Source organism: Eulemur rufifrons, chromosome 30, assembly GCF_041146395.1.
Source record: "Eulemur rufifrons isolate Redbay chromosome 30, OSU_ERuf_1, whole genome shotgun sequence".
Classification (NCBI taxonomy): domain Eukaryota; kingdom Metazoa; phylum Chordata; class Mammalia; order Primates; family Lemuridae; genus Eulemur; species Eulemur rufifrons.
This window is the reverse complement of record NC_091012.1, coordinates 105,802,624-105,874,712: the sequence shown is the minus strand read 5'-3', so window position 1 is coordinate 105,874,712 and position 72,089 is coordinate 105,802,624. Positions and strand designations below refer to the sequence as shown.

Genomic DNA, 72,089 nt, shown 5'->3' with positions numbered 1-72,089 from the left:
AAGTGGACCAAATGTCCTCTAAGATACTGGTCCGTGGCCTGTTAGGGACTGGCTGCAGAGCTCTGCCATCGCCCCCCCCCCAACCCCACCGTCTGTGGAAAAATTGTCTTCCGTGAAGCTTAGGAACACATTCATGTTTAAAAGAAACTTTTCATTTTTAATATTTCTTTAACAGGATCAAGATGTCTTTAAATTTGATAAACCTATAATTAGGCTGACCAAATCTTTTATAGTCCAAACCAGGATGCCTTTGAGATTGAAAGGGGGCATTATTAATAATTGAGCTGGGCAATAACCATAAAACGAGACTGTCCTGGGCATGCTGGATGTGTGACATAGTGTTTTAAGTTATCTTCGGAAGAAGCATTTTGGGAGTAGTATTTACCTCCTCCCAACATCATACTCCTAGATTTTTGCACTCTTAGAATGGAAAGGACTCATGAGTTTAAGTGCAGCAGGACCCACAATTGTGGTTGAAACAGGTGGGAATTATCAGGGTTAAGACGCATACAATGAGTTAGAAAATGGAAATAATAGAGGAAAGGGAAATTCCTGTTAAGACTTAGTGATATCTACTGAGTTTTCTCATCCTAAAATCAAATAATCGAACTTGAAAAAATGTGAGAAGAAAATGAATAGAATATTCTTAATGTAAAGGTTATTGTGCATTTTTCTAAACTCTTGGTCTGACTACCACTTAACAGACTAGTTTAAGATAGGAATCTGATTTAACATTCGAAGTATGATTTTTAAGTGTCAATTTGAAAAAAAGACATAGTCACTGTTTTCTCAGGGCCTTAAAACCGTTGAATGTCAAGTGGTTTACTTCCAAGTGATTAAACATGTTTTAATATGAACTGACAGGAAGTTTCTAATGAACATAAGGACTATCCTAATGTATTTAATTATAACTGTGTGTGTGATGACTTCAAATAGATTCAAGGTATGAGGAACACAAAACAATACTCTAAACCACACTGATTTTCAAAAATGCCCAGGTAGAACATCTATTAAAGAGAAGGGAGAAAAGAAAAAGTGAATGCACTGATTTTGTAGGCTTATATAGTTAATTGTTGTTAAGCATTAACTTTAGCTCACTAGTTGGTGGTAGAATAATACATTTGGGAGAGTGAGAGTAGATTTAGAAAACTAGATATAAGTGATTTAAATGCAATTATCTTTCATTAAATGTACCCAGATGCAACTTTTGAGATGACTGCATGTGGAGAGAAATCTTTGTCTAATAAATGGAAATCAGTACCCAAATCCATGATCTATAGTCAACAGGATTTTCTGGGTTGAGGTACTGAAAACATTTGGGGGGCAAATTCGAAACTACATGACGTACTGATGCATCAGAAGTTTTAGGGGGGGAAAAAAACACCAAAGATTTGGAAATACAACTTATGTGTATAAGACTTGGATAGTTTACAAATATTGATCAGCCTGCAAATTACCCTGTCAAAAGTCATTCTAAATCAAATGGGGGTTGTAATTCATGAATTAGAATTCTTCTGTAAGACTCTCCATCTGCTCCTCCAGAAAAGGTCAGTCTGCTTAAAGTTTCATGAATAAGGGCCCATTGAAGAGCTGTATGTGAACAGTAGGTAATGTGCTAGCTAACCTGGAAAGGCCAAGCATGCTAGCACTCTGCAACTTGCTTTTAAGCTTGCTTCTGCCTCTGTCTAGTTCGCTCCCTCTCATTTCTTGTTTTTGCCTTTTATCCCCCTCTTCCCTCCCAATTCAACTCTTCAGTTATTCCCATTAAATAATCATGATAATATTTAAATTTTGTTGAAGATTTCATCATAATTTTATAAATTTTGTGTTGAAATGCATGAAGTGCACAAATCATAAGAGTACAGCTTGATGAGTTATTACAAAGCCAACACCCACATTAACCACCAGCCATGTAAAGAAATAGAACATTACCAGCCTCCCACGAGCCCCCTTGTTCATCTTCCCTGTTACTACACCTTCCCCAAAGGTAACTGTCATCCTGGCCTCTAATACCATAAATTACTTTCAACCTTTTTGAACTTCATATACCATATGGACTCGTTTGTTTATGGCTGCTTTCATATTTGCTTTCTCTTTCACATTTTATGGACAGACACATTTTTATTTATTATTGCTGAGCCATTTAAAAGTTAGTTGCAGACTTCATGATGTTTTGCCCCTAAATATTCAACAATACATTTCATAAAAGTACAAAATCTAAAAAATGTCATTATATATCTAAGAATAATTCCAGTATCTAATACCCAGTTCAAATTAAAATTTCCTCAAAAATGTCTTTCTGTTTGGCCTTTTTTTTTTTTACAGCAAAGATCCAGTCAAGACTGATGCATTGTATTTGGTTTTTATTTCTGTTTAGTGTCTACTGTCTCCCTTTCCTTGTTTTTTATGACATTGATTTAAGAGTCCAGGATACTGTCTTTTGCATACTGTCCTGCATTCAGTATTTGTCTGATTGTTTCCTCATGGTGTCATTTAACTTAGGAGATGCTTACTACCATCAGTGGTGTTGTATACCTGATAGTGTGTCCGGTAGGAGACACATTGTCAGATTGTCTCTTTGTGATGCTGTTTGATCATTTGGTTAAGGCAGTGACTGCCAGATATTTCCACCAAAAAGGTACATTTTTCACTTTCTGAGTAAGTAATTTATGGGGGTGATTCCTTGGCACCATACCAATATCTTATCCTCAACAACATTTTACTTAATATTTTAACCCATTGATCATTTTTGGCTGAATTGGGGGTTGAAAATGCTAATTTTCCAATTCTATTGTTCTGGCTATGTTAGCTGGTACTCCTCTCTATAGAAGGTCTGTTATTTTTCTTTTTTTCCTCTGAATATTACTGTGGACTAATGGATTTTTCAAAGTTTTACAGTTACAGTCATTACACTTTTTTCGTGCTCAAATTGTCTCAAGCTGGCTTCTGTGTCCTTCTGCCATACTCCTCATAAGTCTATCAGCTCTTCTTGCTTTCAAGCACAAGGTGTCCCAGGCTCACTTTCTCACCTTGTATTTTTTCCGCCTCAGCCTTGGGGTCACCCATTTCTCAAAAGGCCTCATTTTATTTTTTTTTTTTTTTAGTGTAAAAAGATATTTAGAAACTAAGATCTGGGTGCTGTGTGTATTGTTACTGTGGTATCATTTTTAAGCCTTTTGTGGACAATTATTTTTTAAAAATTGAGTTCATATTGATATTTTTAATTCACATTTAATGTATAGGATTTTGCCTTTTATATTTTAACCCCTCTTACATGCAAAGTCTTGTTTTCTAATAACGTTGATATATTTATGTGTTTTATCCTACAATAAATATAAAAGTTTTAAAATTATAATGCCCAGTATTATTACCAGTCAAAAACCTGCTGATGTTTGAGATTTCTCTGCAACTGTTTGGGCGTTAGACTATATACCACTGAGGTTGAAACACTGTGCTCAAAAGTTACTTACAATTTTCTTTTGTCTGTGTGGTTATGTTACTAATTTGATATATAATTAGGTTATTTTTTCTATTTTCTACTTTATGGTTTGCTTTTTTCTTTTGATTTATCTTTATTCTCAAAATATGTAACATGGTTCAAAATGCAAAACTATAATAAAAGGTACTTTCACAGAATACTTGCCCTTTCACCTTCAAATTGGCCCCACCTACCATTCATTAGCTCATATTTCCATTTTCTTTTTCCAAAAGTAAATTTATACATATACTCTTTTTTTTTTTTTTTTTTTTTTTTTGTTGAGACAGAGTCTCACTTTGTTGCCCAGGCTAGAGTGAGTGCCGTGGCGTCAGCCTAGCTCACAGCAACCTCAAACTCCTGGGCTCAAGCGATCCTCCTGTCTCAGCCTCCCGAGTAGCTGGGACTACAGGCATGCGCCACCATGCCCGGCTAATTTTTTCTATATAGATTTTTAGGTGTCCATATAATGTCTTTCTATTTTTAGTAGAGACGGGGTCTCGCTCAGGCTGGTCTCGAACTCCTGACCTTGAGCAATCCACCCGCCTCGGCCTCCCAGAGTGCTAGGATTACAGGCGTGAGCCACCGCGCCCGGCCAATACATATACTCTTATTCCTCTTTTTTTATACAAGGTGTAGCATGCTGTATACATTATTTGACACCTTGATTTTTTTTTTATTGAACATATCCTAAAAATCATCACATAGCAATTCATTGGTGCTGCATTGTTGTGTGCATGTGGCATTTCCTAATGATGGACATTTGGGGTGTTTCCAATATTTTGCTCTTTCAAATCATGTCACAATGACCTTATACATATGTTGTTTTGCATTTGTGATGATATATCGTCTATGTAGAGTCCTAGAAGTTTGATTGCTGGGCCAAAAGGTAAGTGCAGATATAGTTTTGCTTAATACTGTTCTTTATAGATTGTTGTTGTACCCCAGCAATGTGTGAACATGACTGTTTCTCCCACAGTCTTGACAACAGACTATTTTGTAGAACATTTGGATTTTTGCAAATATGGTAGGTGAAAATGAAATCTTAGGATAGTTTTAATTTGCATTTCTCTTATGAGTAAGGTTGAGCATTTAAAAAATATATTTAAGGACTATTTGCCATTTTTTAAACTTATTTTTTTGAGGTATGGTTACAGTAATCGGAACAGATCTTAAGTGTGCAGTCTGATGAGGTTTTACAAATGTATACACTTGTGTAATTTATACACCAATCAAGAACAATGCATTGCCATCACCCTAGAAAGTTCCCATGTACCCTTTTCCATTCTATCCCCTACCTCCCCTACCCCTGAGACAACTGCTTTTCTGATTTCTAGACCCATAGATTAATTTTGCTTTTCTTAACCCTCATGAAAATGGAAGCATGCAAAATGTACTTTTTTTGTGTTTAACTTCTTTTACCAAGTATGTTTTTTATCTGTAATGATGTGTGCCTACCGAGTTAACCTTTTCCTGCATGTGCTGCCTTCCACAAATTTGAATATGATGTCTTTTCATCTTTATTTATTTCAAAATGCTTTATAATTTTCCCCTTTGATTTCTTTTTTCACACATGGATTATTTAGATGTATGTTATTTAGCTTCCAAATGTTTGGAGATTTTCAAGATATTTTTCTTATTGGGTTCTAATTTAATTCCATTATACAGAGAATATATTTTGCATGTCTTGAATCCTGTCTTCAATGTCACTAAACTTTATTTCCACAGTGTCTAATTTGCTCTTAATCCCATCCAGTGTATTTTTTTACATCTCAGGCATCGTAATTTTTATCTCTATAAATTTGGTTTGGATCTTCTTAATATCTTCTATGTCTCCTGCATTCCTCTCCCTTCTTGAACATACACAATATAGTTTAATAACTCTTTCAAAGTCCTTGTCTACTCATTCTATCATCTATATCCCTTCTGGGCTTATTTTGAATGATTTTTCTCATTATGGATCATATTTTCCTACTTCTTTGCATGCCTAATAACTTTATTTAATGCCAGATAGTACAAATTTTATTTTGTTGGGTTCTGCATATTGTTTTATTTCTATAAAATATATTCTTGGGCTTGTTCTAGGATGCGGTTAAGTTACTTGGAAACAGTCTGAATCTTTCAGGTCTTGCTTTAAGCTTTGTTAAGGTGAGACCGGAGCAGTGTTCAATCTAGTTCTGATTTTGTCCCACTACTGGAGTAGAACCATTCAGAGTACTCTACCCAATACCATGTGATTTATGAAGTTTTTCCAGTTCAGTTGCAGGGAACAGGAACTATTGGCTAAGTTAGCTCCAGGGATTAGAGGGAAGCCTCTAATCTTTTTGGGTGGCTCTTCTCTCTCCTATATCTCATCCTGGCCCCAATAGTTTCTTCACACCCCCTGCTGATCCTTTTAGTTGAAGACTTCAAAGGAATTCAGGGCAAATCTCCAGAGCTATTGTTCTGCACATCTCTATCTACTGTAGTACTCTGCCCTGTGAATTTTTAGCTGTTTTGGCTTCCTTGAATTCTCAACTCTGTCTCTTCAACTCAGGGAAACCACTGGGCTCTGTTTGGTTTCTGTCTGTCTCTGGGCTGCAGCCTAGAAACTCTCTCCAAGCAATAAGCTGAGGCAATTGTAGGGCTCACTTCATTCTTTTCCCTTTTCTCAGTGATCACTGTCTTGTGAACTTGCTTTGTATGTTTTGTCCAGTTTTTTACTTAAGGCAAGAGGGAAAATCAGTTCTGCTACTCCATGTTTGCTGGAAGCAGAAGTCTCTTTTTTAAATATAGAACTATCTGCCATTAATTTTTTAAGTTTGTTGAATATTATTTTGTTTGGTTGTATTGGTTAGTGCCTCCCTACAATGCTACATATTTACACTTGTATATTTCAAACCTAGTATTGAGAACCTCAATTTGTATCAGCAAGGTTTATTTGTAAAACCTCAGACTGATGTTAATTTAGGGGACAGTCATGGGGGAGATGTTGTGCAGAGGGTACAAAGTTTCAGTTAGGCAAGATGAGTGAGTAAGTTCTGAAGATTTAATGTGCAGCCTGATGACTGCATTGTAGACTTGAAATTTGCTAAGAGAGTAGACCTTAAATGTTCCCCTCTCCCCTCCCACACACACAGACACATACACACAAACTATGTGAGGTGATGGATATGTTAATTAGCTTGATTATAGTAATCATTTCACAATGTATACATATATCAAAACATCACATTGTATACCATAAATATATACAATTTTTTGTCAGTTATATCTCAGTAAAGCTGGTGCTAAAAAATAGTTCATAAAACCACCATAACACAAAAGATATCTTAAGAACCTTTGTGGACATGGTTTTATTTTTCGATTTTTAATCATAGATAACACATGGCTTTCATGAGTTCCTATTAGGATAGTGATTCCACTCTTATGTATGTGTTTTTTGCTGTAATGCAAACATGAAACTAAAAAATGTATCATTTTCCTATTTTCTATTGTAATAAATGGTTTTAGTTTTAAAAAAAAGAGGGCTGTCTGGTGATCAATGAAGAAAGTCTCTTTTCGAAGTGGGGTTAAACTGGAGGAATCAAGGATCCCAAAGTGGATTGTCCCCAGAATGTCTACCAATGCATTGTGAATGTTCAAATGATGATTTTCAACATGTATGGATAAATGAGTGAGTATCCTTCTCCACTGTGCTCTAAGCCTCTTAGTTTCCCATTGAAGACCTTTCTGATGCCTATTCTGCTGTTATTGGGTGGAGTGCTCTATAAATATCAATTAGGTCAAGTTAGTTGACAGTATTGTTGAGATCTTATATATCTTTGCAGATTTTGTCTACGTGCTCTACTGATTACAGAGAGAGAAGTGTTTATGTCTCCAAGTATAAATGTGGATTTGTCAATTTTTTCTTTAAATTGGGTTGCATTTTGGGTTTTGGATTTTGCTTCATGTATCTGGGGGCTCTATAGGTAGGTATGTAAACACTTAGGAAGGTTATGTCTTATTTAAAAAAAAAGAGAGAGAGGATTTCTTCTCTACCCCAGATCAGGCTGCATTGTGGCAGCTCCAAAGGTGGGAGGGGAAAGGAGAGGGAAGGTGTGGTGGACTCAAGGAAGACAGGACCAAAACAGCCTTCCAGAATCTCCTCACATGCCAACACAAATTGGGGCAACTTCTTCAATGTTCTAAATCTGTGAGCTGGGCCTCTGGAGATGAGGTCGTCCCTTCAGTGTCTTATTGTTCTTGATGAAGAGCCTTGGACTCAGACTTAACTGCTTCAGTTTTCCCCAGAAGAAGTAAAACAGGTGTGTGCGTAAGTCACACAGAGACCTGTACAAGAACATTCATAACAACTTTACTCATAATTGCTCCAAACTGGCAACAACCCAAATGTCCCTCAGTGGACAAATGGATAAACAATATATGATATCTCCATACAATGCAATTCTACTCAGCAATTAAAAAGATTGAAGTACAGATACACACAACATGGACAAACCTCAAAAATATGCTAAGTGAAAGAAGCTAGATCCAAATGAGTACATACTGTATGATTTCACTTACGTGATGGTCAAGAACAGGCAAAACTAATCTGTAATGAGTGAATCCAGAATTATGGTTACCTTTGTTGCAGATGGGAAGAGGCATGGTACTGATTAGGAAGTTTGCATGGAAGATATTTCTTGAGGAATGGAAGCTTTCTATATCTTGATGGTGCTCACATGGCTCTGTGTGTGTGTGTGTGTGTGTGTGTGTGTGTGTGTGTGTGAGAAAAATTCATCAAACTATATACACTAAAGATGTGTGCCTTTTGTGGTGTGTAAGTTATACCTCAACTAAAAGAAGAAGAAAAGAAAGAACAAGGGTAAGAGGTGGGAAATGAAGCCATTGATAAACCCAACAAAGCACAAAACAAAGCTAGCAAGATCTGCCACGCAGGCATGTCCTCTGCAGAGGGGAGGCAGGCAGCTGCAGCGTGGCACCCCTGTGAATGGAGCCAGTGTTCTGGGCCCAGAGGCCCTGCTTGGCTGCTTCTCACTGGTGCCTGCTGCAGAGTTGGCCCAAGGCTGGGGGGAGGGAGGCTTGACTTGATCTTGGGGCAGGGATTGGCTCTACCGGGCCACAGGCTCCTCAGCCTCCAGAAACTGTCATCATGTAGTCTTTCTGGGAAGACAGATAATTTTGTTAAAATTACATGAGCTTTTGCCAACCCTATTTCGGCCTCTTAACTTTTTGGCAGCTGCTTCAGGAGCATCACAGAGCCGACTGAAACAGTTTCCAGAGCGCAACAGAGTGGGCATTAATCCCATGGATTTGCTGCCAAACAGGAAAGAAAAATGGCAACTTAAAAAAAGGCAAAGAAATTGGAGGCTGAGACTGCTTTAATGAAGGGCCAGAGTGTCTCCCAAAGCCACAGCTGAGTTCTGTGTTGGGTGCAGTGTCCTATTCTCAAAGGACTTGGCTCTTCTGATTTGCTAAACCGTAGATGAGGAAGAAATTATTCTGAACACAGCTCCCGATCTTTCTCCCCTCCCCCTTCCTCCATCCCTCCACATTCCTAGCTTTCACTAACACTGTTGCATTATGTGGTTGTTGCATCTACATTGAGCTGCGTGTTCAAGAGCAGAGGCCATTTCTTCCCTTTACTGAGCCTGGAGTTGTCCCCGTTTCTGTTTGATTCCTCCTGTTGTCCTAACAGTGTGATGGCAAGTTGGATCTCTGCCCACCCCCTTCCCTTCTTCTCTCCCATTTCATGCATTCAGTATATGTTTTTCATGCATCTATCCATTATAAGTTCTATTTTGGACATCTGGGTGGACAATTACTCTTAATGTAACAGTAACAAAAAAATTGTGCATGTGCAACCTCGACAAAAATTAGTTATGGATAAGTACTACCAGTCTTGCCGCCTTCTTTCCTATGAGTATATGAAGGCAATATAAACTCTGATTTACCACAAAAGTCATCACTGTAAGGATCAGCACACTATCAAAGGGAAACCCAGGGAAAGCAGGCTGCAGATTTAGGACTGAAACAATATTAATTTAAAAAAAGAAATGGTCAATGTGAAAATCGTTTTTTCCAACTTTCATTGTTAGTCACCCAGTTTCTGAAATCCTTTGAAACTTTGCGTTTTTAGTTCCTGGGACTTAACTTGAAAATAAACATCAAAACTGATTCAGATTTTTTTTCCCCACAGTTAGCCATCAGGAAGTCATGCAAACCTATTCTACCAGGTTTTAGCTCAGTTAAAAAAAATAGTAATCTTGGTGCCTTAGATGAAGCCTGTCTCAAAGTCAAAGCTAAGGCTCAGGAGCCTTGGTCAAGTCCCAGTTGGTCAAACTGTCTTGGGCATAGCTGCTCCCAGGCTGATGGGCATGCACGAGGGAGAAATTCCCACACTTAAAAAATGTCAGCTTTTTTCCCTATACTAAAAGCAATACATCTGGATGACTTTTATTTTCTTCTTAGACCATGTTAATATTTTTTCTATAATAAACATGTAGTAATATTATTAAAAATGTGTTCTAAAGTTTCAAAAGAATACTTGTTGAAGACAGAAGAGTAAAAATGATTTTTAAAGAATACAAAGCTGCATGATTTAAATCCAACCACTGTTAATTAATATTTTGGTATCTTCTAGTCTTATTTTTATGCAAAACTTTATTTTAAAAAAAGCCAAGCACAAGAAACAAAAACCAAAAAAACTCAACACATATGGAACATGTTGTGACCTATTAGTTTCACTTTGCATTGGATCATAAGAATTTTCTCATGGCATTATATTAATAACTTCTCTATAAGCTGTATTTTAATTTAGTTGCATGTATAATTGTGTGAGTACCACCCAAATTACTTAAAATAATGGTGCGATTATAATTTCAATGCCTAAATCTTCTGTTTCATTTATTTGAAAAAGTTTTAGTGTTTCATTTTTTTTAAGTTTTAGCAAAGTTATATATAGTCCACAGAGTTATATAGCTCTGCAGGGTTTGTTACAAAACTCAGCTGCCCACAACTTTCCTCTTCCATTTGTCCTGCCACAATGACATCTTTTAGCTAATTATTTTGCCTACTTCCACTTTTCTAAATAACAAGTTTAAATTGAAACTTCTTGATTTTTTCTGTTTGTAGGCATTATCTACTGAATCTCCACTGTAGAAGATGAAGATTTGTTTTGCTCCTTTGTGTGTGTCTATGTTTGTGTCTCTATGTGTCTTTGATCTGTACGTATCTTTGTGTGTGTGCCTATGTCATGTGTGACGTTTGTGTTTATGTACATATCTGTGTCTGTGCGTGTCTGTCATTGTGTGTGTGTGTTCTCTTTGGTACTGCTATTATTAGGATATTAGACCTGCTGAACTAATTCTGTAATTAATTTTTTTCTTTCACTTTTAGACTGTTTGCTCTGCTTCTTGGGAGTTTTCTCACTGACCAAACCTGGAAATAATTGGAGCATCAAAATAAATGATAACAACACATATTATAACCCACTGAATAAAATAAGAATCCACTAGTCTATACTTAAATAAATGTATTAATAAATAAGTAGGGGGAAAGGGAAAGTTCTTTTTTACAGTAAAAGGTCAACTATTAATAATAAATGAAGAAGGAATAAGAGTATCAGAAAATCACCATTTGTTGAGCCAGGCACGTGGCTCATGACTATAGTCCCAGATACTCAGGAGGCTGAGGCAGGAGGATCACTTGAGGCCATAGTGCTCTACGCTTGAGCCTGTGAATAGCCACTGCATTCCAACCTAGGCAAAGTAACAAGACCTAGTGAAGAAAGGAAAGAAAAGAAAATGGAAGGGGAGGGGGAACTCAGCACTTGGCAACCATCATAATAATAATGGATTCAGATAAGAATCATCAATGATGCTGAAATGAGTGGGTAGAAGTTGGATGAATACAGGATAGTTACGTAGTCTCAAAGTATTTCCTCTTCAGTTATGTGTTAATTTTATAGTGGAGAAACCTAGTAGACCTCACCTTAACCAAGTGAACATCACCAATAATGAGACAAATTGACCTGATACGTCTTCTGAGAGGATGCACTGAAGAGAGTTCAGCATCATTTCTGAGGCATTCCTACCCAAAATGAATAACCTAAACTGAATCATGAGGGAACATCAGACAAACAAAAAATTGAAAGACATTCTACAAAATAATTAGCCTTTCCACTTCGAAAACGTCAAAGTGATCTCACACACACACACACACACACACACACACACACACGTTGAGAAATTAATCTCCAGATTAAAGGAGACTAGAGAGACACAACAACTAAATGTAATATGTGGTCCTGTGTTGGATCCTGGGCCAGGAGAAAAAATTCTATGAAAGACATTATTGGGAAATTGGCGAAATTTGTTAATAAATAAGGGCTTGTTAAGTTTAGTGTAAAGCCACTTCCTTACATATTTTAAGTTCAGCCTGAAGGTTTCTCCATACCTAGTGAACTGTGAGGTAACTGGATGTATAAACACACTGTAACTTACTTTTGTAACAAGTACCCGAGCCTCAGCCAATCACAGCAGCCAAGTTTCAGCAAATCACAGGTGGACAATTCTTCAAGTGTGTTCAAATAAGGCAAAGGCAAACGCTAAACTGTAACCAGTCCAGCTGTTTCTGTACCTTGCTTTCCTTTTTCTGTCCATAAATGTTATCTAACCATGTGGAATCCCTGGAGTTGCTCTGAACCTATTCTGATTCTGGGGGCTGCCCAATTCTCAAATCGTTCTTTGCTCAATTAAACTCTGTGAAGTTTAATTCATCTGAAGGTCTTCTTTTAACAGGTTATAGTTAGATAATAGTGTTGTATCAATGTTAATCTCCTGGTTTTGATCATCATACTGTGCTTATGTAAGCCTTTACTTTGTTTTTAGGATATATATACTCTGAAGTACTTGGGGGCACATCTGTAACTTCTCTAAAATGGCTTAGAAAAAAGTAGGGGTGGGGGAGGAGGGAGAGCATGATACACGGAGGCAGAGAGAGGTGGAGAGGGAGGGAGAAATGATAAAGCAAACACGGGAAAGAAGCCACCAATTGGGAATATGAATTTGTACTTTGAACTTTTCTGAAGGCCTGAAATTATTTCAAAATCATATTAGGAAAAAAACCCGAAAATAAGAAGAGTGAGGAAGTAAAAATATGACTGGGTGCTCTGGATAGCCAGTGGGGTTTGCCAGCTTCGACCTTCACTGTGGGGACCTGGCTGGGTGGAGGTGGCTGAGGGACTTCTGATGTCGGGTCTTTGGGGCCATTCTCTTGCCTGGAGGTGAAGGCCAGGCTACCAGTGCAGGTAAGGGTGGGGACCTCGCAGCCACTGTGCAAACGAGCCCTCGATCCCCTAGTTTTCAGTGTGACCTGCCACCCTGATCTCTGTGTGCTGTCCCTGAAAACCCTTTGATTGACTCTCTCCAGGGAAGGAGCCTCCAATCTTTTGTTGGTCTTAGAGGACCATCACCTGGCTGTGAAGAGTAGGGAGATCCACGTGGATCCAATTGATTCTTAAAACAGCCTTGTGAGCCTCAACCCTATTTCAGCCACCCCTTTCCCTCACTTCCTGGGGGATCTAGTGCCACTAATTCCTCAACCTTCTGAGGGATTCTGTGGTGTAAATTGGTTTGGTTCTCAGCATTCTTTGCTGTCAGTTTAGGATTCAGGGGTTTTTTTTGGTCCCGCTAAGTTATTTGCTTTCCAGCTTTCAAAATTGTGCTTCTATTTTTTCTCCTCTTTCATTTTCCCCTGTCTTGTAGTTTATGCCTATTAAAAATTCCAGTTACTCTCCCTTGTTTTAGTAGGGGTTACAAGTGTTCAATCCGTGATTTTTAACAGTCAGTCTGTGCATAAATCTCTCTCTGCATTCTTGATTACTTCCTTTGGACAGCATCCCAGAAGTGGAATTACTGGGTAGAGTGTGCCATCCGTTTTGAGGCTCTTGATGAACTTTGCCAAATTGCTTTTCAATAGGATTATGTTCTCACCAAGTTTCCATGACTTGCCTCTTTTCCTGAATGTTTGCTGGCCTTGGGTAGGATCATTTAAAAAAAAAAAGAAATATTAAAATATTTGTCATTTTGACAAGGAGAATACTAACTTGCTTTTGGCACAATTCCCATTAAAGAATGATTTTTCAGAGAGAAGCTCCAGATATGGGCAGGAAGGAGAAACGTGGATTCAGCTAAATGGCCTGTGGTCTGTGTGTAGAAGGGAAGGGATCAGAAGTGAGCCTATGAAAGGCCCAGGTCTCTGCTGCCTTCCAGCGTGGCAGGGGCAGCCCTGGTTCTAGTATGGGCACATTCACTTGGGCAAATTAAATAAAAGAGAGGGAGAGAAAGAGCAGTAACAATGAAAACCATGTAGGGATGGTTCTACTCGATGAACATCACCCTAGAGTAAACATCAAATGGGAGACTTGGATCTTCCTTTTAATCCAACTCGGTTTCCTTGTGTTTCTATTAGTTGGGACCATACTGTCACACAAGTAATGCTTTAGTATTTTGAGATATGTGTTTTGTTTTATACAGCACATTCCCAGTATGTAAACAAACCTCTTCACCTAGTGCCAAATTAATTCCTACTTCATGCACCGAGTTGGTTTTGTTTTTGTTTTTTAACTTTTTATTTTGGAATAATTTTAGACTTACAGAAAAGTTCCAAAATAGTATGCAGGATTCCTCTATACCTTTCACCCAACTTCCCCTCATGTTGACGTCTTACATAACCATAGTACATTATCGAAACTAAGAAATTAACACTGATAAAATGCTATATACTAATCGAATTTTACTAATCTAATTTACTTATTCGAGTTTCACCAGTTGTCTCACTCAGAAGGACAAAAGCAGCCCACAACAGCTGGCGTGGCCTCATAGCTTGGCCTTCATGTTCTCTTTGAACATAAATAATTTCTCAAAACGCCAACATCAAACAAGGCCACTCTGTGACCAAGAGGGATCAGGACAAAACAAGGCCACTCTGTACTCATGTCTGAGCACAAACAACAACATGAACATTGTTCAAACAAAAATGACCAAACATCCCCCATCCTGGGTACTATGAGAATGTGAGTGACTGCTGCTGCTCCGCTAATCAGAGCTTTAGCCACGCTTCATTCCTCCTGTGCTACAGATAGGATTTATTGAGATATGCAATCATAGAATTACCCCCATCTCCCGACAGCATCCAAACCAGAGCATTCCAAATGAGGAGATACCGAAATGTTTTCTTACATCTTCTTTCTTACATGAAAGGTAACATCCTATAAATACATTCTTGCTCTTTGCTTTTTCCCCCTCACTTAGCACTGTATTCCTGCAAATCATTCCATATCAGTTCATAGAGATCTTCCTCATTCATTTGTACAGCTGCATGGCACTCCATTGTATGGATGGACTGTAATTTATTCGACCATTCTCCTATGTATGGACATTTAGGTTGTTTCCAATATTTTGCAGTTACAATGAATGGCTTTGCTTATTCTTTGCAAATTATTTGCTTATTCATTACTCAATTGCAATCAATATCATTGCTGCGATGCATAACTTTGATGCACTGACTTTTGCCAGAGGGGCTGATGCAGGATCTGAAGGCAGATGTGTCTGTTTCCAGAACCAGTGCTCCCTCTGCCATGCCACGCTACCTCTAGGGTCACAGTCCGGGACTCAGTCCTGGTCACCTGAATGGGACAGGAGTGCTCCTGTTTTCTTATCTTCTTTTACAAAGAGCTCTCATGGGTGGGCACAGGTTGCCTCGCCCACCTTTGCAGGTGGATTCCACTAAGTTGCCTTGTGGACGGTCATTATATCTGCAAATGTAGGGGCCCCCTACCTGTGTGTTGATCCCCCGCCCACACAGCCCTCCCCCGTCTTTCAACAATACCATAAAGAGTGGGAGACAGACCAGAGAGTATCCTTGCGTGCATATGAGCTCAGCTGTGCCAACATATGTGAGAGACAGGCCCGAAATGTGCAGAAAAGCCACGTCACCACGAACCGGCAGTGAGGATGCAGCTGTCAATGGGCCAAGACGCAGTCCTCATTTCTCTTCATATACTGAGTGTGGACAGACGTCTTCAGGCCTCCCAGCATTACCTGCTTGAGGAGGTTTCCCTTCTGAGCCTGGTGGACGGCCCCCTGCCTTTCATGATCCACCTAGGGTCTGGGTGGGGGAGGGAAAAAAAAAAGCCCCAGTCTGACTGTCTTACAGCTTGAACCACCCTGGTAGCTCCTCTGGGCTGGAGTGGAGACTTGGAGCAGGGATCAGGGTCCCTCCCAAGAGGCTGCTGTGCTCACCTTGGCTGTGCAAGGAACCCTTTCTGCCGAGAGACCCTCTGCTCTCTCTCTACATTTGCCTTCAAATATAGAATGCCCATGTGTGCTGGGATCTTGAGGGACATCATGTTATTTACATAGGACAATGACCGCACAAGGGTCATTTTTCTCCCTCTTTTATGGATAAGGAAAGGTTAAGTAACCTGCCTAAGGTTACACAGAAACCAGCAGAGTCATGATTTGATACCAGGTCTGTCTGATTCTGGAGCTCTAGATCTTTCCAAAAAAGAAAACAAATTCACCAAAGTATTAATTTTAACTCTAGAAGAAATATTCAGGCTCATGGAATCACTTATAGGCAGAAGTCAGATGCTACAGGGGAGGACTGGGAAAGCAGGAGACCTAAAAATTGTCACTTCGTGCAAATCACTTAAGCCAGTTTCCTCATTTGAAAAGAAGAACTTGCCTGCAGGGCTGTGGTTTGGCCCTCCTGACAGCTATAGCCAGTGGAGCCTGTTCTCATGGGTCAGGTTTTTTTGCCATGGCAATTGTTAAATATTTTATATACTTCCCCTGGTCCCACACCTACTCCCTTTGGGTGTGGTGGTCAAATGAGACTCCAGCAATTGCCATGAACACGCTATGCCAAGAGTAAGGAGAATTAGTATTTACAGGCACCAGGGCCAGCTTCGTGGGCCTGCAACCTACGCAATCGCAGAGGGCCTGAGCTTAGTTAATGCTCTGCTGTCTTGTCTTGCAATTCTTAATAATCTTTGAACAGGGGATCTCACGTTTTCATTTTCCCCTGGGCCCCATGAATTACGTACTCGTCCTGCAGGCTAAACAGCAATGGATGATATAACTCCGGAAAATACTGTAATGCCTCCAAAATTCTAGGGCACTGAGAATGCACAACAGTGATTTTATTCTGGCTGAAGTCACTTGTATGTTGACTCACCTGTCTCCTGGCTGTTGAGGGGAAGGCACTGTTCCTGAGGCAGTGGCTCTGTCCCATGTGTGGCCAGTATGGTGCATGAACAACAACCAAGCAAAGAGGGCTGGAGAACATGGTCATTATCCTCAGCAAGAACATTTTCCTGGCATCTGCTCTGTGCCCAGCTCTGTGCCAGTTGCTACGGGGGACACAAAGCACCCTGTATCACTGCCATCCTCAGGAAGCTCCTACCTGGATGGGAGGGTGGGACACAGATCTCTCTGGCATACCCTGGGGATTAGTCTCAAACGTGACACAGACCCGTGGTCCAGGAGTTCAGAGACAGGATTCAGAAAGGGATCCCTGGGAGCTGGGCTGTCAGGAAAAGCTTAGGGTCAAGGTAGGACTCAGACAGGGGCTTAAATGAGGCGTGGAACTTTCTAAGTGGAGAAATGACACCCTCAGGCCTAGATATGGACACATCACACACCCCCTCATGTTGGGTCTTGCTTCTGAATTGATCACAATAGAGTGGAATTGGGGAGCGTTGCAGGTTGGGTTCTCTGGAAGCAGATATTCTGATGGCCTTTGGGGTGGGTATTAGTTTCCTATGGGTGCTGTAACAAATTACTACAAAGTGGGTGGCTCAAAACAATAGACATTTATTCTCTCACAGTTCTGGAGGCCAGAAATCTGAAGTCCATTTCACTGGGCTGAAGTCAAGGTTTGGGCAGGGCCTCACTCCCTCTGGAGGTTCTGCAGGAGAATCCATTCCTTGCCTTTTACAGCTGCTCGTGGCTGCTGGAGTCCCTTGGCTTGTGGCCGCATCACCCGAATCTCTGCTTCTGTCTTCACATCATCTGCTCTTCTTCTATCTTAAAACTCCCTCTGCCTCCCTCTTATAAGGATACATGTGATGGCATTTAGGGCCCACCTGGATAATCCGGGATGATCCCCTCCTCTTCAAGATCCCTAATCACATCTTTTGCCATTTAAGGAAATAGTCACATTTAAGGAAATAGTTCTGGGGATTGGGACATGGACATATCTTTCTGGGGGCCACCATTCAGCACACTACAGGCTGCAAAATGTTTAATAGAGATCAACATCTGTAGAAAGAATGCACAGGAAGCAGGATAGGCAGAGGGAAGTTAGACTGTGATTAAGGCCCAACCAGGTCTTGACCAGCCCGGTGGAGAATTCTGGAAGGAGAATTGCCTGTCAGAGTTGTCGCTCAGTAGGCCAAAATGGCTGGGCCTTCACACCTCTCCATGCCTAGTCACTGGATGTAGATATACTCTAGGAAAGGTGTGACCTCAAGTAAAGCCACTCTGTGTGACGGTGGCAGAGCCTGAAGGGGCTGACAGCTGAGGCTGCCTGCCAACTCCACTCCCGCGATGGGGGGGCTTGTTCCTTGCAGGGAGATCTGGGCAGCTCAGCTCTGCCCACCACAGGGACGGGGTGGGAGAGAGCGTCAGCAGATGGCTGGGGGGAGGGGGCAGATGTTCCCTGAAGGCAGCACCTGAGTGGGGCCCACGGTCTTCAGGCACATTGACAAGAACAACACATCTGCTCTGTCATGAAAGTGTATGAGAAAAAGGACTCTGTGACCTCCTAAACCTGGAAAAGCCACTAGCTGGGGAACTCTTTCTAGTCCATTCCAATGCATATGTAGGCCCTGCCTTCTTCAGCTCTTGGCCTACGCTGCGGATGTGAACACAGCTGCACACACACACAGTCTTATTATAATTTGTACTAAAAACAAACCTCCCAACAGACCCCTCAGGGGGCCCTCGAGTGGCTTAGGGCACAAGATCTCTTTCTGCTGATTCGGCAGGGGACCGGGGCTGCATTTCCTGCCTGGACTCAGCAGCTCCAGGCGTTACATGATGGTTTTGAAGGAACATTCCTCAGAGTCTCAGGCGACTGGTCTGGAGGAGATAAGGGGTTAGTGCTCACCCCACACCTGTGCAGGTGGGAAGACGCGGTGGAGGGGTTAGGGGATTACCTCAGGCCACACGCTGGCCCATTTCGGGACACCCTGGGGCCCTGACTCGAAGCCACTCATCACGTGGAAGCACTTCGCAGTGGAAAAACACTGGGGCCGGGCTCGTGTTTCACAGGGTCTCTGTGGAAACTCTCCTCTGTGGAACTCTGGAGGATCTGGTGGCTGCAGCCTCTTTCCTGGGCTCTGGTCCGGAGGCCTCGCTGCGGCCAGGCCAGCAGGGGAGGGACCATGACCGCGCAGGTGGGAAGGGTGGTCAGTCTGCACCCTCCGCCTCTAGCTACAAGGCAGGCATTTCAAAACTTCTCAGGCAGCCCAAGGCTGCTCTTCCACAGGTTGGCCCATCATCATCCTCACTGTCATGGGTGCCCCGGGGCAGTACCTGCAGCAGTCAGAAGGCAAACCCAACAGGCAACCTGGTACACCACAAAATAAGGCTTTGGGGGGGTCCATTTTTAATTGTGAGTGAAGAGACCAGAATTGGGTAGTACAGGGTGAAAGGCAGAGGCTGAAGGGGAAGGCAAGAGGAGAATGGACTGGTGATGGGAGTTCTGGAACTATGCCAGCAAAGAACACCTGCTCCTTGGGCCTCAGTTTCCCCATCTGCATAGCAAGGCCTGTTCAGCCAAGTGTTCTGACCTTAAAGGTGAGGACTCAGAGGTAGAAAAGAGGAGGTAGACCAAGAGGGTCCCTGAGGGTAGAGGGCCGGCAGAGAGGCTGGGCACAGACCCAGAAGATCCTCCACTAATGTTTCAGGGGCCGGGCCAAGAGTGTACATGGAAGCCCACGTACCGTGTGGCTGAATATTTAAAAAGTATAAACCAAACTAAAAAACTATTAAGCAAGGTATGTTCTATTGGCTGACCTTAAAAAATATATATTTATGTAATGACCTGTAAGGCCAAGTGTGAATAAAAATTCTTGGACTCCTTAGAATCTCGAGTGTGGAGAGAGCTGGCGCTGGTGCCCAGCTGTGGCTACAACGAGAATGTTCTCCCGGCACAGCCCTCCTACTCTAGGAAGAGGGGCTGACTAGGGCCCCAGATGTTGTGCTCTCTGTGGTGGGGCCCAAGCCACGCTTCCCACAGGCCGGGCCCGCCAGTGACTAAGTGCAGCAGGGAGGCTAAGGGGGTCCATTCGTGGGAGGCACAGGGCTCCTCTGATGGCCGCTCTTGCCTCAAGGACACCCTGACAGCCTTGTTGAACCTTTCTTCGATTTCCTTTCTTCGATTTCCTGGCCCCTGCTCTTCTCACCTGGGCTCCTTCCCACGCCACGAGGTGCCCCATGCGACGCGCACTGTGTGTGGAGCCCCAGGCCCTCAGTGCGTGGCCCAGAAGCGGGCTGTGGCAGGCATGTCCCTGGTGGGCATGTGTCTCCTCACCCCGTGGCACACTGGGAGCAGGAAGGAGCCCTCTTGTCCGAGTCGGAAGTGCCAGCGGCTGGGAGCCCCCCCAAATCAGCGTCCTGATCTGCTTGGCTTTCTCGGTCGCCCTGCCGGTGCGCGCTTCTGGAACAACACCCGTGGTAACCCCCTGGGCTATGAGGTGCTGAGCATGTGTCCCAGGGCCCTCACAGCTCTGTCTTCTTTCACCCTCGCAAGATCTGGTGCGGAATAGAGGAAACTGAGGCTCAAAGACATCCAGTGAGTATACACACCCTGGTGTTCTGATGCCCACCCCTGGGCTCTGCCAGGACGTCCCAGCCAGTGGGGTGGGGTGGGACAATCACATTGTATCACACAGCCCCCCTCTGGTAGCGTGAGTGTCCCTCAGTCCCTGGGAAATGAACGTGCATTTCTCCTACGGTTTAAAATGGAGCTGCTGCTTTCAACCTTGCAGCAACCCAGCCAGGGGAATGGAGGGCCAAGCGTGTTGTCCCCCGAGGCCGGCTGGGCTCTGGCCCCTCAGAACTTATCATTATATTTGCAGTCTGGGTAGCGGTAGGCAAATCTGGGGTCACAGGTTCTCAGGGGCCTCAGGATGTCCTTCAGCCGGCTGGCGGCCCCGAGGACTTCGGAGTCTGGGTGGGCACCCTCCCCACACTGAGCAAGAGCGAAGTCTATCTCCTCTTGCACCGGGGAGGGGAACCTCTTCTGGAGAAGTCGAGGCAGCAACTGCTGACACGCAAGTACCAGGCTCTGTTTCTCAGGAATGGTGTCGCAGGAGGGCAGCTGGGCCTGGCAGCCAGAAACCAGGCAGCTAAAAATGTCTTTATTCTCTCCTGCCCTGGTGGCTGCTTGGCTGCCTAGAAGAGAAATGGGAAATATTACACACCCTACAATCTGTGCTCCTTGGAGGAGGGCACCACTAATTAGAATTGCTGGGCAAAGTGGTTTAGTCTCTCAGCATCTCCCTGTCACCAGGAGATTTACAGCTCAGGGACACAATGACTCCTTCTGAGAACCACATGGGAAGAACTCTCTCTGCCATAATAGATTGAGGCCTTGGCATGGAAAACGCACTTATCCCTATCAGAAGTCGGGCTTATAATTGTAAGTCCCTCATTATTATTGAATTAGGAAACTCAGGAAATTATTAGGACTGGTTTCATTTGCTCTTTTAAAATACAAAGGCAGGAGAAAAAAACAGGTAATTCCGAATATTCATTCAAAGGGTTGTATTGGGACTGACCTTTAGTGATTTATAATACATATCCTGAATATTCTGGAATCAGCCTCATTTCTTCTCATTTGAGTCTTCTTAATAAGGACAGATGAGGGAAGGGGTAAGTGTGGTTTAATTTGCCTATCTTTGTAGGCCCTCTCATATAAACAAACTCAGAAATCGGAAAAGAAAATCCTCTGCGCCCTCCTCGGGCTAAGAAAATTTGGTCACTGTTAGAGATTGGGGCGTTCAAAGGGTTCTAGAACTCTGGATGAGCCTTTGCACATAGTGAGAAACATGAGTCACTCAGCCACCTCATTCGGTTCCATGCTTTAGAATTTGAAAACTTTATAAAAAGCAAGTGTGCCAGAATGGATTGCAAAATGTACCAATGGAGGCTTTAGATAAAGGCTAAAAGCATCTGATGAGAAAGGCTCTGAGGTGGGGATGGTCCCGGAAGGATTGTGTGTGTGTGTTCAGAGAAGCAGGGAGGGTCCCTGAGCCACACAGACCCGACAGGACAGCAGCACTGCCCTGTGGGAGTGCAGCCCGGGCCGTGCCACTGTGTGCAATGCCCATCGCGGACAAGGCCAAGTCCACTTTGCTTGGGAGATGGAGCAGAAATTCAAATGAGGGTGAGGGACATTTTACATGACATTTAACATTCCCTGAACTTGGGTTGCTCTCACTGTGACACGTGGAGATGGGAAAGGTCCAATAGGGTGACCCCTGGCCACCCCTCCCTAGCTGCTGTCACCCTAACTTCCCCTCTGACAGCTGCTCAGCCAGGCCCACGCTGGGTACCTTCCTGCTTGTCGATGACGCCCAGTGTGCTGGCATCCCGGATGAACAGATGCCCGTTGTTAAAGATGCCAAACATGTCTGCCTCGATATGGGTGAAGTAGAAGAAATAGTTCAAATCGTTGCTCCTCAGAGACTCCAGGACGCCAAGGAGCTGGTATGCGAGGTCGGCTGCCTGGTCTGGGGGTGCACTGTAGAATTCCTGCAGCGGCCTGGTGCTGGTGCTGACGAGGAATCTGCCACAGGAGCCCAGGTACTTGGGCAGTGGCCATCCCTCGGCCCCAGGGAAGATCTGCCAAGCCAGAAGGAGGAGGCATTAGAGGATTAGAGAGAAAAATCTCATGGTGACAGCTCGCGCGTGCTCTCTCTCTCTCTCTCTTCATCTCCCACTGTAAGCGCAGAAAGATCAGCCTTACGCAGGCGTCCCGGGGCTCAGAATGTGTCAGCAAAGTGTCTCTCAACATTTTTTATCCCTCTTGGAACATGGCAATACCCCTGCCCCTGCCCGCTTTTTTATTCTGTTCTCGATGGAAAGATTCAGAAAAGGCAGCAGTTCTCATTTCTCTGCAGTAGACGGTATTTCAATAGAGCTCCTCCAAGTGGGGCGTGAGAATGGACTTGCCACACTTTTAGATGGTACCCAGGATTGGGGAAACACGTTTATTTTAAGAGTTGCGTAGTTGAAAAATTATAACTCGTCTTTTAGATTTCACAGCTATCACTGCTTAGGAAGAAGCTATGGGAAAAATAATAGAGGGTCAACTCAACGCTGATTTAAAGAAAAATATTTTTAAAAATAACAGTATAGGTACCTGGTTCTGGGATAGGGCAAAAATCATGAAGGTGGCTCTTGGGTGACTCAAGTTTTGGGAACCACTACACTGGCCCCAAGTCTTTCTCCTGCCAGTCCTGGGTGAATCTGCCTGGCTGGGGTAACTACGTACATCATACAGATGTTCCCCAACTGACCGGAACCTTCCAGGCAGCCTAGGGAAGCACACAGTCTGGGCCTGTCTCCTCTGTCTCCTTGTAAGAGCGCCAAACTTGTGGATTTGTGAGATGAAAAAGGGAGGAGGGAAGTTTGGTTGGCCTTGACTATTGATCGAAGCAGCTGTATCTAGAAGGATGTTTCTATGGGGAAAATAACAGAAACTATACATATTCAGCATTTTATTCCTTGTTTTTCTTCTTTAAAAAACAAAGCCATCTCCCTCTCTGATGGTTTTCTGAGGTCTTCTGTCCTTTTTATCCCCCCCCCCGCCCCCGCCGCCACCACACTGCGAAGAACCCATGCCCATTAGCTCTTGGAGTTTCCCCTGCCCAGATGGGACATTGCCCACCATGTGCTGTGGACGGAGGTCCCGGGCCTACTGTGTGGCCACGCAGCCATTCCTGGGTTCCACACCATCATCTTCCTGGGCAGAGCCCAGGGTTGAGTGGAGAGTCTCGGCCGCATGGTCTTAACCCACACCTCTCTGGAGCCAGGCCTCAGAGTAGCCAGGGTTTGCTCAGAGAGTGCAGGACAACAAGCAATTCATCTTCCTCCTCTAGTATTTCAAATGCCGATGTCCCTAGGCAGGTTTTAGGAGGAAGAACACGGCCTCTGAGGGCAGACAGCTCTGGGTTTGAGTTCCATCGCCGACACTGGCTAAGTGAGTTTGGCCAAGTCACTTCACCTCTCAGAGCCCCACTTAACCTCATCTGGAAAGGGAGACAATAATAATATTTCCAGGGGGTTGCTGTGAGCATTAAATGAGGCAATGATGTCAAACACTCAACGCAATGCCTGGCACGTGGCAGGTGCCAGGTAAATGAGAGCTGTTATTATGTATTCAGCCATCATCTCTTTGGCCAATATTTATTAACCGTCTTTGCTATGGCTTCTTTCTCCTCCACCTGCACCTTCTCCCCTTCCTCTTCCTTCTCTTCTATTCTTCTCCCTCCTCTTCCTCCTCCTTTCTCTACTCCTCCTCCTTTCCCTACAAATCCCTCTCACTTTTGACTTCCATTTGCATCCATTATGTGACCTCTGTGTCCTCACCCTTGGGGTCAGGGGGCAATTGGAGTGACTGGGCTCCACCTGTTCCATGGATGTTGGTTTCCCACTGGACTGAAAACTGCATGAAATCAGGGGCCACCATACCTGTCTTGTTGACCCAGGCCCTAATGCATCCTCATTTATTCATATTTGCACATTCCCCTGTTGCTGGACAGTTAGGTTACTTCTATTTTTTTTCTCCTTTCCAAGCATAGCTGCAGGGCACATCTCTGGGTGGGTCATTCTTTGGCCATTTCTCCACCCCCTGAGCTTGCTCAGACCTTACTTATCTCTGAAGCACAGGGCAAAGCTGCCCTCCTTCACGAAGCCCTTCAGGGCTGCCTCAAGCAGTGAAGGTGGCTACTGTCCCCAACTACCCACCTCCTGCTGTGCGCTCCCACACCTCTTTCCTCTACAGTGGCCACAGCACCTTCAACACTGCAGAAACCAACAAATATTTTTCTTTTTCCCTTCCTTCCTCCCTCCCTCCCTCCCTCCCTCCTTCCTTCCTTCCTTCTTTCCTCCCTCCCTCCCTTTCTTTTCTTTCTTTATTGTCCTGCTCTGTCACCCAGACTGGCGTGCAATGGCTGGATCATAGCTCACTGCAGCCTTGAACTCCTGGGCTCAGCCTCCTAAGTCACTGGGACAAGAGATGTTTGCCAATTTTTAAAAACTTGTTTTCGAGACAGGATTTCTCAATACGTCGCCCAGGCTGGTCTTGAACTCCTGGCCTCGAGCCATCCTCCTGCCTCAGCCTCCAGAGACACTGGGATTATAGGCGTGAGCCACCACCAACAAATATTTCCTGAATGCCACAAAGGTCCTACCACGGGCTTTGCAGTAAAGGGAGGGAGAGAGCTCAACCCAGAGCCAGCCCCTGGGAGTCCGAGATTGACCCCCAACTTGGAGGGCTTGCCGTGGCCGCTGCGCACCTGGAGGAGGATGGGGTGCGCGTTGACAGCCAGCGTGTAGAGCAGACGCAGCTTGTCGCGGTCGGTGAAGTGGTCCATGAAGATGCTGCCGGCGTCGGCCACCTCGGCGTAGCGCCGGACCACTCGATCCAGGAGTCGCTGCGACGGGCAGCGCAGGAGGGGGCTGGGCAGGCCCTGCGGGCAGGAGGAGAAAGGATGTTGAGCGCTCATGGGGGACAGCGGGGGGCGGGGCACGGGCAGGCCCTGCTGGTGGGGGAGACCTGGGGGTTGGGGTGCCAGATGGGGTGGGGGGGTGGCGGGGAAGTGGCGCTGCGCAGGCGGGAGAGGGGAGACCCTTGGGGCGGGAAGGGGCGCGGGGCCCTGAGGGCGGAGGGAGGGACTGGACCCTACGCGGCGGCAGGGAAGGAGGGCACTGGGCAGGTGGCGGGAGGAGGGGGAAGAGAGGGAAGGGGGACCCTCCTCACCCAACCTCCAGCTGGCAGTCCTTTTCCACGCACCGTCGCACCCCACCCTGCTCTTGGGAAGAGTGCCCATCCCAGGCCTAACTGATCCCCTGCGATCGGCCCTTTCTATCCCTGCCACCATTGCCCTACTACGACATCGCCACAACCGTGACGCTACACGTGAGCATCTTTATTTGTGCCGCTTTGTTCTTGGGATAAAACTCGGAGAGACGGACCTAGGCTTGTTTTCCATGACCTTCCAGCCCTCCCCGACACCTTTCTCCTCATGCTGAACCAAGAAGACAAGGAACCTCCTAATAAAAAGAAACGCAGCTAAGTACAGGGCCCTGGGGCCAGTGTGCCAGAATTCAACCCAGCTAACCCAACTACCGGCTGTGTGACCTCGGACAAGTTACTTAGTCTCTCTGTTCCTCCGGTTCCAGTCTAAAGTGAGGGGGACAGTAATAGCACCTAAAAGGTCATGAGGATCAAATAAGTTAATAGATGTGAATTCCCAATTCCTATGCGGTAGCTCATTTCATCCTCCCAGGCACTCCACGAGGTAGGCGCTATTAGGAGCCTCATTTTGCAACTAAGGAATTGGAAGTTTGCAGAGCATAGGTAATGGTCGAGGCCGGGCGCGGTGGCTCACGCCTATAATCCTAGCACTCTGGGAGGCCGAGGCGGGTGGATCGCTCGAGGTCAGGAGTTCGAGACCAGCCTGAGCAAGAGCGAGACCCCCATCTCTACTAAAAATAGAAAGAAATTATATAGACAGCTAAAATTATATATAGAAAAAAAATTAGCCGGGCATGGTGGCGCATGCCTGTAGTCCCAGCTACTCGGGAGGCTGAGGCAGGAGGATCACTTAAGCCCAGGAGTTTGAGGTTGCTGTGAGCTAGGCTGACGCCACGGCACTCACTCTAGCCCGGGCAACAAAGCAAGACTCTGTCTCAAAAAAAAAAAAAAAAAAATAGGTAATGATCGGAAGGGTTGGATTCAGGATTTGAACCCAGTGGGTTACACTCTAATAACTGTGCACTTTTCCCTAATAGGTCTTGCCCCGCCCCCATTCCAGTAAGCTACCCAGAGGAGTTCTCTTTGCTTCTGTTAGTCTGTCCTACACACCCTGAAATCCCACCATTAGAGATGATGGTTGGGGGGCATGGGCAGGGCAGGGGGTAATTTCTTCTCTTCTCCAAGAACCAGTTCTTAAGTGAAAATACCTCTGGGAGAGGTAGAACACTAATTGGCTGTAACACCAGCAATAATTATAAGTAATAATTGCTGACTGCTTACTATACAACAGGAACTGTTTCTAAGCCCCTTCCAGGTAGTATATTCATTCATTTATTCCTCACAAAAACTTATTATTGCTCCATTTTACATATGGCAATACTGAGATTTAGAGAGATTAAGTGAGTTGCCCCAAGTCACATATACCTGGTATTGGAACCAAGACAGTACACCGGGTTAAAGGTAGATGGAGCCAGGCAGGACCTGCACCCTTATCTTTACTAGGGATGAGAGGATCACATCATGTAACCCTGCACTTAGCTGACATCGGGGCACTCATTCATTCATTCATTCACCCACCAATTTTTGCAGAGCATCTACTGAGGACCAGACTCTATTCAACTGCATCTGTGGACACAAAGGGGAACAAAACAGGCCCTGACCTCCGAGGCACATGTCGGCTAGAAGAGAACATCAAGTGCCCAGCAGTTATGATGTGGTGCAGGAAGAACTATTGCAGTGAGCTATCGGAGCCTGCTGGGCCACATTGTAACTTCTGTGGGCTCTTGGTACCCTTGCCTTCATGGGTCCCTTCCTCCATGAAAAATATCAAAAATCGTATTTCACAACTGCATTGGTATAAAGATACATATGTTAATATTATATAGTCAAACATTTTCTTGGGCTTAAAGTTTCATTTTTTTCCTTCTTATTTTAAAAGAAATCAAAACATTTTTGTGGGACCCTAAAAGACTTCTTGAAAGATAGTGAAGTCTTCAAATCTTTGTTGGCAGTAGGATTGCGAAGTCTTGATCTAAGCTGAGGCCTGAAGCCTGGGTAGAGTGAACTTGTAAAGAAGGTGGAAGAGTATTTTATGCAGAGGGAAAAATATACGCAAAACCCTATGAGACGAAAGAGAATATGCTGGAAACTACAGGTACATTAGGACTCCTTGAAGCTAGAGTATCACTAGTGAGAATGGACAGAGAGGAGGAACATCGAAGTCATTTTAAGCAGGCTTTGTCTACTTCTGTTTGGTGTGTGCTGGCCAAATGCAAGCCCACAATTATATTAGCCAATGGCAAACAGAATTGGGAAACCACACATTTCCAATAAAATAATTATTCATTTCAAAACCAAATACACCACTTTTGGGGATTACTTACTGCTTTGGAGTTTCTAAATCACTGCTCCCTTCTGCATACCTGGGCAACAGGGCTAACTTACCACCTTCCAATGAAAGGCAAAAAGAAAACCAAACTCTGGCCCTTCATTGTCCCTCTCTGTCACATGCCCCGTTTCCTCATCCTCACATTTCCTGTCTGCCGCTATCCCTTAGGGAACCAGCCAGCCAGTCAATATGTCCATGGTATAGTGCTAGTGACTGGGCTTTTCTCTGCTGTATTGTCACTTAACAGGGACCATCAGTGCAGGATGATGTGAGAGTGATCATCACACTTCTCTACTGCAATCCCTAACAGCCTGTAAAACAGTCAACAAAATTTAGTGGGTACATTGCCGTGATGGTTAACGTTATGTACCAACTTGGCTAGGCTATGGTGCCCAGTTATTCAATCAAACACTAATCTGGGTGTTGCTGGGGAGGCATTTTGTAGACGCGGTTAATGTGTACAATCAGTTGACTTTAAGAGGAGATTCTAACAGTAATCCAGATGGGGCCTGGTCTAATCAGTCAAAGGCCTTAAGAACAAAACTGTGAATTTTCTGAGGAACAAGAAATTCCACCTGCAGACCGCAGCATCAGCTCTCTTGCCTGAAGATTTCCAGCCTGCTGGCCTACCCTGTGAATTTTGGACTTGTCGGCCCCCACAGTCGCCTAAGTTAATTCCTTGAAATAAATCTGGGTGTGTATTTTATATATATATGTCTCCTACTGGTTCTGTTTCTGTGTTAGAACCCTGCCTGATACACTGGCTAAGAGAAAAACACTCATTCACTGCAGAAACGGACAGCAACTGAGACTGAAATCTAGACTTGTTTTCGCCTTTGAAGCTTCTAGTGAAATCTAAGTATAGGAGACTTAACTTCCCCAATGAGTCATTTTACCTTTGATTGGCTTTCATCTGTAGCCCTGAGTGTTTTTGCTCAAAAAACATCACTAGCAATCAGCAGTGTCCTCATTTAAAAGGTTCTTACCGGAATGGAAGCATAGAAGTTAAAAAGTCTTGACAGATGATTTCATGACTCTGATGGAGGTACTTAAACAGTAAAAAAGCTGTGCTTTTGTTTCTGTCTAGAAGCTAGAGGTCAGAGTTTACCCATTAGTAGAGCAAGAAAGGATTTCCCTTCAGAGCAGACCAAAACATAAAAGTTATGTGGATCTTTGGTATTCTTGTCAGAATTGCCCTATCTCCTTCTCAGGTTCCATCCCATGGGTAAAATGGGCCGAGACTGAGGGTCCCTCCAGAAGTAAACCACAGGGGGACCACACCTGGCTTGGGGCAGGCTGAGTGATGGCCTCCTCTGGGGAACCACAGTGTGGTGGAAACAGTCTGGGCTTTGGAGTTGACCACTTGCCACTGGAGAATATTGTGCAAAGGTAGCCCATTGCTGGTGGCCCTGTGTGGTGGTGAATTCAGGGGGGTGGCATGAGAGCTGCATGTGCAGGGCTGATGCAGAAGCCTCTGTGGTGACTACTACTTGAAAATGTGGTTGGCATGACACAGTTGGGAGAAGGAGGCTAACACTTTCAGGAAGTTCTAAGTACTGGGCCCTATGCCAGGCCTTTTCACAGGCATCATCTCAGCATACACAGGGACTTGGAGCCTTTAGTTCTCTCTGGCCCTGGTTATATTCCTGGAAATTTAAAGTGATTGATTATAAAAAGGCTTCAAAAAAATTGTGGAAAACATTGTGACATAAATTTTTTTTTTTTTTTGAGACAGAGTCTTGCTCTGTTGCCCAAGCTAGAGTGCAGTGGCATCAGCCTAGCTCACAGCAACCTCAAACTCCTGGGCTCAAGCGATCCTTCTGCCTCAGCCTCCTGAGTAGCTAGGGCTACAGGCACGTGCCAGCATGCCCGGCTAATTTTTTCTATATATTTTTAGTTGTCTGGCTAATTTCTTTCTATTTTTTAGTAGAGATGGGTCTCACTCTTGCTGAGGCTGGTCTGGAACTCCTGAGCTCAAACGATCCTCCTGCCTCGGCCTCCCAGAGTGCTAGGATTACAGGTGTGAGCCACCGTGCCTGGCTGTGACATTAATTTTTATAGCCCATGCTGGCAAATACAAATGGTAGACTGCATTATTAAGTGATCTAGTAAAATACTCCCACTTTTCAGATGAGAATAAGGACCAGGAAAGGGAAGTGGCTTGTTAAGATCATGTTGCTTATTGGTGTCCAAGTTTGCTTTCACACCCTGATTGCAGTAGGCATTAAAAATGATTTAATGTGGAGAGAGAGGAAAAAAATTAGTGGTTTCAGAGTATGGCAGTGTCTCAAACTTCACTGGTGATCAAGGCCTTTGGTATACTATAAACATACAGATCCCCAGGCCCCTGCCTAGAATTGTGGGTAGGAAGGTCCAGTGGGGGCCTAGGACTCTGCATTTTGACAGGTATGCTGGGTCATTTTTGTCATCAGGCAAGTCTGGGCAACACAGGAGGGGAACATGGGAGATAAGGAATTGAGATGTGATTCAACATTCCCATCTTAGGAGCTTTGGAAGAAGTCCCTGGGCAGCCTTCTTCCTTTATTTTGGAGACAAATACAAATGATGTGCATTCTTGATGGTAGAGTAAGGACACTTGGTGATGGTGATGACTTCCCCATCACTCCTTGGACAGCTGTCATCTTTCCCCAGAAGGTTTTGGTTTATATTTAATAAAAGCCCAACAAGTTACCCTTTAAAAGGGGGTATGCACACCATAATAAGCGTTCTCCAGAAAACCAGACAACCTTCAAAACCAACCGAATGAATCTCTCAGGTGGTACTCATAGATGCCTGGAGGAGAGATGGGGTTACTGACCCCTCACATCGTATCAGCTCTGCCTTCTCAGAAGGTTTGAGCCTCTCTTCCAGAGAGCAAGGAGGGCTTGAGCAGAAAGAAGAATCAGGAGTGACAGGTTGCAGCTGGAAAGGTATTGACTGTACAAGGGCCATGTATTGACTCCAATGAGCTATTAGCCCCATATGACAAATCAAGGTGACAAGGAGAAAAGGAGAGCTGGAATCCTAGGATGCCTCCATTTTTAGACTTCCTATGTTGGGTCAGGGATGGGTGAAGGTGGTAGGATTACCCCTTTGGTCATTTCGGCCAGCAAAAGATGCCAGAAGTCATGATACCACATAGTACATTTTAGCATGGTGGAAGAACTGGAGACACTGTTGGAATTCTCTACTGCTGCCTGTCCAGCTATCTCTTTGGGGCTTGAGCACAGACTCAGTTTACAAGCCTCGCAGAAAACGCACGCAAAAGGCTTGGCATGGTGATAGGCATATGCTCTGCATTCAGCAAATGGTACGTATCATTGTCACCATCATGGTCATCAGCATTGGCATTGTCACTGCCACATTCTAGATGTGCCTTCCATAACCAGTGTGGTACTTCCATGCCCTGTGTCCCCTCCTAGCTGAAGCTTCCCCTCCCATGGTCACCTGCTTAGGGCAGCAGCATGAGGCCATCTTTGATGGATGGGGGTGCTTGGTGTGGAAGGCACTACCCAATGAGCTGTTGATGAAGAGGTAAGCCGATTATTCTGACTCTCTTTTGGGATTTAGATTTGGGATCTATCTGAGAAAGAGGGGATGGCCAGTGCTATGGAAAGATGCAGAGATGCCATGAGCCAGGGTGACTGGGGGCCCATGAGAGAGGGGCTGACACACCAGATGCATGGTTGCTGGATGCCAGAGCTGCCTCAGGTCTTGGAAGCTTCTATGCCAAGTTCTAAGCCCGGGATGGCCTTACCAGAAACTCCTTTTCCAGAGAGTGGGCTCACCGACTGTTTGCTCCTCATCTCCGGAGAGCCAAGAAGCCCAACAACCAGAGAAATATGGCTTTATTGAGGCACAAAGGAAGGGCAGTGTGTTAGGAAGGGAGGTCCTGAGCCTGCTGAGCCTCACTTCTACCCCTGTAAGTGGTGGGGGCGGGGAGGGAGGAGGGACGATGGTGTCTTTTCTCCTACCTCACAGGAATGGCAAGGAAGACAATGTGTGTGAACCTTTTTAAAGCATTCACCATCCTGGGCCCCTAAATGGCCATAATATCCTGTCTCCCATATTAAACATCCAACTTGCTTCTGCATGACTTTTGGCACTTTCCAAAGGCAAATATTACTCCAAGGACAAAGATTCACCACTACTGAACATACTTGAATCTTTGCTCCAATGGATATAAATGTTAGAAGAAAAGGACACAAACTGCTCTTAGATCAAAAGTCAGCTTTTCTCAGTAAGAAAGTCACCCTTGGCAACTAGATTTGGAAAGCTGAGGGACATCTTGAACAAATGAACTTTGACTTTGTGTAAACTTACTGTTCCCATGCTCTCCTAGCACCCAGGGAGAAGAGAAAGTTCTAGTTCTAACAAACCTGTAAGTTTACTTTCTGGTTACACACCTTGTACATGATTTATTTGTTAAATATGCTTGTGAAATGGGGCTTAAGTTAATCATGTATCATAGTTAATCAATGTGTCATAATTAAAACCATGACGGTGCAATAACTATCTCAGTTGTAGGTAATTAAACCAAAAGTTACTAAACATTTCTTCAAGCTACATTGTATTCGAGCCCATGAACGCTCCCGTTTGGTTTATCTTATGAAGAGAAACATCCTGCAGTTCTTTTCCTACTTCAGTAGGTGGATTTTTTCTGCCCTCTTACTAAAGTTCTTTCTAATTATTTTTTCCTCTGAAACCCAGAAGGCACAATGCAAGGCTTTTTAGTGTGTTAACTTTTCTTTCTACAAGTGCCTGGTCACCACAGTGATTATTTCAGAGAAACCATCTGGATGATTTTAGAAGTTTAGACATCCAAAAATGTCCTCATAATTCTCGATCACATTTATAGGCAAAGTTTATCCTCTTAGCTCGCTGTTACATATCCTAGAGGAGGGAGAGGAATCTGGAAAGTAGATCACCCCCAAATCATTTCAATTTTGCTTTGAAATCCATAAGAAATGGCAGGTTTATGATAAGTCCCTTCCCCCATTAGGAAGTTTCTTTCTGCTACGATTTACCTAGGCTGATCAATTCAGGTTCCCTGAAACTCAGTCACTGAAGAGAAGTTGGGCACAGAGGGTAGAAGCAGGGAGAGCAAATAAGCCAAGAATGGGTGTGTAGAACTTGGGGTTTGCCTTGATCATCTTAGGTGGATAACATACCCAGGAGGGTTGACTAGATAGATGTTAAAAACACATTAAATTAAAAAGCTAAACAGATTTGGTGGGGTGGGAAAAGGGATATGAAATGTTTCCCTTAAACTGGAAGGCCTGTTTCTTGCAGAGCTATAGTTTTACATAAGACAGGTTCTCTAACTCTGGGTGACATCCTTTGCTTGGGCAGGACTTCTGTTTGTTTAGATTCTTGGTACTTTGCAGAGGTTCTGATAGAATGTTCCCTCAGGAGCAGACGGCTTGAGAAAAGTTCTGTTTCAGTCTCTGGGGAGAGTTCCCAGGAGAGGAGTAATGAAGAGAGAGCTGCCCTGAACGCGTGGAGATGCACACGTGGCTTTATCCATTCTCCTGCCTCTACCAGCGTCTCCTGGCATGTCTTATGTGTCGCCTCCCCAGGCCCGCTTCCCTTCATTCTATCTTGTGTTCCATCCGCCTGGGGAGGGATCTCTGTTGGATGGCCAAACAGCCTCCACCCCAAACTTCAAAGGTGAAAAACTGGATTCAACACCTCCTTTGGGAGGCAGTTTGATGAAGTAGTTACAGCCATGTCCTTTAGAGTCAAGCTCCTTGGGTTCAAATTCCAGCTCTGTCACTTAACAACTGCATGACTCAAAGTAAGATCTTTATCCGTGCCTCAGTTTCCTCAGGCATAACCGAGGGATAATAATTGAGAGGACCATATATATGACTTATCTTCTAAACCAGGATATTTTGGGGAGTAAAGGGGGTGGTTTTAATAATTAAATGAGGGCATCAGGCATACACTGGGTCTGTCTCAGGCAAACCTGTATAGATGGTTACCCTAATAATTATGGCACCTGCCTCATGAGGGTGTTGAGAGGGTCACATCTGTGAGGGCAATGTCTGGTACATGGAAAGGGCTCTAGAAGTATTTGCTCTTATTATTTGCTCCCAAAACAACACCTTTTCCTAATTTTTCCATTTCTGTAAGTGACTCCACCATTCTCCTAGTCTTCTAGGTTAGACTATCTGGAGCTGTTGTTATACTTCCTTATCTTAACAGCTGCACTCTCCTGTCTTTGACTCCCCATATCAGTTTGTGGTGTCATCATTGTGACTTGTAACATATATGTATTGTATCATGTCCATTTGTGACCTGTCTTAGTCACCTCCCCAGCTGGCCCAGGCTGCTCCCTTCCCTTCCTGAGCCTCTGTTCCCTCGTCTCTCAGGTGAGGGTGATGACATTTGTTCAGCTTATACCAAGGACACCCCACACTGTCAGGCTCCGGCTTGCTTTCTGGACTTCATAGACCCCTGTTTCCTGTTTCCCGAATGCACGATAAACATGTCACTATGCTTTACAGACTGTGGAGCACTTTGTAAACACAAGGTACTGTTGTCAGTTCGGGGGGTCAATGGTTACATGCCCCCTCCCCAAACTTCACAAGTTGGGCCTCTGACTAGGAAATGAGGTTGCCTCTAGAGGGCCAAACAATATCCACACCTTAACTATGATTGACCCGGGATGGTCTTCAAATGTGGGAAAAATGTTTGGGAACCCCAAGAAATCCCCTTCAGGAAGCTCTGGTAGTAATTTCAAGGAGAAAGGGTGGGGAGTGAGTGTTATTCTCTTGTCTGCCACTTGGAAAGGCCAAGTGGACAGAAAGGGTTAGTCAGCCTGGCCACTCAGGCAAGAAAACCCAGTGGTCAGAAGTTGGCCTTGGGGTCTGGGGAAGAGGATGCCCCAGCCCGTGGCCTCCAGCACTGTGGCCTGGGAGCAGGGGGCTGGGCCACTGACATTCACCTGCCAACTCTCCTCTCGGATCAGCGCCCACCTACCAGTCTTCTGACTTGGTGTTGTCACCCACTGCACTTGCCTTCATGCAGAGAGAGATGTGTTCTACTGTGTGTGACAGTAATGATTTTTAAATAGCACTTTGCTGGCTCTGTGAAGCTCACAGACTTGGCCAGCGTGAGTTGGTTCCTCTGTGGGTGTGCTGGCCAGACTGCCAAACGTGAGCTCCAAGAGAGCAGGGACTTTGTCTTGCTCACCATTGTGTTTGTAGCACATAGTAGAAAGTTCACATTCAAAACAGTGTTGTTAAATCAGTGGAGGAATTATTGAAGCCCCAACCCTGGACTGTGGTGAATTTACCAGGTTAAATACCAGCCTAAGAGGCCCTTTGGGAGCCAACAGAAAGCGTGGCTTTTCTGGTGACACACCCATACGTTGCTGTGCATTATGACCTTTGACATAATGATAATAAAAATAATAGCTGATGCTATCGTGTGCTTGTTTGCTCTGTGTCAGGTCTGGTGCTCTGTTGCATGTGTTACCTTGGTTAATTCTCACACTTCCATGGGAGTAGGCACTGTGATAGCCCACAATGAGGATTCCGTGTGCCAGCAAGTTGAGCAACAGATCCAGGGTTTTGTACATAGTGGTAGAGCCAGGATTTGAATCCGGGGATGCCTGAGTCCCAGGCCAGGCCATACTGCCTTCTTGCATTGAACCTGCAGCCTCCTTGCTGGGACTTCTCTTTCTGGCACTGCCAGGTCGTCTGTGCCTCAAGTGCAGGAACTGGATCCCATGCACGCTCATTTCTCCAGGAATCCTGGGCATTGTGTGGCCTATGGTAGGTGCCAAGCTTCTTGGATGTGCCCTCCCCTCCCTTCTTTGTCCCTCAGCCTATGTGGGTGTGGCCCTGCCCTACTTTTGCCATGAAGCCTCCCTGACTCTACTCTGGATCCTTCCCTGTCCACTCTGTGTACCACTTTTAGGTCCATTTGTGGAAAGGCCCACTGTCTTCAAGTCACTTTTCTTTAGAAATTCAAATTCTCAGACCCTGCCCCCAACCTGCTGAATCAGAGCCCCTTGGGCATGCGTGCTAACAAACCCTCCAGGGAATTCTGATGCCTGCTCAAGTTTGAGAACTAGTGTCCCACAGAATGAAGTTTAGCTCCCCACCCCCAGCCCCAGCCCTGCCATGGTAACACCCACCCACTGCTCTGACACCACAATGGTGGCTCATAACACTTGCTATTAATACTTCCCACAACACTCCTTGTTCTCACTTCCACACCTTTGCCCTGTCCATGGAAGATCCACCACTGACATTTTCTCTATTCCAGCCTTCCTCTCCCACTTCCGGCTGTACGTCCTGTCCCAGCCCTCATTTTCTTCCTTCTCCTGCAGTCTGTGCTACACAGGTCTTGTGCTGTGCACCTTGGATCTCTTCTTAGCTGTTCAGTGCTCAAGGACAGGAACTTTGAATAATCACACCTCTCTAACCTCCTCAACAACTAGTAGGGGGTGGGCACCTAGGAGGTCCTTAATAAGCAAAGCCTGTCCACACAGCGATTGATGTGCGGCAGTGCACTTACTTGGGGTGTCTGCCCCAACCCACAATTCCCGAGAGGCCGAGTTAGGCAGCTGGGGGTCAGTCCAGGAACTGTAACATGAGGTAATGTTGGAGGAGCAGGGAGCATGACTAACACAGAGAAATCCAGTCAGTCAAGAGATAATGGTGCAGACACTCAGAAAGGAACAGAAGTGAGAAGCAACGAAGGCCTGGAGACAGAGCTAGACCAAGAAGGTGCCTTACAACTTCCTTCTTACCAGGAGGCCTGGATGAATATACTTCCAGCACAATAAACCCTCCTTTTTTTTTTTTTAACGTTAGTTGGTCTACAGAGGTTTCTGATCCTTGCAACTACTGGTCCCTGATTAAAATACAAGCAAATAGTTGCTTTTGGAGAGACACATACTGTCACGGTTAAGTAGGTGATCATCTTAGCTGAATAACCCACAGTGTCACACACGGTATCTATGTAGCAGTAGTTCTAGTCAAGGCTACTTCCCCTTGCCCACCTGTGCCCCTTGCTGTCAAACCTTAGGCAGCCAGACGCTTACTTGGTGGCGATCATGGCCCCCTCTTCCATTGGGTAGCCCACATCTTGGAAGATCCGGCTGGTGGAAGTGGTAGCTAGCTTTGCCCTCCTATTGGAGGCTCTCTCTTTCTTTCCTCCCACTTCCCTCTTTGTCCTCCATCTTCCTCTATTCCAGGCCCCTTGGAGCTTTGCCACTGAAGCATTCATGGGCTGCTGAAAGATTTTTGCTGTGGCAGATAAAATAATCATTGTGGCAGGCAATTCAGCTGATAGGTGGGGTGGGCAGGGCAGCTGACACAGAGTAAAACTCATTACTTCATGGTCTGTCGTTTTGATTCAGGTATGCTAAAGCTGGTCTTCATTCTCCACTGGGCCATTTCTTTTATGGGCTGTTGGTTTTGTCTTTTCTTCTTTTCTTTAATCAAAAGACAGGAAGCCAAGTGCTTCTGACAATTCATCTGTGCATCCAAGCTTGCAGAACCATCCGTAGAAGCTCAGCGGCTTCTGCTGTGCAAAGGTCCTGCGGTCTGGGAGGCTCAGACATAATTCTGATTGTTAGGGGAACCCTCATGCTTGCCTGGGGTGGTGGTGGTGCCAGCTTCTTCCCCCCAGCTCTTCTGTTGGGGTTGTACCACCCGTATCAGTCAGGGAAGCAGAGTAGCAGAATCACCAGCCTTTTTTAGTTTTATAGGGTTTTGACCTTGTACAGCGGTGGGAGCTGGCTAAGCAGTTTCTGTAGGACTGCTGTCCACTCATCTGATGCTGGAGCTTGAAGTCTGCAGGGCAGACAGTTGGGAAGGGAAGACAGGTGTCAAGTGGGGACAGAAAAAGGACAAGATTGAACCCGTAAGCACAAGCTGGAGCCCATGAAGATTGACTGAAACCTGTGGAATGGTGTGGTGTTCTGCAAAAGCCAAGGTCCTTCGGTATGGAGCTCAACTCGGCCCAGAAATCAGAGAAACTGAAGGAGGAGAGAGGAGAGGGCAGAGTAATTACAGGCCCGCCACTGCTTTCGCACCAGCAAGGTGAGCTGGCAGATAAGTGCCAATGTGTGTGAGCTACCAAAAGACCACTGGGTCACTTCTGCCCTCCCAAACTCCCAACAGAATCTCTCTGTAGCTCACCCTAACCGGAAGCATATGGGGACGGGAATTGTGGGAAATGTAGTTCAGCATGGCCAAGTTGACTCATCACAAAGCCACCGCATCACCCTTGGCTTTCTTGGCATGTGTCATGGTGACCTTTCTCTTCTTCGACCTGGTTATCTCACTGGGGCCTAACAGCCCTGAGTGTATATTTGGGGCATGTAGGTTTATTGTCCCGAAAAAAGCCTGTATAGAGGAGAGGGCTTGGGTAGGCAGCCTTTGGGCCAGGGTCACAGGTGAGGAGTCTCCAGCAGTCAGACATAGTGCAGACAGAGCTCGGAGAGAAGCCAGTGATGCATCCTCTGGGTTCCTCAGAAAAACTCTTGGTGACCTCAACCTCTTTTCTATTTCCCATCCCAACCCCCATTTCCCTCTCTCTTCCACCCCTACTCCCCTGCACCCTGGATGGCTTCACAGGGTACCATCTGCCAGGTCCTTTCTGTGGTGGAGGGAAGGGTCAAGGGAGAGAGAAAGGAAGGCGACTTCCTAGAGGGTGGGTGTGAGAAAGTAGCACCAGAGGCTCTGGAGAGTGTGGCTGCAAAGCCCAGAATGGCCTGAGCTGAGGAAGAGGTGCTTGCAGATCAAACCCAGGTCTGTTGCTAGGCTCAAAGGCCCTTTGGGACTGCAGCATGGCGAGAACCAAAAAGAACTGGGGGCTCTTCTGCTAACCCAAATATACTGCTGCAACTGTGAATGTGGGTTAGGCAATTTGTAACAGCTTCCCCGCTAAAGTTGTTGCAAGTCATTTATTCAACAAAAGTTTATCAAGGGCCTACTTTATATAAAGCATTGTTCCTTATATAAAGCAAGACTTACTGGGGTCACAAAAATAAATAAGAGAGGGCCCCTACACCCAAGGAACTGATACTTTTATGGGGCAGAGTGATGTGTGTACCACAAAAGTTCAATATGGGGCAGGATATGATAAATGCTATAAAAGGTATGAACAAGATGCTATGGGAATACAGGAGAGAAAGCAGTAGGGGAATCCAGGCAGGCTTCACAGAAGAGGTGGTATGAGCATGGCCTCGAAGAGTGAGTGGGATTTGGCAGGTGGAGGTCTCATGTCAATGCATTTCAAGCTGAAGGATCAGAGTTGAGCAAAGGCAAGGAGCAGAGTTAAAGGCCATATCTGGCTTATGGGATACAGACATGGGTTCATCAGGGGAGAAGACTAGAAAAGTAGGTTGGGACCAAACTGTGGGGCTCTTGAATACCATTTTTAGGAATTTAGGTTTTATTCTATAAGCAATGTGCATATGCTTATGAAGAAGGCATGGGCACCCTCAAAAACTACTTGGAGGGAGTTAAATTCAGTTTGGCCATATGTATTCATAGATGTAAAAACATTTATTCCCTTTGTCCCAGTAGTTCTACTACAGGAAAGTAAGGAGGCAACAAAGCATAGCATTTAAGGGTGTGACTTCAGGAGTCTGGAGATAGGCCTATGTTCAAATCCCAGCTCTACAATTTACTAGCTGGCCCTGGAGTCCCAGCTACTCGGGAGGCTGAGGCAGGAGCATCGCTTGAGCCCAGGAGCTTGAGGTTGCAGAGAGCCACCGCACTCTAGCCTGGCAGCACAGCAAGACGCTGTCTCAATAATAATAAAAAACAAACCAAAAAACACAACGAAGTTTACTAGCCAGGTGACCTTGGGCAAGGTATATACATATTTCTAAGCCTCAGGTTCCCCATTTGCAAAATGAGAACAAGAATATCTTAGAGGGTGTGAAGATAACAGTGATAAATGTGTATGAAGCATGCCTGGCCCATAGCAAGTAGTCAGTATGTGGTAGTTTTGAAAAGGAAATTTGTCTCGAAGATCTAATATAAAATTCAGGCAAAGACTTTGCATAAAGATATTCATCAGAGCATTATTTATAATAATGAAAAATCAAACATAAACATTCAACAATAGTGAATATAATTATGGTATATCCACATGATAAAATGGTGCTTATAAAGAGTTTTAATGATATTGGGGATATTATGAGATATAATATTAATCCATAGAAGAACATGCAACATTACATATACAATTTATTATTAAACCACTGTAAATATAACTAGAAAAAAGATTAGAAGGGAAAACAGAAGCGTGTTAACAGTGGTTGCCTCCATGGCAACCCAGTGGTGGATTGTATGTGATTTCCCCCCTACTTTCTTGTGGGTTTTTTTTTTAAAGAAAATATATACTTTATACATTTTTATAATGAGTATATATCACTTTGATAATAAGAAATGAAAGTTAAAAACTGAAGGAAAGAAAGTTTTGGGGCTGGAAAGGGAAAAATCTGTTTTTTTCAGGAGGGTAGCAGATGGCCAGGCTGAGAATGCATTTGAGAAAGGAAAGGTGAGAGGCAAGGACATGGGTCACATGGCTCTTTGAAGCAGGCCGGAAGTGGTGCCTTTCCACCTCACAGTGAATGGGGCAATGCTGCGAGTGCTGTGTAGGAGGAGCACTTGTTTGGAAGAATTCTCTGTGGACAGCCAGAAGGTCTATGTAGAGGGAAGGAAGTCTGTAACGGAGACCTGTCATAGGAAAATATGCTCAGGCGATCTGATGGCCCCCTGAGTTGTGAGAGATTGAGGTATTAAGGTAAAACATAAAACCGAAAGGGGAGGCCACGAATTATCCACCACTGGGCCATGGACAGAACCTCAGGGAGGACAGAGAGATCAGACGACCCCAAGAACAATGAACGGTCAGACAACCGTCAAAAATGAGGTGAGCCTCATGACTTTCCACACATTATTGCAGCACTCTTGACCTTATAGAAACCAGGTAGCTTCACACAGAGACTTCTTTAGACCCAGAACCCTGAGGGAAGGACTATAGTTTTAGGATAAAAAGAAGGTGCTAATCTCAAGATGCTAGAAGGTAGTTCTATTTGTTGGTTAATAAAAAGTCATTTATATTCTAGAGTCCCCTCCTCCACCCAGGCATACATACTGTTCACTGTCTAGTCCCCAGAATTGGAAAATGCCACAGGTAAATGACCACCTGCTGAATCTGAAAACATCATGGTGTGCAGAAAGTCTCCAGCACAGCTAGCTCCATGTTGGGGCCCTAGATGCAAGGTTAGCCTTCCCAGAAGGCTATTGAGAGATAGTGCTGGCCCTAGAGAAATAGTGATGAAAGGGAAATTGATCTTTGCCCCTCACCTTTCCTTTTGGTGTTTCACCTTCTTTCTGAAGCACAATCCTCAGAAGTGCTTGGGCCAGCTTACAAGCAACCCCCTGGAAGAATCACCCTTTGTCCTCTTGAGCATCTACTTCTTCCCCCTTCCCTTGGTTAAAATGCGTCAGTTGTCTCTTTTCCAAGATAACTATGGAGAGACCAATCCCTGTAGAGTGCTAATGGATCATTGTGTCACCATCCCTCCTCACCCAAATTGGGTAGACATTTCTGGCATCAAGAGTCATATTCCTAAGAGTAGGAACTATGGGACTTTCAGTTTGTTAATGCCTGGGGCAAGCCAGTAAAGATTCTCTCCTGGAGAAAGAAAGGACTTTCAGGGGCTCTGAAATCAAATGGCTCCTAGAGCTGACCAGAGACCCCGTGTGAATTGGCTCTATTAGGAGTTAGCATAGGTATGGATCAAGAGTCACCATGAAGCCATGAATAGTGAATTGTGATTGACGTCCTATCAATTCATTCATTCTTTTGCTTCTTCATTTCCAAACTTTTATGAAATGTTTACTTTATGTCTGACATGTGTGAGAAAAGATATTGATGAATAAGATGCATGTCCTGCCCTCAAGCAGCTTCCTGTATGGTTGGAGAGGCAAAAACCAGAAAGAAAGAAAACCAATGTCATGTACTCTATATAAAGTGTTTTTCTTGTCTGCTGTAAGTGTGTTATTTGAATCAGATTCTCCTCTGGCTCCCACACCAGTCTTGGTTCTGGCCAAGGCAAGGAAGGCCTCAGTTCCTTTGGTATATGCTGGGCTGAAAGCCACAGGTGTTTCCTACACATTCTTCAGGCTTGAAATAGTATCCAAAATGCCAAAGCCTTTTGGAATGTAGTGAGATTCTCAAAAGCAAGAAAGATGGCTTAAATAGCTATATTTAGGATTTGGATATATACACACAATAGCATCATTTTTTTTCTTTCCTGGAGAGCAGATCATTCTGGCATTTCGAGTTCCAGTCATGAGAGAATAACTGGTATCAGACTTATGCTTCTGCTGTAAATAGCTCTAAAACCTGGACAAAATATATACAACAACTGTTTTTGCAGGTATTGGACTACAGTTAACATAGGACAATAAACCTTAAGAGACAGGATGAACATGAGGTGAGCCCCATAGTCACACCATCTTTTTCCCTGAGGGCATTTCCAAGATGCAGTGCAGGATTATGCTAAGTAAAGGAAACAGAGATCAGAGTTTGGGGCTGCCAAAGTGGCTGGGATTTGGGGGGCATGATTCTTTAAAGGAGAAAGACACAGAGAAGGAGCCCCTATAATAATTGTGTAAGAATTTCCCTCAAGTCTTTGGCCAACTCTTAAGCTGCATGTGAGCAGGGTGGAACTCTAGAGGCCTAGCAGAGGACCACAGTAGAAGACTGTATTGCTGAGCAGAGATTTCAGAGGCTGCATAGTGCTGGAGAGATGAAGGTGAGAGTTTGGCTAGACATCTTAGTGAATACCCTGGGCTTTCAACTGGACCTCAGAGAGTGCACATTCTAGTAATAAGGTTCATGCCTTATCAGCAAAGACCATGTCCAAGGAGTAAGGGAAAAACCAAAAGATACCTGTACTAACAAAGTCTAAAACCCAGTCTCAACAGAATCAAGGCAGTAGTTCTCAAGTGGGGGCAATTTTTCTCCCGAGGGGATATTTGATAACATCTGAAATGTTTTTTGGTTGTCACAACTGGGGATTGTGATGCTACTGGCATCTAGTGGGTAGAGGCCAGGGATGCTGCTAAACATCCTACAATGCACAAGCCAGTCCCCTCTCCCTCAACAAAGAATGATCCAGCTCAAAATATCGGTAGTCTTGAGAATGAGAAATCCTGGACTTAAGTGATTTGTGAGCAATTTAATAGGGTTCTAGAACAAACTCAATAATCTTTAGAGGAAGATAACATAATTCAGAACCTTTACAACATATTATACTTAAAATCCAGCATTCAATAAAAGAAGTTACCCAAAAAATATGAAGAAGGAAGACAAACTGATAACCAAGAAAAAACAACACAAGCAGAAGCAGAACCGGAGATAATACAGATATTAGAGTTAGTAAAGAATTCAAAATAACTATGATTAATATTTTTAAAATAATAGAGGAAAAGAGACAAAAAGAATGAAAAAGGGAGAATTTTAACAGAGAATTAGACTTTATAGAAAATCAAATAACATTCTAGAAATACAAAATACAATATCTGAAATCAAGAACTACTTGACTGGGTTTAACAGAAAAGTAGGCACTGCAGAACATAAGATTAGTGAGTTAAAACAAAGCAAAACAAAATAAATCCAACAACAATAGAAAATATCCAAACTAAGAACACAGAGAAAAAAAGAATTGACTAAAAACTGAACATAAGGTTGATTTAATATTTAAAAATCAGTGTAATTTACCACATTAGTAGAATAAAGGATAGAAAATATATGGTCATATCTATACATGCAGAAAAAGCATTTTATAAAATTCATGAAAAAACTCTCAATAAACTAGAGAAGAAAACATCCTTAATCTTATTGAAGGCATCTTTAAAAATCTACAGCCAATATTCCTGTGATACCTGTGAATGTATCAGTGTGAATGTTACAGTGCTAAAACAAATTCATTTCCCAGGAAGAATGTGTGAGCAAGCCCCCACACAGTTCATCTTTTTTACTTTAAATCATGGAATTGTTCACTGTTAGAACCACCGAAACATCACCACATCAGCATTTGTGGCAAAAGGATTGTTTTGAATGAGACAAAGACTAACCTGTTAATTTCCAGGCCTCCATCATATCATAGGATTATGAAAAGAAAAGGACCAACAGATCATCTAGTATGTCTGCTAAAATTGACAACTGCTTATAATTGATAGATCTCATTAGTAAAAAGGATTCAGGAAAAGGCTCCCCCACCCTTGAAGCAGATAAGTTGGGAATCAAAAATGAAGGCAAAAGAAGACTAGGGGAAAGCTAGACATGGGATAGGTCACAAAATGGATTCTTTCTTGATGAGTCTCAAATATAGAATTCTTTATTTCTAAAGTTGGGAACAAAATGAGGATGTCTACTATTACCACTGTTCTTTACCAATGTACTGGAGGTCCTATTCAGTGCAATCAGGCAAGAGAAAGAAATAAAATATTTTAACAGTAGAAAAAAGGAGTAAAACTATAATTATTTGAAGATGGCATGACATAATTATATACATAGAATATTCGTAAGAATCCATAGACAAGCTATTAAAAGTAATAAGTGAATTTAGCAAGATTAAGTCATATAGGATAAATATACAAAAATCATTTGTATAGTAGTGTACCCTTATCCATGGGGGACACACTCCAAGACCCCCAGTGGATGCTTGAAACTGCAGATAGTACCAGACCCTATATATACTGTGTTTTTTTTTTCTAACCATACATAACTACGATAAAGCTTAATTTATAAATTAGGCACAGTAAGAGATTACCAACAATAACTAATAATAAAATAGAACAATTATAACAATATACTGTTAAAAAGTTATGTGAGTGCGGCCTCTTTCTCTCTCTCTCAAAATATCTTCTTGTACTGCATTCACCTATTTTCAGACCATGGTTGACTGTGGGTAACTGAAACTGTGGAAAGTCAAACCGTGGAAAAGAGTGGGGGGGGGAACTACTGTATGTTTATATACTAGGAACAAAGACTAGGAAAATAAAATTTTAAAAATCTGCAACTTATAGTAACAGCAGAAATATCAAATGTTCAAGGTATCTAATAATATCATTTACAATAGCATCAAAAAAACTCAAATGTCCAAGATATCTAACAAAAGATGTGCAAAATAGCTATGCTGAAAACTATGAAACATTAGTGAGATAAATTAAAGAAGACCTAAGTAAATAGAGACCAATTCCATGTTCATGGATTGGGAGTCTCAATAATGTTAAGGTGTCACTTTTCTCCAAGTTGCTCTACAGATTTAATGCATCAAAATTGCAGCAGATTTTGTAGAAACTGACAAAATTGTTCCAAAATTTATTTGGAAATGCCAAGGAGCTAGAATTCCAAGGCAATATCAAAGAAGAATAAAGCTGAGAGCTTTACACTACAGGATATTAAGGCTTATCATATACCTACAGTAATTAATGCAGTTTTGTATTAGCATAAAGGTCGATAATATACCAGTGGAATATAACAAAGAGTCCAGAAAGAGATTTGCTCATATATGGTCATCTGAATTGTCACAAATACTCTGTTGGAATTCAGTGAATGGTTTTTCCAAAATATGGTGCTTGGTCAATTGGCTATTCATATGGGGAAAAACCCATTACCTCTACTGGACATCATTCACAAAAATTAATTTGGGATGTATTATAGACCCATATATGAGAGATGAAACATTAAAGCTTCTAGAAGTAAGCAAGGGAATATGTTCATGACCATGGGATAACGGGAACACTAAAAGCACTAAACATAAAATATTGATAAATGGGACTTCATTATAATTAAGAATTCCAATTCATCAAAAGACACCATTAAGAATGTGAAAAAGCAAGTCACAAACTGGGAGAAGATATTTGTAATACATATATCTGACAAAGAACTTGTATCCAGAATATAAATATTACTTGTATAACTTGTACAAATCAATAAGAAAGACAACCCCCCAAAATGGACAAACTAATGCCAGCACTTTATCAAAGATGAGATCAAAGAAGCCAATAAATATATGAAAGGGGCTCTACATCATTAGTTATGAGAAAAATGTAAATTCAAACTACACAATGAGATACAGCTAGACACCCACCAAAATAACTGAAATTAAAAACTAACAATACTAAGTATTGACAAAGATATGGAAAAATAGAACTCTTTTTCCTGTTGCTTATAGAAGGAAATCAGTACAACTACTTTGGAAAATTGTTTAGCAGTATCAACTAAATCTGTCCATTTGTACATGCTGGAATGTACCCATGCAATGACCTAGCAATTCCACTTCTATGTGCTTATGTTCATCCATATACAAGAATGTTTGTAGCAACTTTAATTCACAATAGCCCAAACTAAATACAACCCAAATGTTCATCAACAGTAGAATGCATAAAGTGTGGTAGCAGCATATAGTGGAATATTACACTGCAATGAAAAAGAAAATAAAGTACTGATTCATGCAACAACATGGATAAATAGCATGACATGTTGAGTACGTATTATGTGATTTCATTTAAATGAATTCAAAAACAGGCAGTCCATGGTGATTTATGTCAGAATAGTGGCTACCTTCAGAAGTGGGTAGGATAACCAACTGTTGAGGTTGTCCTGAGACTGAGAAGTTTCCTGGAAGTGGGACTTTTCAGTGCTAAAACCAGGATAGTCTTAAGCAAACTGGAAATGTTGGTCACTCTAGGAGGGGGTCTTTTTTGGGAGACTTCTGAGGGGCTAGAAATGTTCAGTATCTTGATATGGATGGTGGCCCTGAGTGAACATGTATGAAAATTTATCCAGCTGTATGCTTAAGATTTATGTATTTATATATTTAATTTACACTTTAATTAAAAATCTCTAAAAATAGCTATATTTTACAAAGTACAGAGTACAAAGAAAGCAAAGACTTGTTGAATAGGGCCATCAGGAGGAGAATTTTGGTGGATAACAAAATGAAGGCCCGACTTTCATTTCTAGTGTTGGATTGTCTTCTTTTTCATGTGTTGGGACTTTGATCTGAAAATGGTGGAGCAAAATGTGATGAACAGGAATGGAAAGCTAGAATGGATAAAAAAGGGCTTCATTGTTCTTAGTGTGTTTCCCAGCCTGGAAGATTCAGAGACCTTGCAAACAATATTGTGAGCCATGGGCAGAGAACAGAAAAGGCATGAACATCCATTTCTGATATTTAAAAGGAACACGAGGGGAGATTTCACAAATTAGTGATTAGTCGGTTGATCCTGGATCACAGGAAATATTCTAAAACAGGTTATTAATAAGATGATTTGTGAACTTCCAGAAGGGGAAGTGTTGGTGCTAAGGAGTCACTGAGGATTCCTGTAATTAAATCATTCCAGACTAACTTGAATTTCTTTCTTTGCCCTGGCTATTTGATTTTTAATCAGAGAAATGCAATAGACTTACAACATATGAACTTTAGTGAGACATTCAACAGTGATTCTCATGATAACCCTGTAAAGGAGATGGAGAAGCAAGATTTTGGCTGCACAGAAAATTAAAATTATTAGTAATTGGTTAACTGAGTTTACCTAACAATTAATGGATTAAGCCCATAGAGAAAGAAGCCTCTCTGTCTGGCCCTGTTGTGTTTAACATTTTCATTAAGGACTAGGACATAGGTAAAAGTTGTGTTCATCAATACTGAAGATGATGTGTACTTGGGGAGATAATGGCTATGACACCTGTCAGAATCACGTTGACAGGCTAGAACAATGGATTTAATCTAAGAAGATCATATTTAATGGGATAAACAAAAGGTTTTTCTCTTGTAAACTAAAATCTATCCACAGAAGGGGTTTTAGTTGACACAACGTTTAATGTGCTTCAATAATGAGGGAAATGACAAGATGAGAAAGAGAATTGGGGATGTTCCAAAGGCAAATACAGCAAAAACAAAAATAAATAAATGGGACTTAATTAAATTAAAAGGCTTCTGCACAGCAAAGGAAATAATCAACAGAGTAACAGGCAACCTACAGAATGAGAGAAAATATTCACAAATTATACATCCAACAAAGGACTAATATTCAGAATCTACAAAGAACTCAAACAAATCAGCACGAAGAAAACAACCTTATCAAAAAATTGGGCAAAAGATATGAACAGAATTTTTTCAAAAGAAGATAGAAAAATGGCCAAAAAACATGAAAAAATGTTCAACATTACTAATTATCAGGGAAATGCAAATTAAAACCACAATGAGATACCACCTCATCCCTGTCAGAAGGGCCATTATTAAAAAATTAAAAAACAACAGATGCTGGCATGGATACAGAGAAAAAGGAACGCTTATACACTGTTGGTGGCACTGCAAACTAGTACAACCCCTATGGAAAACAGTATGGAAATTCCTCAAAGAATTAAAAGTAGGCCTATCATTCAATCCAGGAATCCCACTACTGGGTATCTACTGAAAGGAAAAAAGTCATTTTATTAAAAAATCACCTGCACTCGAACATTTATCCCAGCATAATTCACAATTGCAGAGATGTGGAATCAACCTAAGTGCCCATCAATTCATGAATGGATAGAAAATTGGGTATGTTTAAACTGGGAAGCCAGGATTTAGGAGGGAATATGTCATGTGCAATCTGTATAACTCCAAGGCATACAAATAATTTACATGAGTGAGAGCTACAAGACAGATTTGAGATAAACTCTCTAAGGATCCATTCTGTCCAAAGAAAGCATAAGCTGCTTCTGAAGGTGGTGAGTTTCCTGTTACTGTATGATAGGATAGATGAGCCTTTACCTCATTGAAAGGTCTGCAAATATTTTAGAGTTTGATTTGGTGACATTTCAAATTTATTTCAACCCCTCAAATCTATGACCTATGGTATACTTCAATAAGTAGAAATCTATTTCGATCTTTAACAAATTGATGTATTGCTCAGGGGTCTGTTCTCATGTATAAACTGGGAATAAATATACTTATTCCCTACTTAATCCACAGAAAAGGTTTACAAAGCATCTTTCTGTGAACTATTGGTTCTCCTTAGAGAGAAAAGCTGATACAATTGGAAAAATTATTACTGCTATAAGTGGCCCTGAGTTAGGACCAATTTAACATGCATTTTTATATCTTTTTGTATAATTTTTCTACATTAACGACCAAACTTGTATCGACAGTTGCCTAACACAGCCCTGGATTGATTTCCAATTTTCCTCTGAGCAGTGATTTGGCAAAGGCTAAATCATAGATTGGGGAAATACAGAATTTTAATCATTGCTATTTTCTTGATATTATTACAATTTTAGTTATTTGTTCTGTGGCTCAGAAGATAATGTTTTTTTTTTTTTTTTTTTTTTTTTTTTTTTTTTTTTTTGAGACAGAGTCTCACTCTGTTGCCCAGGCTAGAGTGAGTGCCGTGGCGTCAGCCTAGCTCACAGCAACCTCAAACTCCTGAGCTCAAGCGATCCTCCTGTCTCAGCCTCCCGAGTAGCTGGGACTACAGGCATGTGCCACCATGCCCGGCTAATTTTTTTCTATATATATTTTTAGCTGTCCATATAATTTCTTTCTATTTTTAGTAGAGGTGGGGTCTCGCTCTTGCTCAGGCTGGTCTCGAACTCCTGAGCTCAAACGATCCGCCCACCTCGGCCTCCCAGAGTGCTAGGATTACAGGCGTGAGCCACCGCGCCCGGCCGATAATGTTTCTAAATTCCTGGTTTGGTAAGGTTCCCCCCACTTTTTATTGTTAATGTCTGATGTTATTCCATTTTGATTAGAGAAAATGGTCTTTAATATTTCTACTTTTAAAACTTTGAGAGGTTTTATGGCCTAATAAACAGTTTTTAGAACACAGTCAGTATATTGATTGATGTCTTCCAAGTAACTTTAAAAAATAGATATATATTATATATTTGTGTGAGCATATTGCCCTTCATATTGTGTGGACATACATAGAGGCACAGCCGATGAAGAGGCCTCTGGGCCAATTCGCACTTACAGCAAAAACATCTGTTCTAGAGCCGGGGTCCCCGATCTATGGTGAGCTGTATAATTACTTCATTATATATTACAATGTAATAATAATAGAAATATAGTGCACAATAAATGTAATGAGCTTGATTCATCCTGAAACTATCCCCTCCCCTCCCCGGTCCGTGGAAAAATTGTCTTCCATGAAAACAGTCTCTGGTGCCAAAAATGTTGGGGATCGCTGTTCTAGAGTACATCAGAATAGAGATAGTGAGATATCGAAGGAAGAATTTCATAGAACAAAGGATGCCTTGAGGGGCTTAGTTGGCTAACATCTAAGTTCAGGGAAAGCTGAGAGCCCTGTAAAGGTGAAGCCTGCTTCGAATGGTCTGTTCTGATGATTGTTCAAGCTTCAGTTATATTTTGGGTGGGGGCTGCCTCTATTTTATATTTGAGCATCATCTGGAAGAAGCCACTGGTGACCGGTCCCATGTCTACCTTTCCCCTGGTCTTCTCTTGCCTCCTTTTTCTCAACTTGTCTGTGTCAAGACTGGGGAAGCCTTTTGCTGTCCTCTTTTTCATTCAGGAACCCTATCAAGTATAATTTAGGGATCATTTGAATAAACAGACCAGATGATCTATTAATCCCGTTTCTATGAATGTGTGATACAATGGTGGCCTGGAAAGTAACAGGTTAGTCTCCATCTCATTCCAAATAACCTCTTTGTCACAAATGCTGAGGTGATGAAGTCTCAATGGTTCTAACCCTAAGCAAATTCCATGATTCAAAATCTTAGTTGTTTCAACTATCAACAATTCTACTGACTGGAAGGAGAAAGTGGGCTGTGTATGGGGGCGGGGATGTCTGCATCCATCCCGTAATATCTCTCCAGTTGGCTCCTGAAACTCCTATGGGCAGCAAACACAGCACTCTACTTCCCAAGTGTCATGGGGAGTGTGGCCTCATGAGCTCGTAGTCATGATGTGCCTCAGAAGAGTCTCTGCTTCGAGAAGACCATTAGAGGATGTGCACTGATGTCTGGGGGAATGTTGTCCCTATGTGGTACTGGGGAGGCACTCTTGGTCACTTAAATTTCCTTTCCCACCAATAGTCATTTCATCTTTGACTCCAAAGTTAGACGGAGTCCAATACAGCCGTTTTTTTTTTTTGTTTGTTGTTGTTGTTGTTGTTTTTTCAGCATCAGTATAGTCATGTTATTTAAAAAAAAAAAAAAAGAATGCAACTTTTTTGAAGGGCCCTTGACCTGGCAGCCTGTGAGGAATTAAAATATTTATAGCCAGAAAACTAGCTGTGAATCCAATATAAATTTTCCATCTTCATTAAAATACTTTATCACAACCTGTCTTGTATCAGAACGAGTCGAATATGATCTGTCTCCCTCACTGCAGTGTCATTTCCCAGAGTGCAGGGACCTTGTCTTGACAGGGTTATACCCTCCTAATGGCTAGCATAGGCCTTGTAAACGGCCCTTACATATTTTTGAGTTAAATTTAAGCAAAAATGAATTTCACTTGCTTAATAGTTACATATAAACCTATATTTTGATGAAGTGATTAATGTGCACTTTGGTTAATTTGCTTATTTCCCTTATTCTATCAATTAAAAAAAATAATGAAGACGTACGCAGGAAATGAAATTGCCAGCTGTCCTTGTTTAAACAAAGCTGCCTGAACACTCTATACCGCCATCTAGTGGGAGAAAAGGCTCCGCGGCCATCTGAGGGAGTAACAGAACAATGTCAGAAGCGGATCTGATCGCAGTAGAGGGGATGGGAGGGGGACGCAGTAGAGGATATGTGTTTTCCTTTGATTAGCCACGTGCTTCTTTGAGCACGGCATAATAGCAGAGGAAGCCTTCTTGGTGGTTTTGTGAACAAGCTCATCATGATAAAAACTCTGAGCGGTGTTCTTGGCTGGGGTTCTTTGTGGGCTAGTAATTTAGGCTGTGGGATGTTCCGAACAGAACAATGCAGCTTTTAGAGGAGAAAAGTCGTGGTTTTATTAGCACGAGTGCTACACACACACACACACACACACACACACACACACGGCATTGTTTCACCCTCTTCCTAATTCTTGATCGTGTTGTCCTTGGCAGCCCCCGCTGTAGCATGCTTCCTGCAGCTCAAGGCAGAGTGTTCTTAATATAAACCTGCACTTGGCCCTGCAGGAGAGGAGCCCCGGACTCCCCAGCTCAGCCTCTCATGATGACTACTGGGGTTTTTCATCCAAGTTAGCTTTATTTATTCATAAGCAGGACTGACAATCAAAGTTCTGAGGTCCCCGAACCAGTCAGATTCCTCCTCCTTTAAGTTTACTTTTATTTCTTTGATTTTCTTCTCCTCTCATCTCTGCCTTGTCAGTTCTCTGAGCAAAGCCTGTGAGTTCCCAGTGGCCTCTTTTTCTTCCCCTGTACGCACACCAACACACATACGATCAGATACGCACAATTCAGGGCTCTGGCCTAGATCCCTGTTGGAAAGTGACGCTTGAGGAAATCAGGGAAAACCCACTTAAGTTACACACTGAGAGGATCCCTGGGGCTGACCTGACAGGTAGGCTGAGCTGACATTGGGCAATTTGGTATGAGTTAAAGGATGAGGCAAGTCTCCCCATCACCCTTCCTATAATAGCTCTCTGGCTGGTCCGGAAACTCCCGTGTAAATATAGAAAGATCATGATTTCCGTGCAAGAACTTAGGACTCATGTCTGACAAGTTATCAGAAAAATAGGGCAGAGCTGTTCAGCTAAACCTGGGATGAATGGTCACTCAGGTTTCATCTCTTCTTCCAGCTGAGATCAAAGACAGGCTGCTTGCTTGGAACACTATTGAGAAGAATTCTGGGGCCACATTTGGGTTTAGCAAGAGAAGAACACTGGGATGTATTAGGAAGGGCTGAGCTAGCTAGTCATGGATGGGCTAATGAAAGCATTGCCGTGTTGGCTTTACATATAAATGGTTTCTTGGAGGGCTAACAGTGAAATGCCATAATGAAATAAGCCAGACGCAAAAGGCCACATATTGTACTATTCCATTTATAGGAAATGTCCAGAATAGGCAAACCCATGGAGACAGAAAGCAGATCAGTGGCTGCCAAGAGCAGAGAAGAGGGAAGAATTGGGAGTGACTGCTTAATGGGTGCAGGGTTTCTTTTTGGAGTGATAAAAAGGTTCTGGAATTAGATAGTGGTGATGGTTGCACAACCTTGTTGGATGTGCTAAAAGCCCTGAATTGTGTACTTTAAAATGGTCTAAATGGTGAATTTCATGTTATGTGAATTTTACCTGTTAACCTATTAACATCCTGGCATGCATTAAATTATTAGATTAGCTGCCCATCCCAAGGCTCTAAGAGAATGAAGTCTCAAAATAGGTGAGGTTGTTTTTATGGCTTATACTTCCTTTTTAAAATTGAGGTAAAACTCACATAACATGAAATTCACCATTTAGACCATTTTAAAGTGTAGAATTCGGGGCTTATAGTACCACAAGGTTGTGAAACCATCACCACTATCTAATTCCAGAACCTTTTTATCACTCCAAAAAGAAATCCTGCACCCATTAAGCAGTCACTCCCAATTCTTCCCTCCTCTCAGCCCTTGGCAGCCACTGATCTGCTTTCTGTCTCCATGGGTTTGCCTATTCTGGACATTTCCTATAAGTGGAATAGTACAATATGTGGCCTTTTGTGTCTGGCTTCTTTCACTGAGTATAATGTTTTCAAGGTTCATCTGTGCTGTAGCATGTATCAGTACCTCATTCCTTTTTATGGTCAAATAATATTCTATTGTATGGATATGACACATTTTGTTTATCCATTCATCAATTGATGGACATCTGGGTTGTTTCCACCTTTTGGCTATTATGAATAATGCTGTTATAACCATTATATACAGGTTTTTGTTTGAACACTTGTTTTCAATTCTCTTGGGTAAGTAGGTGAGGTGTTTGTTTTTTGCCACCTTTGGGGAAGACAGATCCATTTGATACTGTGTGATAGGTCAGTTTTGCTAGGAAGAAAAGAGCAGGAGTTTGGGTGCCACTTGGATGAGACCTGAGAGTAGGAAAGAGTGTGGCAGAGTGCCTTGGGCCTGCTGTGGAATCCCAAGGGCAAAGGGTGTCTGGAAAGGAGTGCAGGAGAGGGAGAAGATGGTGCCAAAATAAGACAGCAATGACCTTGAACTTGGTAGATGGAAGAAGAATGAGGTTTGTCCAGAATTTATAAAATGGTTGCTGATATTTTTCTGTTTTTTGTAAGGAGGGGAAAAGTCTCTGGTGGGGTTGGAAAGATAGGTTAGGGAAGGGCCAAAGTAAAGTGAAAACGGATATGGTTTTGGTCGTATCTTACCAGGATGTTGTTAATGGATGCTGTTTTGGCAAAGAAGAAAAGCTTGTTTAACTGCTTGTAACACAAGATGATAAAATTGGTAGAACAGATTTTAGCACAACAAATTGAAGAAAGGGGCCCACTTATTACAAGAATGCTGCTGTGCATTTCTATAGCAATGGACTTTTTCTAAGCATCTTCATTTCTATAAGCTCGTTAGGACAAATGAATCAGGCAGAACAGGTACCGTTTGCTGCCATTTAAGAAACAAGAAAATCAAGACACCCAGCAGGGTGCCTGGTGATAGAAGGTGCTCTCTCTTTATTTGTTAAATAAATGAAGCAGAGTCATATCAAGTCAAAGAATGTCAGAGCCGGGAGGGTGTTTGAGATCATCCAGATGTCCTTCTCTGTCTCCATTTTTGGAGGAGGAATGTCAGAGCAGAGTGGGAGAAGTTTTGGGCTTACATCCAAGGTCAATTGGTCAGCGAGTGAGTGAAGGACCCAAGTCAGTAGTCTGTCCCTTGTCCTGGTATAAAATGTTATCATAACATCAACTACATTGCTTTGCAGTGATTTGCACTCTGTATGTCCCCACCACTGAGACATATGCTCCTGGGGGTGGAGCTTGCATCTGATTCATCTTTGAATCTCTAGGATGTAACACAGTTAAAACTTGTTGAATGGATGGATGAACAGGAACCAGAAGCTCTCTGTTCTTCCTGGGTCTCTGCTCCTTCTCCCCATTCTGTCACAGCTTTTAGTGGCCCACGGTGTCCAGGCCCCAGAGATCTTTTCCCTATGCCCCAATGTCTATACCCATCAAGGTAGGTAACGCAAGATGTACCTGGCAGGTTGTTTTGGACTTGCCAGGACTGCACACTCACCTGCACCAGGTCGGGTGTGAGGCGTTTGGCCTGCATCCATTTCTGAAACCTCCCTGTTTTCCGCAGGACATATTCAATGCTGCAGGTCTTTGGGGCTGACACAGAGGCACAGATTCTCCTGTCTGAGATCTCATTTTGGTATTTGCTGACCAACCTAAAGATCTCCACAGGGCGCCAGGTTTTGGAATCATCTGAGTAATTTGCAGGGTATGAAGGCAAGTAGTCAGGAGGCAGTCCGAGGTGGGGAGCCAGCCACTTGTCAAACCTGTTGGGAGAGTATCCCTTTTAGGATTGGCTTATTAGGTGAAAGCCTGCAGAGCCCAGGGACAGAGAGACGAGGGACAACAGCCTATCTGATCCATTTCTCCTCCTTAGGCTGCGGCGCTCAGAATTCTTTTTGTGAGAGGATGATTTTTGTCTCCTCCAAAGTAGGGAGGTGATGTCAGAAAAAGTGAAGGAGGTGTGTGGCAGACACAAACTTTATCCTCCTCACATAACTGGCGCAGGACTAGCCACGGCTCTCTGAAGTTCTACTCTGTGTAAAGATAGCAGCTTTACATGTGCTGACATTTTTGATTCTCCTAATACTGCATCCCAACCTTCCAGGGGTGGAAACTGAGGCTTATAGAGCTTAAATACCTTGCCCAAGGTCAGACAACACATTGCCAAGCAGGAGTGCAAAGCTCAGGCCATCTGCCAGCAAACCCCACCATCTTTCCCTTTCCCTATATCAGTTCCCAAAACTGTCTACCTTCTGACCAGTGGCTGGGTCTTGGAATCCCAGTTCTTGAAGAAGCTCTTGAGCCTGCACTGGGGAGACCACTGAACCTCCATATCCAGCCCTAAGGAGCCCCATTAATTTTTTTTTCAGTCCAAAGATTTAAGTTTTCAGTATCAACCAAGTCTCAGACAGTAACAGCTGCTAAGTGGTCGCCAAATTTGAAGCTATCTGGGCCCCAGGAGGTGTGTAATTCTACATAATGGCCTGGTTGGTCCTTAATCCTCCTTAGGGGGGAGGCACTGGCCTATCATCATCTGCCAATTTCCCAGGCCCCACATTTACCCTTTTCTTCATACTCATTGCTCCAGCTGTGTGCTGACATTTCCATTAAGGAAGAATGATAAATCTCCTTTTCATTTATATATGAAATTACTCAGAAAAAGTTTATCTTCATTATTATTAAATGATTGAGGGTCATACTGCAAATGAAAATCAGTCTATATAAGATGTGTTATATATTTAATTTAAATAAGAGTCTTTGAATTCTTATTATTGGGAAACTCCATGATAAGGAGTTTTGGAAGAATTAGCATTTTGATTAACCCTGAACCCTAGATTGTTTTGTTTTCTCACTTATATGATATAGCTTTACCCCATGAGACTGCAAGCTTTTTCTAGTGTTTTATCGAGAAAAAAAGCCACTCAAAAACTTAGAGGGGCAAAGAGGTCATGGGACTCGTCCAGGGAGCTAGAGAGGCCAGGCCTTTGAATCTCTGAGGAATGCACTAGAGCTCTGGGCCTTTCACGTTTGGGAAGGTGCTCCAACAGAAACTGTCAGTAAGCAACTTCTGCAATGCAAATTGCAATAGAAGTAGGCACAAAGAATTATGTTCAAGAACATTGCCACAAATATATTTAAAAAGATGAAAAACTGTAAACTTAAAATGAATCAATTTTACTGGAAGTTTCAGGACAGCCATGGGAAATGATCATCCTCTCTGGAAGGATAAGGATGGGCCCAGGTCCTGGAGGCAAGCCTGTTTGCCTATTTCCTGCAGTGGCTATTGCTCATGGAGGTTCAACCACCCCTCCTCCCAAAGGGCCTGGAACTAAGGATTTACTACTAGGTGGCTCTTTTAGATAATGATAACACACATTTATGAAACCCTTAAGTGTGCCAGTCAACTTGCAAAACACTTTATATGTATTGATTCACTTAATCCTTTCAATAAACCCATGAGGTTAATGCTATTATTGACCAGACAGATGAGGAAACCGAGGCACAGAGTGATTATGTCATTTGCCCAAGGTCACATGACCAGGAATTGGAGGAAATGGCATTCAAGGCTCCAAAGCTTGCAATCTTTACCACTTTGTAGTTGCTTATTTCTCTATTATTCATTTTATGAATTAGTTCATGGGAACAGATTGATAACATTATTAGGGGGTATAGATGGCAGGGTCCTTAAAGATTATTTTGTCCCTTCCCCCTTCGCATCTTGTTTTGAGGAGGAGAAACTGAAGGCAGAACGTATATGTGACTTGTCTGAAGAATTACAGAAAATTAGTGGTGGGGGAGGGCAGATCTCAGGGCTTCTATTTTCCCAACTGGTGAGGGTAGCATGGGGAGAGACTTCCTACCTGGCAAGACAAGCTTGTTGTCCTTTTTTTCTGTCCCCACCTCCTGAGGAGGCTCTACTGAGATGACAGCACTGCCTTGGCAGGTGACCAGCAATAAATGCCTGTGATGGCTCAAGGCTTTCCATATGGACTAACTGAGACAAGTGAGTTTACAGGCCCCCATTCAAAATGGTAATACATTTATTTCATCAAATGGGAAGTGTATATTCTTACAAGATTGATTACCTACTTTATCTAATAGAAGAATGTGAGAAAATGGGCCCCGCTTTTTATTCACTACAATGTTAATACCCTTGCATTTGGAAAACCACAAAATAGAGACAGCTTTCCAATCTCCCTTCTAAATTGAGATCACTGGCATGATTGAAGTGAGGTTGGCCAAGTTTCTCATTGTGTTGAAAAATGGACAAACAGGATCATAGATAGTATCTCAGAGCTGAAAGGAAGCATAAAGTCCATGTGGTCCAATCCCCTCAAGGTCCTCGATCTGGAGGACAGGGGGAGAATGTAGGGGAGAGGAACAGCTTTGGAGTTAGACTGAAATGCCCTCTTCCCATGAATAATTTTCATGCTGCATCTAGTCAAACATTAAGTCTGTAGACACACCTTCTTAAAGATTTCTTTCTCTCTTCCCTCTTCTCCATCCCCCAGCTCTACATCCAACCGTTAAACCATCCGGCATTCTTCCCAAAACTCTCAGAATAGAGTTCATGCTCCTTAGTGCTTAGAGCTTAGTTCACAATGCTCTTTGCCTGCTGCATCACCTACTGCTGCCCTTACAGGCTTGCTTTGGTCTTACCAAACCACTGGCTATCCTTGGATAAGCCACATTCTTTCAGGCTGCTGAGCCTCCATTCACCTGTCATGTGCTGATCTCTTTGTCTGAGATACTTTCTTCCTCTTTGTTGTCTGGAAAATCCCTATCCAACCCTTTAAAACCCAGATGGGTACCACCTCTTTTGTTCTTCATTCCTTCATCACCCAGTTGGCACTTTCCCACATGCTCCTATGGGACACCCTGTGTAGGACATTTTAAAAATATTCCTTATACTCTGATTTGATCATTGGTTTATTTCTTTCTCTGTCTTCCCAATAGAAAGTAAGCTCCTTCAAGGCAAGGATTGGGTCTCTTTTAATGTTGTAACTCAATGCCTGGCAGAGTGCTTGATACTAAGCGTTCATACCTTACAGTTGGATGTATAGATGGAAGGATGGATGGGTATTTAGATGTAGAGATGGATAAAGGAGTAGAGAGATACATGGAAGGCTGGATGGTGGGATGCACTGAGTGGCTATTGTGTGGAAGAATGCATGGAGGGATGCCTGGATAAGTGGGTGGATGGGTGGTGGATGAATCGGTGCATGTATGGATGACTGAATGTGTAGACTTTTGTTATAAGCTTCTGGGACTTGCAGTTCCCAAAGCCTCTGAGTTGATGTGAGGAAGTGAGTTAAGGCAATAATTATCATTTTCTGAGGGGAAGGAGACAGACAAGAAGCAAGGAAGAAGGGAAGGCAAAAATCAAGCCTAATGATTTACTTATTTCACTGTGAGCCCTTCAATGCTCAGTTGGAAGGGTTTGAGTATTTTTAAGACTTCGGGAGTGGGAGTGGGCATGTAAGGCCAAGTGTGTACAGTAAGGAAGGTGAGGTAAAGCATCTACCCTGGTAAGAGCCTAGGAACCCCTAGGAATAATTCTGATCAGAGATACTGCCACTATGAACCCCTCTCCCCCGACACATGTACAATACTGACCAACCAGATCCTGGTGGATCTTGTCAATTGGTGTGGCCACTCAGGATTTCACATATAGGCATATTTTCAGTAGGAAAAATATGTCAATCAGGCTTACTCATTTTCCTAGCTTCCTTTAATGTTTTCATTCAGGATTTGAAAGTCAACATGGAATGCATGGGAAAATTCACAAAGATTGAATATCGGAAGCATCTGACTCATCCCTAGCATTCTTGCCAAAGAAAAGATAAGGGGAAGAAGGAAAGGTGACGTTCATCTACTGATCATGTGTCTTCAGCATACTCAGCTGGCCTGGGAAAAACATCTGTTGTTTGTTGCTGAACAGACACAAGCATTGTCCAATCCTTAGTAAGGACCAAGGCCTGGCTATAGCTTTTCAGCCAAAAGTCTGTGAGTTTTGGATGGGCTTTCTCATAAGTTGTCATGGTAATCATTTTTAAAAGTGGAGAAATGTTTGGGGATCAATAAGAACATGATGGGTGAACACACCATCAGAAAGAGAGGCAAAGGATGTGAACATTAGACAATTTAGCAAAGAAGAAATACAAATGGTCAATAAATCTGAAAAAAAGGCTCAACTCAGAAGAAATACAAATTAAAAAATAATAATATTAAATATTTGTGAGTGTTCAAGAAGTGAGCTCTATATAAGTAGAAGTCACCATTTGGAGGCACACACACACACACACACACACACATTCTAAACATTTGTAATTTTTTTGAACCAGAAATTTTACTTTTAGGAGTCTGTCATAAAGAATTAATCACTGATCTGCACAAAATATGGCTGCAGGGATGTTTAACATAGCACTGTTTGTAATACCTTGTAATACCAAAAAGTGAAATAAAAACCCGTAGTCTCACTATGGTGGATTAGTTAAATAAATTATGGTTGATTGATGCAATTGAGTATCATGAAGCCATTAAAAATCAAATCGTGGGGAAGATCATTTCATAATGTTGAAAGGTATTCCTGGTATATTATTAAGTAAAAATTTCCAAAAGAGTTATACATAGATGATCACATTTTTGTTGAAAAAATTCCTTAATCCATCCATAGAAAACGGGTGGCAAGGATATACAGCAAAATGTCCACTAAAGGATAATTTCTTGGTGAAGGAATTATATATGATTTTTATATTGTGCTTCCCTTAATCAATATTTTCTGAAAATTCTAAAATAAAGAGCTACTAGTTTTCTAATAAGAAAGAAGTTATTCATAATGTAGAGAAAAGGACTCTAAACAAGTCCACATCGCCTGACCCACTCATTGCCTCTCTCTGACTCTTGTAATGAAATGAACATTCTCAACACAGAGAGCTGTAAACCTGAACGTGCCCTGCCTGGTGTTTTCCTGCTTGTATCTACATACTTCCCTTTCAGGGACACATGGAAAATGAATTCTAAGGGAGATGAAGTAATATCCTGAACTCTAATGGAATGCAAACCTATTTAGGGAAATGCTTTCTGAATTTGGCTAATACCTGGCTGGTGAGAAAAACTTAATTTATTGCCCCTTGGTGAATAAAGAGGTTGTGAACCTGGAGCTCTTCCTCAGTTGACTCCCTTAATTTTTCTCCCTCATATTTTAAAATATCTTAAAATATGTCTGTACTCTCATTGCTTCCTCTCTCCGAGGAATCAGCACCACTTCACCTGTGTTCTTGGTCCCCTTTGTCCCATTTCTTAGGCAGAAAACCTTGAGTACACATTCAACGTCTCCATCTTTATTTCTTCTAGCCCAGAGTCGGTCAAGAAAGTGACTCTATAGTTGAACTGACTTGTGTCCTTCCTGCCCTAATTTGTTCCCTGCAACCTCTCTCCTGGGCTGTGACAACTGTTCTCACAGCCCCTGTCAATACCACCAGTCCATCCTGCACACTGTTTTCCATGAGACCTTCCAAAAACACAGGTCTCCTGCCTCTCACCAGCTTAGCACCCTCACCATTGCCTGCAACAGAGCTTTTTCAATTTGTGGTCTTTCAACTTTTCAACATTAAAAAATGCCTTTAAAAAGAGTTAAAAGGAAAAGTCCACCATGAGCTCCATAAAACATATATGGTCTCGCAAAAGAAGTTTAACATTTTTGGTTAGTATTTTCTTTTTTCTTCAATTTGTTTTTGAGACAGGGTCTCACTCTGTTGCCCAGGCCAGAGTGCAGTGGTATGATCATAGCTCGTTGCAGCCTTGAACTCAAGTGTTCCTCCTGCCTCAGCCTCCTAAGCAGCTGGGACTACAGGCACACACCAGCATGCCTGGCTAATTTCTTAATTTTTAAAAAACTTTTTGTAGATATGGAGTCTCACTATGTTGCCCAGGCTGCTCTAGAACTCCTGTCCTCAAGCAATCCTCCTGTCTTGGCCTCCCAAAGTGGGAGGGATTACAGGCCTGAGCCCCCAAGCCTGGCCTTGATTGGTATTTTCTATTTATTATTTCTGTTTAGTAATTTAGTTGAATAATCAAATATGTCTTTGGTTACTACAGATTGGAAATAAAATCACTGTTAATTAATGCCTTTTGTTTGATCACCAAATCTTAAAAGCATGAGGTAGGTCCTTCAGGGAGGATGGAGGAGAAGGAGCAAATGACAATGGGTTTTTGGTACTGGAAAGCCTGGGAGCCACTTGTCCACAGATTAAGGTCCCAATTCATTGGCATGACATTTAAGGCTCCATGCCCTCTGTATTTCCTTCCGACCTCCTTTGCCACGCCTCCATGTACACTCCATGCTCCAGCCACTAAGCACCTCTCGCTTCTTCCCACACCTCTGGGCCTTTGTATAAGCTGCTTCTTCTGCCTTAAGCCCTTCCCCTCCTACTAAATTTCAGCTCACGCTTTAAGGCCTTCCACAGAATACCTCCCCCTGGAGAAGCCCTTCCCCAGTCCCTACTTGGAATTAATGTTCCGTCCCTGGAGTTCCTGGAGGTCCTTTACACTGGCCTGCATCAGACCAAGGCTTATTACTATTATTTGTAACACAACCTCCTCCTCCTGACCCCCTGGAAGGTAATGATTAGAGTTATAGTGGCTATCACCACAACACCTCCTGGATCTTGGCCATGGTAAAGGCTCATTTACCGTGTGTTGATAGGCTTGAATTCCAGAGTGTGACACCATTCTTTCAGAGCCATGTGCTTGCAATTTACTAAACTCTGGCTTTCCTCTGATCAAGGCAACATCTCACAAGAGAAAACTGGCTCAGAAACTTTGGAGCAAATTGTGCTGATTTGAATCTCAGATCTGCCACTTATTAGGTGGTGACCTTTGTCAAGTCACTTTATCTTTTTCTTTTTAAATAAATTTTATTGTGCATATTTACAGTATACATGATGTTATAAGATATATATATAAATATACAGTAAAATGGTTACTATAGTGGAACAAATTAACACATCCATCTTCACACACAGTTAGCCCATACCTCCCCACCCCAGAGTCACTTAATCTTGCTATGTCTCAGTTCACTGTCTGAATAATTGGTGCAAATTATTAACTCCCAGGATGGTTTAAAATGTATTTCATATAGTAGGGTTTCTATAAATTTTATTTCCCTCCCCTTATGAGAAATGAACTTGGTAAACTCAACAGTCCCAGGCTACTCCATTCATAGGAAAGAAAACTTCAAGCTTTCACTTCAAAAGGAAGCCTTGGATTTAGCATTTAAGGTAGGGATTTGGCTTCACACCTTGCCCTCCTACCCACCCCAGCTTCAAACCATTACCACTCTGATTAAATGGCTTTGTTTCAGCTCCCACCCATACATTACATCCCGATTCCTTTTCAACAAATTCCTGGACATCTTCACATGAAGGGAACAAAATTTTGCCACTCAGAGTTATTTGATTGAGATTCTGACCTTATTTCTTCTTTAAAGAACTTCTTGCAAATAGATGTCCCGATGCAGGCATTGCATTTATCAAGACCGAGGAAAGTCCTTCCAAAATTGTAGCTGGTTCTGACTTGGGGCACCAGAGAAGGACGGGGAGAAGCTGGCAAGGAGAAAGAAGAGCTCAGGGCTGAGACCCACAGCAGCAGGGCCAGCCAGAGCTCCATCTCGGGCTCTGGGCTGCAGCTGCAGCCTTTGGCTGCCCACTCAGGGCTGCACAGAGGCAGGGCTTGGCCAAAGAGGAAGCTGTCAGAGGGGGCTGGCTTCTGGGTGCTGACCCCACCCCAGCCCCCCAAGCTTTCTGTTTGAGGATGCTGAGGAGCTTGGGGCTAATGAGGCTGGGGAGGAGGTGAGGAAGTCTATGGAGGATGCTGATAACGCTGTTTCCAGAGTTACTCTTCCTCTGCCTGGGGCGGCTGCCTCAACCTGGGGAGGGGCTCACTGGCAGATTTCGGGAAGGACAATGGTCAGGGCTTCCCTATGTGGTCCTTTCGACAAACACAGGATATCCCGGCTGGGCAGGAAAGGTCCATGCAGGATGTGTGTCCGACCTGGGTTCCACCTGGGAGTTTCAAAGGATCCTGAAGGCCTCCACCCTCCACTGTTTTAAATCTGAGTATATCTGTCCCTATGGATTACACACACACACACACACACACACACACACAATTTTTTTTCACCTCTGCACTGGGTAGTTTGTCCTGCCCCTTAACCAGCCCTACCTCCTCTACACTTACCATATATGGCTGTGAAATAACTAGAGGTTAGTTTGCTGGCCATTAAGTAGCACATTGAACACTGATTTGAAGGGCCAAGCCTTTTTGCTGCTTAGAGAATAGAAAACCTTAGGTTAGTCTATCTTCTCTTGCTGAACTGAGAACAAGAGAGGGAAAAGCACCTGGTGGCTTTTGTGGCATGATGATGGGAGCACCAGGAAGAGCCTTCGGCCTACATCCAGCTGTGTCCATCTGTCTCCCACAGGCCTGAAAGCCCCTCTACCCTTTACCACTCTGCCTCAATACTCAGTGACTGGCCTGACTTGGTAGGATTTTTTTAACTGCCCCAGGATTGCCTTCCTTCAGATGCCAAAATAAGGTCCACAGCATGTAGTAGATGGGAGTGCTAATTTGGGACTAGAGAGAGTTTCTGGGGGCCACATCAGGGAAGGCAGGTTGCCCGACTTCCTGCGAGGGAGTGCATGTGGGGAATGGGGCAGTTTGAGACTGTAAGAGAGTGCACAGGGAAATGGGGCTGGGAGAGGGAAAAAGGGACATGAAAGGGAATGGAGATGGCGTCGGGAGAATTGGTGAATTTTGCTAAACTGGTGAGAAGAGCAGGGTAAAGGCAGTTCTCTGATGATTAAGCATGTGCTTAGTAGCCATCTGTATATCTTCCTTGGGGAAATGTCTGGTCATGTTTGTGTTTTTTTGTTGTTGTTGAGTTTTGACATTTCTTTATATAATCTCAATCCTAGTCCTTTGTTGAATATGTGCTTTGCAAATATTTTCTCCCAGGTGGTAACTTGTCTTTTATCGTCTTAATAGAATCATTCACAGAGCAAAAGTTTTAAATTTTGATGAAGTCCAATTTGTCAGTTTTTCCTTTTGTGGATTATGCCTTTGGTGTCAAGTGTGATAAAAGAAAAACTTAGGCACATTTAAATTCTAAAGAGTTTCTTTGCATATTCAGTGATTCATGAATAGGGGCAGCACCAGACCCCAAGTGGCTAACACTCTGAGGACGAGGACAACAGGGGCAAGTGAGGAACATTATATAAAGTGTTTGCAGAAACAATACAAAGAAAACAATTTTTATTTGTTAGAATGGCAAGTCCCTAGTTAGAGGTTAGTGGGTGGTTTCTGATTGATATGGTATTACAGTATCTAGTTTCAATTTATCATTTACGTTGGGCTTTAGTTTGTTTACCTGGGAATTTAAAGTGCTAGCACCCTAGTCTAATGGTCTCCCAATTAGATTTTTTTGAACAATTCCCTTTTGATCAGCATCTCATTTATGAGATGAGACCAAAACTTGGGCATAAGTACCACTCTCTGCCACCATGATAGCTAGGTTTTCTTTGTGTCAGTGTGGAACTCAAAGTCATGACATCAGACTCATTAAAGAAAGATTCGTTTTGTTGGTCATCTCATTTTTGTTGCTCTATCATAGTGAGATCATCTGAAATACCGTTAACAGCTGCAAACGCACATTTAAGACCCTTGAGAGAATACAGTGCACCAGGGAGATTATAATGATGACTATCAGGAAGAGAAAACCAAGTCACTGTAGTATGCTCCCTAGCCAAGGTCCCCACAAACCAAACCAAGTAACATTTCTAGGGAAACAAAACAAAAATAAAGGTCAATGACTGAAACAAACTATAAATTCAGTCTCTGAGTCCAGAGAAAAGTTAATCAAGAAGAATTCTAGGTTTGAGCTTGAAACATATTTTCCTGGTTTACAGTTTAAATGCCTGATTAAGGCATTGAGTGTTTCAGTGAACTCCCTAACTGGTCCACACATCAGGCATGAGGGCTGTCCTCTGAAATTACATCAAGTTGTCCATGTTTAGCTTGTGGAGTTTCAGGAGCAGAGCACTTCTTGTTCTTAGTGATTCGGAGTCAGAAAAATGGGAGAAAATTGTTGGAGGAATCAAGAAGAATTCAGGATCCAGTCCAGTCTATAGGTAGATAAAAAAAACTTGAAAACAATGAATAGGCCTATACCCTAATAACAAAAATGATGTACAAAACCTTTCAGACATTCCAGGGACCATCTGGAATGTCCCAAAGTTAATTCTAGGTCAAAAATACTTAATTTAGCATTTCATTTTGGAAAGTTTATAAAAAATATCAAAAGGTCTAAAACACTTGATTAAACAGGATCATTGGTTATTATGAAGCAATGAAAGGCAAATACAGAAAGGTTACATAGCTATAAAAAATTCAGCTCTTTTAATATTGAGAAGACCCACTTTTCTTAAGTAATCAAAGACTTAATAAAAGACAACATGAAACACAAGAAATTATCTTGATAAAACACAAAACTCTGTAAAGTCAATTACTTGAAAGATGAGGAAAATCTTTCACCAAGATAACTTTGTTTTTTTAACAGAAAGAAAACCAGCTTTTAGTTTAGTACCAATGTACTTTTGATATTGTCTCATTTTTTAATTGATATAAAATATTTTACATATTTATGGAGTACATGTGAGTATTTATTACATGCATAGAATGTGTAATGATCAAGTCAGGGTATCTGGGGTATCCATCACCTTGAGTATTTATCATTTCTATGTGTTGGTATCATTTCAAGTACTCTGTTATAGAACATTAGAGCTTATTTCTTCTATCTAACTATATGTTTGTTGAAAAGGCTATCATCTTTCCATTGAATTGTTTTTGCACCTTTGTCAAATATTAGTTGTTTGTGCCTGTATGTTGTAATGTCTGAGCCTTCTACTCTATTTTATTGATCTATGTGTCTACTCCTCTGCCAATACCATAGAGTCTTGATTATGATAGCTATACAAAATCTTGAAACTGGGCAGAATGATTCCTTTTACTTTCTTCTTCTTTTTCAAAATTATAGTAGCTTTTCTAGTTCATGTGACTTTCCATATACATTTTAGAATAATCTTATCTATATCTACAAAAAGTCTTCTGGAGATTTTGATAGGAATTTAGTTAAATCTGTATATCAATTTGGGGAGAATTGACATCTTTATTATGTTAAGTCTTCAAATTCATGAACACCATGTGTCTCTCATCTTAGTTATATCTTCTTGGATTTTTTCATCAGTGTTTTGTAGATTTCAGCATCCAAGTCCTATAAATGATAATTGTATTTCTTTAAAAAATTATTTATTTATTTAAATTGACTAATAAAAATGGTATATATTGTGTAAAACATGATGTTTTGAAATGCGTGTACATTGTGAAATGGCTAAATCAAGCTAATTAATATATGCATTATCTCACATACTTACCATTTTTTGTGGTGAGAACACTTAAAATCCAATGTCTTAGCAATTTTCAGGAATACAATACTTTGTTATTAGCTATACCCACCATGTTGTACAATTGATCTTTTGAACTTTTTCCTTTTATCTAACTGAAGTTTTAAATTCTTTGACCATCATGTTCCCAACCTCCTTACCCCCTGATCCTGGTAACTACCATTTTACTCTCTGCTTCTATGAGTTCAATTTTTTTAGATTCCACATATAAGTCAGATAATATTTGTTTTTCTGTGCCTGACTTACTAAAGTTAGCTTAATGTTCTTCAGGTTCATCCATGCTGTTGACAATGAGAGAATTTCCTTCTTTTTAAAGGATGTATAGTATTCCATTGTGCATATATACTACATTTTATTATATTTATCCATTCATTCATTGATGGAAACTTAGATTGCTTCCATATTTTGGCTATTGTGAATAGTGCTGCAATGAACGTGGGAGTGCAGATATCTCTTTGACATACTGATTTCATTTCCTTTGGATACATACTCAGAAGTGGGATTGCTGGTAATTCTCTTTTTAGATTTTTGAGGAACCTCTATACTGTTTTCAAGTGGCTGCACTAATCTACATTCCTACCAACAGTGTACCAGGGTTCTGTTTTCTCCACCCCCTCACAAATACTTCTCATGTTTTGTCTTTTTGATAATAGCCATTCTAACAGATGTGAAGTGATACCTCATTGTAGTTTTTTTTTTTTTTTTTGAGACAGAGTCTCACTCTGTTGCCCAGGCTAGAGTGAGTGCCGTGGCGTCAGCCTAGCTCACAGCAACCTCAAACTCCTGGGCTCAAGCGATCCTCCTGTCTCAGCCTCCCGAGTAGCTGGGACTACAGGCATGCGCCACTATGCCCGGCTAATTTTTTATATATATATTTTTAGCTGTCCATATAATTTCTTTCTATTTTTAGTAGAGATGGGGTCTCGCTCTTGCTCAGGCTGGTCTCGAACTCCTGAGCTCAAACGATCCGCCCACCTCGGCCTCCCAGAGTGCTAGGATTACAGGCGTGAGCCACCGCGCCCGGCCTCATTGTAGTTTTAATTTGCATTTCCCTGATGATTTGTGAAGTTGAGCTTTTTTTCATATACATGTTGGTCATTCACATATTTTCTTTTGGGAAATGTCTGTTTAGGTCCTTTATCCATTTGATAATTTGCTTATTGGTTTTCTTGATATTGAGTTGTTTGCATTTCTTATATATTTTGGGTATTAATCCCTTATCAGACGTATGGTTTGCAAATATATTCTCCCATTCCATATGTTGCCTCTTTACTCTGTTGATTGTTTCTTTTGATGTGCAGAAGCTTTTAATTTGATATAATCTCATTTGTCTATTTTTGCTTCTGTTGCTTGTGCTTTTGGGTGATATACAAAAAAATCATTGTCCAAACTCATATCAGGGAGCTCTTCCCCAATATTTTCTTCTAGTATTAATAGTTTCATTGTTTCAAGTCTTAGATTTAAGTCTTTAATTCATTTGAGTTAATTTTTGTATATGGCATGAGATAAGAATCTCATTTCATTCTTCTGCATGTGGATATCCAATTGTTCCAACACCATTTATTGAAGAGACTGCCTTTTCTTGATTTTGTGCTCTTGACATCATTGTCAAAAATCAATTGACTGTAAATACGTGGATTTATTTCAGGGTTCTCTATTCTGTTCCATTCATCTATGTGCCCGTTTTTATGCCAGTTGGCCTGCAGCCTGTATACACAAGGGCCAGTATGAAGACTGAGTCCATGAGTTGGGCCTGAAGCCTGGGGCTGTGGAGGCCAGTTGCATTCTGGAGACAGTCTGGATCCTGGGGCTGCTGGGGAAGACCTAGCCCTGGAGGGCCTGGAGACTGAGTCTTTGGGGGCTGGCCTGCTACTAGGGTGGGCCTGAAGCCTCAGGGCCACTGGTATCAGCCTGCTGGTATGGTGGGCCCAGAGACAGAGTCTGCGGAGCAGACCTACAGCCTGGGGCTATGGGATCTTGTCTGATACTGAGGTGATACTAGAGGATCAGTCTGTGGATACTGGTCTAGTGTCTAGGGCCATAGGGGCCTACCCAGAACTGGCTTTTACTGGTACAGGCCCACTCTTGGGGTCCAAAGCAAAGTCTGGTGCTCACTTCCCTCTCCTTCCTCCAAGTGGAGGGTATCTTTTTCCACCATCCCTCTACAATATCAGTGGAAGGGGATGGTGACTTTCTTACTACTGAGCAGTGGAGAAAGTCTTGACTTTTCAGTAAGTCTGCTCTGATACAACCCTAGCAGGGAGACAGAGTGGGCACTCCATTAATCCACTGGGTAGGGGATGAAGTCCAGGTTCCCTACACGGACTCCACTGATGGTGGGGGGAGAATGGATATGCCTTGTTACTGCCTGGAGAGATGAAGGTCTTGGCTCCCCACTTGGCCTTCTCTGATACCACCCCAGGGGGTGTTGGGGTGCTTGGTTACAGCCAAGAAAGGGTGGAAATCTAGGCCCTTTTCTTGGCCTTGCTGAGGTGGAGATAAGGCCACAGGTTTTTTTTTTTTTCTGTTATTCTAAGCTGCCCCTTTCCTAGTCCTTCTACTAAAGAGATATTGCTTTTGTTGGGGCTTTTAAAAAAAATCTCCATCCATTGGCATTTCCAGGTTGCCAGCTTCTCCAGCACCAAGTCTTGGATACATGAAGCAAAAAGAAAATAGGGAACTCAGAACTATTTCATTCCTTAGATTCCAAGGTTCCTAGCCCATCTGTCTTCTTCCTTTAACTTTTCAGTGTCTTCTTTTAAAAAAAATATTTTTATTGATATATAATATTTGTACATACTTATGGGGTATATGTAATATTTTGTTACATGCACACAATGTGTAATGATCAAGTCAGGATATGTAGGGTACTTATCACCTTGAGTATTTCTCATATTAATGTGTTGGGAACATTTCAAGTCCTCTCTTCTAGCTATTTTGAAATATACAATGAGTTGTTGTTAACTATAGTCACCCTACTCTGCTATGAAACATTAGAACTTATTCATTCTATCTAATTACATGTTTGTGCCTATTAACCAACCTCCAGTGTCTCCTTATGTGTGGTTAACATATACAGTTGGCCCTGCATATTCATGGGTTCTTCATCCTTGGATTCAACCAGCCTTGGGTTGAAAATATTTTTTTAAAAAACATATAAATATGTTTAAAAAACATATTTATAAAAATAATGACACAACCCAATAAAAATAATACAAACAAAAAAAAATACAGTAAACAACTATTTACATAGCATTTACATTGTATTAGGTTTTTTTTTTTTTTTTTTTTTTTTTTTTTTTTTTTTTTTTGAGACAGAGTCTCACTCTGTTGCCCAGGCTAGAGTGAGTGCCGTGGCATCAGCCTAGCTCACAGCAACCTCAAACTCCTGAGCTCAAGCGATCCTCCTGTCTCAGCCTCCCGAGTAGCTGGGACTACAGGCATGCACCACCATGCCCGGCTAATTTTTTATATATATATTTTTAGCTGTCCATATAATTTCTTTCTATTTTTTAGTAGAGGTGGGGTCTCGCTCTTGCTCAGGCTGGTCTCGAACTCCTGAGCTCAAATGATCCACCCACCTCGGCCTCCCAGAGTGCTAGGATTACAGGCGTGAGCCACCGCGCCCGGCCTTGTATTAGGTATTATAAGTAATCTAGAGATGATTTAAAGTATATGGGAAGATAGACATAGGTTATATGCAAATGCTATGCCATTTTTTATCAGGGACTTGAGCATCGGCAGATTTTTAATATCCATGAGAATCCTGGAACCAATCCCCCTTGGATACTGAGGGATGACTGCAATGTCCAGCATTTTTACTTATACTTAGCAGGAGGAATAGGAAAAAGCACTTCTATTTCATCTTTCTGCAAGCACAAGTCCCTCACAGTCTTTTATAGCCTAATTTTAGTAGTGACATTCCATCACTTTTACTTCACTTTATTTGCTAGAAGCAAGTCATTAGGTCCGGCCCACACACAAGAGAAGAGGATCACACAAGGGCATGAATACATATCTACCACACCAGAGCTAGTCAAATTGGGCCCCCCACCCCTTAACCAACAGCACCAGCATCATTGGGAACTTGTTAGAAATGCAAATTCTTTGGCCCCACCTCAGACCAATTGAATCAGAAACTCTGGGGTTAGGATCAGCACTATGTATTTTAACAAGGTCTCCAGGGAATTCAGATGAATGCTAAAGTTTGAGAAACACTTCTCTAAGCCATTTACTAAGCTTTTTCTCTAGCTTCTGCTTGATCACTTCAGGTGACAGGGAACCACCCACCTATCCTACAAGGGCAGTCCATTTAATTTTTTAGCTCTCAGTATTTTATTATATAAAAAATTTATATTCATGTAGTAAAATGAGATAGATAATACAGATAACAAAAAGAAAAAAAATGTGTCTTACTACCATTACCAGAAATAACCACTACTAAACTGCTGGTATGTATTATGATTCCAACTAGTTTTAAAAAATAGATCATTTTTATAAAGGGATTATACCTTATATATCAATCTATAACTTATTTTTTCTTAACCTATTTTATTTTTGAGTGGTTTTAACAGAAAGTCTGTCCTTATGCTGAGCTCAAATTTGCCCCTTTGTAGTTTTCAATTATTGGCTTTAATTTTGCCTCTAGAATTACAACTGACAAGCCCATTTGTTTTGCCACATAAGCCTTTAAATATGGCTAAGAAGTTACTAAGTACTGTTATTTAAGATATATCTATATATCTTTCAATATTTCCTCTTGTCATGGCTTCTAGAACATTTGCCATTGTATGGTGTTCCCTCTGAAAACGTTCTAACTCAGTGGTTCTCAAAGTGTGGTCTGAGGACCAGTTTCATCTGGGAACTCATCAGAAATGCAAATTCTTGGGCTCCACCCCAGACCTACTGAATGAGAAGCTCTGTGGTGGAGCTCAGCAATC

General features: G+C 42.6%; 1 protein-coding gene across 1 annotated transcript; it reads right to left on the bottom strand.

Annotated features, from left to right (window-relative positions):
- Positions 1-20,584: 20,584 nt before the first annotated feature.
- Positions 20,585-63,298, bottom strand: DIPK2B (divergent protein kinase domain 2B). The gene is made up of 5 exons (XM_069464292.1): positions 63,102-63,298; positions 55,128-55,392; positions 25,056-25,229; positions 22,089-22,377; positions 20,585-20,925 (listed from the first exon to the last, which is right to left on the bottom strand). Exons 1-5 carry the CDS (start codon positions 63,296-63,298, stop codon positions 20,585-20,587), a joined length of 1,266 nt encoding a protein of 421 aa, XP_069320393.1.
- Between the last annotated feature and the right edge of the window lie 8,791 nt (positions 63,299-72,089).

What these genes read in the sequence shown, in the direction of transcription:
- DIPK2B (XM_069464292.1), bottom strand. Translation starts at nt 63,298, where the DNA reads ATGGAGCTCTGGCTGGCCCTGCTGCTGTGGGTCTCAGCCCTGAGCTCT. An exon ending in TCACACCCGACCTGGTGCAG is followed by an intron (nt 25,230 to 55,127) that starts GTGAGTGTGCAG and finishes TCCTGCCCGCAG; the next exon opens with GGCCTGCCCAGCCCCCTCCT. An exon ending in CGCACCCCATCCTCCTCCAG is followed by an intron (nt 22,378 to 25,055) that starts GTGCGCAGCGGC and finishes CTGGCTTGGCAG; the next exon opens with ATCTTCCCTGGGGCCGAGGG.